This window comes from Amblyomma americanum, chromosome 4 (assembly GCF_052857255.1).
Source record: "Amblyomma americanum isolate KBUSLIRL-KWMA chromosome 4, ASM5285725v1, whole genome shotgun sequence".
In the NCBI taxonomy this organism is placed as follows: domain Eukaryota; kingdom Metazoa; phylum Arthropoda; class Arachnida; order Ixodida; family Ixodidae; genus Amblyomma; species Amblyomma americanum.
The window spans coordinates 199,924,192-199,987,883 of record NC_135500.1 but is presented as its reverse complement, the minus strand read 5'-3'; the positions used below and the strand labels follow the sequence as shown (position 1 = coordinate 199,987,883).

General features: G+C 47.4%; 3 protein-coding genes and 4 pseudogenes across 5 annotated transcripts in view; 2 read left to right on the top strand and 5 right to left on the bottom strand.

The window, feature by feature from the left end:
* Window positions 1-4,955: 4,955 nt before the first annotated feature.
* Window positions 4,956-6,200, bottom strand: LOC144127509 (iripin-2 pseudogene; annotated as a pseudogene).
* A 3,215-nt stretch (window positions 6,201-9,415) lies between these two features.
* Window positions 9,416-11,903, bottom strand: LOC144129970 (iripin-2-like; annotated as a pseudogene).
* Window positions 11,904-13,026: 1,123 nt separating this feature from the next.
* LOC144129047 (iripin-8 pseudogene) lies at window positions 13,027-15,106 on the bottom strand (annotated as a pseudogene). Its single transcript, XR_013313855.1, has one exon. The product of XR_013313855.1 is annotated as an iripin-8 pseudogene (transcript).
* Window positions 15,107-17,393: 2,287 nt separating this feature from the next.
* On the bottom strand, window positions 17,394-18,761 carry LOC144129046 (iripin-2 pseudogene; annotated as a pseudogene).
* A 7,777-nt stretch (window positions 18,762-26,538) lies between these two features.
* On the bottom strand, window positions 26,539-29,678 carry LOC144129969 (iripin-2-like). Its single transcript, XM_077664022.1, has 2 exons — window positions 29,669-29,678; window positions 26,539-26,936 (listed from the first exon to the last, which is right to left on the bottom strand). Exons 1-2 carry the CDS (start codon window positions 29,676-29,678, stop codon window positions 26,539-26,541), a joined length of 408 nt encoding a protein of 135 aa, XP_077520148.1.
* A 4,323-nt stretch (window positions 29,679-34,001) lies between these two features.
* Window positions 34,002-38,909, top strand: LOC144127508 (iripin-2-like). The gene is made up of 3 exons (XM_077660503.1): window positions 34,002-34,082; window positions 35,148-36,014; window positions 38,459-38,909. The coding sequence occupies exons 1-3, from the start codon at window positions 34,024-34,026 to the stop codon at window positions 38,874-38,876; spliced, it is 1,344 nt and encodes a 447-aa protein (XP_077516629.1). The 5' UTR covers window positions 34,002-34,023; the 3' UTR covers window positions 38,877-38,909.
* A 22,599-nt stretch (window positions 38,910-61,508) lies between these two features.
* LOC144129045 (iripin-2-like) overlaps window positions 61,509-63,692 on the top strand; it is a 5,722-nt gene continuing 3,538 nt past the window's right edge. Inside the window, exon 1 of one of the 2 annotated variants that reach the window (XM_077662929.1) lies at window positions 61,509-61,675. The gene's annotated coding sequence lies outside the window, so the exon portion shown is untranslated. The remainder of the gene's footprint in view (window positions 61,676-63,692) is intronic. The other variant, XM_077662928.1, reaches the window with a different exon arrangement.

The window sequence follows — 63,692 nt, the reverse complement described above, 5'->3', positions numbered from 1 at the left end:
GCGCTTGTTCTGCGGTCGAGTGGTATAATTAAGGCACGAGAAAGTGACAGCGCGTTGCCAGCAATAAGAGTGCATTTAATCAAGGTGATGACAACTGTGTCATGCAGTAAGCCTGCAAGCAGAGGATTCACAATGTTTCACTCATCACAAGGAGCACACTACTTTTGTTCGCGGATGCAGGCAGCACAAACAAGAACGCTCGCTTTGGCAGCGTTGCACCTGATGTCTGAAACGGAGTGGCAATCAACTTCTTCATGCCTTTTGCATAAACAGCTCATCAAGCTCACAGGGTGAAAAGAGTGGAGACGTAGGGAAGGTTTAATTGGGGCGACATGAGCATGCAAATCTTTCATGCTTGCGGTGTAGTCTTCTTGACCCAAAAGTCGTTAAAGATCTGTTGGAGTAGAGCTGTGCCTTCGGGCCCAAGGGTTTGAATCGTGCTTTAAGTAACGGCGTCAGGACCAGCAGCAATCTCTGGACGACACGATGCGAGTGGACGTTATTGGAATATATACACGTACATCACTATACTTGCATGCTTTCTTCTGCAAAGCTGCTCTACATCCTCTACAGAATAAATAGATAATCAAGAAACGTTCGCCAACGACCGCTAAATAATTCAGAATTAATTTTTTTTTTCACAGGCTGTTTCGGATTCGGTTTCACCAACCAAACGACAGGTTTTGCGTGTAAGGATTGTTCAGGCCACGTGAGGCATGAAAACATTTCAATATGGCCACTGGTATATCATTTGTTGACATTCAAGCCTTTGATGCAGTGACTTAAAACTACGTAGAAGTGATTATATTGCAGTTTATTACATGCTACCCGTGACCGAAACACTTGTTACACGTCACAACCATCGTTAGGTTGATCAAACCGAAACCGCATCAAGAAGATATTCGGTTTTAAATATTTTACCATTCCCAGGGATTGCCACGGGATGATCTATGTATATTAATGCCTAATTGATAAGATTAAAGAAAAAAACATGCAAGAAAAAAATTTTGCGGCTATATTCCTTTAAGTTTTTCATTGTGAATTCACTTTCCAAATAAGCATGTTGCGGATGAAAACAAGCGCTTAGCATGCGAAGCTGATTGCTCAAATTCCGCAAAGTTCTGTGAAGCGCCGGGACTAGAAATAAGATAACAAAACTGGTCAGGAAGAAGCGATTCTGGAGCCGCCTGTGCTACTGCAAACACTCAGAAAGTGCGCGTTATTCTTCGCAACGGGTCAGCTTAGAGCTGAGATTGTCCTCGAGTTCCTTGGCACTGATGTCTGCGTGGTCAACGTGCCGTAAAAATCGCACACCACGCATACTGTCTAATTTGTCTAGATGTCTGCGCTTTGCAGAGTGGACATTTTGAGTTTCACGACGGGATTATAAGGACCCATTTCAATGATAAGCCCTTCCCACTCTTCTTCGAAGAGCCCTCAGTCGTTGATGCTCACCGTCTGTTCTAGTCAATTCACTAAAAGGTATAGGGACTTGCTTAGTACAAAAGCTCGAAGTTGTGTTCCCAGCGAGGTGGGACCGTTCATGTCGATGTCCGTGCCAATTTCTTAAGACATGTTAAAACGGAAAGGCTTCCATCTGGTAAGCTTGGCTTGGAGCCGTCCTTCACAGCGTACGTGAGGGTGTTTTTACGATTATATATGATAGCGGTCAATCCCGCGAGTATCAGTGTCAGTGGCCCACCTATGTCAGATAGGAGGGCCGTTACATAGAGAGTCAAATTTATACAACTCTTAATATCGGTAGCCACACGGACAGGTAGTCGAGACCGGGCTAAGCACACATAATTTGTGTATTTCTCAGCAGCACACTCAACAATCCTTCCACAGGCGTCGAAATGATCACTGCACCAAGCAGTACTGTGAGCATTGAAGTCTTCAGAACATGTCAGCAAATTTGAGCTCGAGATTTTGAATATCGATAAAAGTGAATCAATCTAGGGAGAGCTAGAGGCTTGCAATTAAACACTTGTAACAGCAAAACAAACTTCACCAAAGGACACTTTGCATGCCGCATACTCTGGAACGTCTCATTCTCCCGATCGAATCTTAACCAAGGCAGGTCTTTCCTAGCGCTCACCATAGCTCTGCTCAAGCCAGACCAAAAAGTCACCCAGTTCGAAAGACGAAAATCGTCACTCACACAGTTTCTTGTACACAAAACACGGATCAACTACGTTGCTGTAGGAGCTTATAAAAAAATCTGCACTTTTTTGCTTAGGCTATAGGCATTCCACTGGAGAGCTTCGGTATTGTGACAACGATGATACGTAAACTCCTTGCTGAAGTCGGGACCTTGGCAGATCCGTCAAATGTTTAGGGGAATCCCCCAAGGTGGAGTAAATTTGTACTAAGGAAGTAATTACCCGTTGGCATCCACCCGAGCGCAGCCATACTGGTATACAAAAGAAAGCTATACAACTTCCACAAAAACTTTATAATTCCCGGATCAGTACGAATTTTTATTTAACTACGAATTGTCTATGGAAGCTGTACAGTTTTCCTTTGTAGCCGTATGGCGGCGCTTGGGTGGATTCCAATGAGTGACCTTGGCAGATGAGCCATTGCTGGTGCCATATACGACAGAGCTTTCAATTCCGTTAAGCCACTTGCCTATGAAATAGAATCCCTTCTACTGGTGCAAACAACATGAGCAGAAGCAGCTCTACCATTCAGACAGAAGCGTTGTCTTCAGACACTGCCACTACTTCAGGTGCTGCTGTCGAAGGTTTGGGGTAAAGACAATGAAAGTGCAAAGCTGGGAGATCCGAAGCAGGAGGCTGCGCTTGGCTGCCGGATCATTGCCTAGCAGAGCTGAAGCCCAGTCGCGCAATTGGCTGCTAGAACTCTGCTGATGTTATTTCCTTTTTCTTCACCACCTGTGGCGATATTGTGTATGTTTTTTTTTTATACCATTCCCCCCCCCCCCCCCCCCCACACACCCACACAAACTGAAATGTCAGGTAGTGCCGTTGTGGGCATTACTATAAATAAGTAAATAAATAAATTTAGAGGCATGATATAAAATGTACGCAGTACATTAAAGAGACACTGAGGAGAACTTGATCCAAATTTTTTTCCGGGTAAACAATTTTCCTGGTTTCTCGCTATGTTCGTGTTTGTTGAGAAGTAAATGGCGCACTTAATGCCGGTGAATTTAGATTTAAAAAGTTTTCCGCCGCCTTATCGAAACTCATGACGTCATCATCTAAAGTGACCCCGTGGTCACAGTTTCAATGCGAATGACGCACTGACGGGAAAATTTCATCCCCGAGTGGTATTCGAGCCAGCGGATGTTCAAACGCAGCGCCTTCATTTTCCGATGGCTGACACCACTCGGACATTGCCTCTCTCTTTTTTTTTCTTTACTACCGGTCAGGCATTCAGGCGTCGCCGCAGCCTGTCGCGGTGCGTGTTACAACTCGCAGCCTCTCGCTCAGTGCGTCGGATATCGTCGTCTTCATAATTCCGCATCCGTTTCTGCTGTGCCGCGTGTGTTCACGCAGAACACTTCAAACCGTGAAAGTGAACTATACGAATGCAGGGATAGGCATTGAACGCTGCGCCACTTGAAACCAGTGAAGTGGTCATTAAAAGGTGTCTTTTAAGTTCTTAAAAGACTACTTCAAAGCAATTGGTTACCCGCCGAGTGGCTCAGTGGTTAGGGCGCTCGACTACTGATCCGGAGTTCCCGGGTTCGAACCCGACCGCGGCGGCTGCGTTTTTATGGAGGCAAAACGCTAAGGCGCCCGTGTGCTGTGCGATGTCAGTGCACGTTAAAGATCCCCAGGTGGTCGAAATTATTCTGGAGCCCTCCACTACGGCACCTCTTTCTTCCTTTCTTCTTTCACTCCCTCCTTATCCCTTCCCTTACGGCGCGGTTCAGGTGTCCAACGATATACGAGACAGATACTGCGCCATTTCCTTTCCGCCCCCCAAAAAAACCAACCAATTAAAAAAAGCGATTGGTCATTCGCGGAAAAATCAGTATTATGATATGAGCGCAAATTTTATATTTTGTCGTATAATTTTTAACACTGCTCTTTGTTTATGCCTTACGCTTCCTCCTTCCGTGTGCACCGCTGAGGTGAGCACTATTACCAGAAATGCAAACTACACTTCAAGTTTTGCAAGCATTGACACATGAGCAGAAAACAAACTCTACCTACAGAGCAGCAGCCGGTTTCAAGACAGGTTTGTTAAATATGTCATTCCGACAACAAGATTTGGAAAGTGACATTAATAAGAACTGAATAACAACTTAATGATGTAGTCGAGGGCTCGACGGCATACCGTCTGGTCAGGTATCATGGCTTGATGAGGTTCACTGGTCACTGACCAAGGTCAACAAAAAATGACGTTTCGGGAGCGCTACGGCTCCCTTGTTCACAATGAGCAACCAGCTTGACGTCCCGGGCTTTTTGTAGCGGTTACTATCGTTTTGAGGCATTTCGCGTAGATAGGGTGCAACGTGCCGTCATGACGGCACGTTGTTGCACCCTATCTACGCGAAATGCCTCAAAACGATAGTAACCGCTACAAAAAGCCCGGGACGTCAAGCTGGTTGCTCATTGTGAACAAGGGAGACGTGACGGCACGTTGCACCCTATCTACGCGAAATGCCTCAAAACGATAGTAACCGCTACAAAAAGCCCGGGACGTCAAGCTGGTTGCTCATTGTGAACAAGGGAGCCGTAGCGCTCCCGAAACGTCATTTTTTGTTGACCTTGGTCAGTGACCAGTGAACCTCATCAACAACTTAATGAGTTGAAGTATAAAACTTGAGCTCAGTAAGTTGGTCTCGTATTCGTTAACGAACCGATGGGGTTAAAACAGGTCCACGAAATAATCGAAAAGCACTCACTTTATTTCTCTGAGACTTTCAGTGCTTTTCATCTTCTGCTTTTTCCCAAATATGCTGTGCGGCAATGTTCCGCAAAGTGAAATTCCTGTCGCGCAGATATTGAAATGCAAGGTTTATTGCATCAAAGGCTGTGCACTTCACCGATAAAGAGGACGCGGTTGTTGCTCCGGTCTCTGATGTAGCATAGGAACGGACGATTCACCACGAACTCGACAGAGGGCTGCGGGTCAATCACAGCTGAAAGAGGCACGATCGACAAACCCGTTGCGGCAGTCGCGACAGTCCCTTCTTCGTTCACCTCCACAGCCGCCTTGTGGACAGCGTCCGATATGCTCAGCAAAGCATTCTCACTGATGCCTGTGAAGTCCGCCCCACTTCCGAAGACAGCGTTCAGTCCGAGGGCTCGCATGGCGGGTACCAGGTGATAGCTGTGGCTCATGTCGAACTTGGGCAACGTGAGCCCGACCTGTCTGGAGGTCAACTTTCTGCCGACGTCTTCCAGAACGGCGAGCGACAGACCATCTCTGAGAGCGGCAAGTCCCATGGGGAAATCGGGAAGCAGGACCACCATGCTAAACCTGCCTCCAGAATAAGGAATCTCCACGGCACCCGCGTGCAATGTGTCGAGGCGGGTGTACGGGAAGCGCTTAAAGATGTGCATCGCCGGCTTGCTGACCTCTGTGGTGCCCAGGTTGAGGAAGGTCTTGTTTTTGGTCTTCGCCGGATTGAAAGCGGTCGCCCAGCTCCCCTTGAAGTACACGGCGTTTAGAATGAAGAGAATGACGTCCTCCAACGGCTGACCCTCTGGTAGGATGCCGTCAATCTTCCTCCTTGTCTTTTCGCGTACCCACGCGTTGACTTCAGCGGCGACTCTGGGACCTTCGTTGGCGAAGTCCACGGACCTCAGCTCAGCGTCGAAGACGTCGTGAAGCTGCTGCTTGTAGCTCTCGGTGATTTGGAAGCTGTTTTGTGCCAGGACCATGTTGGCCACTTCCAGAGTGACGTTCGGTGAGGCTTGAAGCTCGATCAACTTCTTGTACGCCGCGAGGGTCCTCGGCTTCTCCGTGAGGCCAACCTGCATGTGCCCTAGCACTGATGCCAGCTCAGCTTCCGAGCTTCCTCTGGCTCCGGCATAAGCCATGGCGAAGGCAGCGGCGATGCTCGTGGGCGAGAATAACACATTAGACGAGGGATTCTGTGCCGCCAGGATCTTGAAGAGCTTCACGGCGAAGTGGTTGTGAGCTCTGGCGAGTTTCGCATCATCGGTCTCTGACGAGACCAGCGCGACCACAGCGAAAAGTGCGAACTTTGCGAGCATCGCAGATGTTTTCTGAACGCCCTATGCCATAGGCGGCCCTTTTAAAACCTGTTCGTAGCGGTCCTTTTTTTTTCTTCAGCGCGTATTTTGCAGCTTCGAAGCGGCCGCCAGACGAACGACTGAGCGTTTACGACTATCCTTTGCCTGAGTCGCGTATTTGTTTTGTGTTGTGTGGTGTGGTGTTCAGTTTTATGGCACACAAGCAATGTACTGGGTCATGGCACACAAGGCTGCCATGGGCCAAACACGAGGTTAAAAATTCTGGCCGTTTATTTAAATATGATTTTGCCAATCTATATTTTGTTTACGACATTCCCTTCTTTAAAAAAAAATCTAAAACTGGAGGGCAAATCAACAAGACCGTTTTCATCCAAGAGCAACGTTGGATGGAACGGTATGTGTTCGTTGTAAAACACAGCGAAACATTTTTTCCTGTGTTTCTAGTTTACTGCACGAAAATAACACGTGACTTACTGTTAGCTAATCACCGAATGATTAAAATAATGGCTTGCCTTGTCTTGTGATCGCGAAGTTATATGCAAGGTGTGAGTGCCCTTTACGAAGACGGCAGAGAATCACTTTCTTGATAGGTTCCTGATTTGTGCAAGGCTTCCGTTCACCTAGAACCGACTTTACCAAGTTAGTTTGTTATTTACTTTATTGTTACAGTCATTTTGTTTCTAAATTTACAAGGTACTAAGTTCAGGTAATCTTTGACTACCTGACTGACTGAAAGTTCTTTATTTTAAGAGGCAGGCACGAAGCCGCTGTGGGGGAAATGTGGAAAGAACATTAGTCAGACTTTATGTCCGAGTAAGTATACAGCCCATTTTGATATGGCTGGACCCGATCAGAAGGGCTTTAGTCGGCACCCCTACAATGCAGCGCTCGTCCTGTTCCCTTACTCGTCCAAGTTGCCATTTTTGCGCCCTCATGTCTTTCACGAATACGCACCAACAAGCCCAGTTGCAAGTACTTCTTAGCCAATGCCCTGATAGGCCGCTTTGACTGCCATGTGCAGCAAATAGGAGCTGTGTGTCAGTACCTGTGGGCACTGCGGTATATTAACTTTTTTTTATTTGCTTGCGACGAGGTTGAGGTGCGCACAAGGCACGCAGAGGATATATGATATGATAGGATAGGATAGGATAGGAAAACTGTTAATGTCTAACAGAAAGAGGGTAGCTAAAGGCCTACCCGACTAGACGACGGCCGAAAAGTCTTGGCCCTCAGCGGCGGCTTCGGCCAGAGTTTTATGTTTTGTCCTTGAGCTTTGGCTGTTGTTATGTTGTGTATGCTGCCACAAAGTAGCGGAGTGATTGCATTTCTAGAGTGAAGAGCTGCATGTATGCTTAGAGAGTGTCTGTAAATAATACTGTTTGCAGTGTTCTCATTTACTATTTTTTCAATGGCCACACAGACGTCAAATATCCGGCAGTGAAGATGGATGCACACTGTGGCGCTCTTACCGTTTCTTCCCATTACCCTCTAACCACTGCGCTTCCAACGGAAACATGTGTTTTTGAGCCATTTGTATAAAAGTTCGTGAAGAAACTGCATTTTTCCTCGAGTGCAAGATAATCTTGTATGATATATTGTTGCGGAGTTTCTTTTTGATGGAAGTGTGTTCGAGTGAAATCGTGGAGTGCAGAAAAGTTGTACCCTGGATGTAGTGGATCTCGTCTTCGGGTAATGTCAGGTAGTGTGCCCAGTATGCCGATATTTTCTCACATCTCTTGAAATCGCGAGTCGAGTGGAATGGTAGCTTGAGGTTTGTTGTTGAATATAATTATAAAAGACCTTCGTTACGCCTGGATAGCAGATGTGTTTTGGCAGAGGTCTCACTTTAAGGGCATACGTACAAGTTGGAGCGGTTCTAATTTCAAGCGGGGGTTCATTTGTATCTGCATAGAGGGTGACTACGGGCTCGGCTGTGGCTGTGACTGTGGCTCGGCTTGAGCCAGAGGGCAGGCCTGTGCACTTTTCTTTTCTTTCTTCCTGGCACAAGACAGACAGACAGACAGACAGACAGACAGACAGACGGACGGACGGACGGACGGACGGACGGACGGACGGACAGACGGACAGACAGACAGACAGACAGACAGACAGACAGACAGACAGACAGACAGACAGACAGACAGACAGACAGACAGACAGACAGACAGACAGACAGACAGACAGACAGACGGACAGACGGACAGACGGACAGACGGACGGACGGACGGACGGACGGACGGACGGACGGACGGACGGACAGATGCTCTGTATGCACTGTGCGAGAGGCGTAGGTTTGAGTTGTGCACTGGGTTTAATTTTTTTTATGTCAGTCTTGCTGATCCGCACACAACCATAGTCGAAGGACAAACGCTTCAGAGAGCGACAAATGTGCATAATATATGTACTTTTAGACCTCCAATGCTTCCTTGAGAGCACCTTTAGTATGTTTAGAAATTGGGAGGCTTTCGTTTTAGTGTGTTTATGTGCAGTAGGAATGCGAGTTTTAATAAATAAATGTGAAGCCCTAAGTGGTGTTCGTTTTACTGATACTCCGGTTTTATTTAGGTGCAGGGTAGGGTCGATCTGCAAGCCTCTTTTGAGCGAAAAAAAAAGAACAGCTGCTGTTTTTTTTTCCTGGGGAAAACTTGAATCCATTTCAGTTTGCTCAAATTTATAGTCTGTTTATTGTGAGTTATATTTCTCTCACATGTTGATAGGCTGGAGGATGCCCATGAAATTTGTAGGCCATCGACACACAAGGAATACATGATGGACTTCGGAATTATTTTGGCCATAGAATTCATTTTTATGACGAACAGTGTAGTGCTTAAAATACACCCTTGAAATACCCCCTTTCCGTAAATGAAGTACCGGGCGGTTTGAACGCCGGCGTACATGAAATGAACAGTCGGACAAGAAATTTTTCAAGCCGTTCAGCATACTGCCGCAGATACCCAGGCCTGCTACGTCGCAGGGAATCCCAAATCTCCATGTGGTACCTTACGCATTTTCTATATCAAAGAGAAGTGCCAGACAGTGTTGTATGCGTATGAACGCCTCTGGGACTGTGTATTCAAGTCGGACGAGATGGCCAGTTGCTGAACATGCTTTTTTAAATCCACACTGGTAGATGGCAAGTTCTTGGGATCCGCGAATAGACATTAACCCAATAGTCAACACACTTTCGAAAGATGCTGCGAGACAACTCTTGAGTGCTATTGGTCTATAACTACCAGGGGAGGCTGGCGGCTTTCTGTTTTCAGGAATGGCACAATAACTGCTGTACTCCAAGCCTCCGGTATTTTCACCAGTGCCCATATTTTTTTAAAGAATTGGAACAGTGCCTCTATGGCAGCTTCGGAGAGGTAGGCCAGCATTTCGTAATGCATTTGCTGAACCACCACGCTGAACCTGCCTCCAGAATATGGAATCTCCACGGGGGCTGCTTCTAGTGTGTCGAGGCAGGTACACGGGAAGCGCTTAAAGAGTTGCATCGTGGGCTTCTTGGCCTAGGTGGTGCCCAGGTTGAGAAAAGGCCTGTTCTAGGTCTTCGCCGGGTCGAACGCGGTCACCCAGTTCCCCATGAAATACGCGGCGTTCAGGATGAAGAGAATGATGTCCAGCAGCTGACATTCCTCCAGGATGCCATCGATCTTCCCCCTCATGTTTTCGCTTACCCAGGCATTCACCTCAGCGGCGACTGTGGTACCTGCGTTGGCGAAGTCCATGGACCTCAGCTCTGCGTCGAAGACGTCGTGAAGCTCCTGCCTGTAGCTCTGGGGGACTTGGAAGCTGTTCTGTGCCAAGAACATGTTGGACACTTCCAGCGTCACTTTTGGTGAGGAGGCAACTTCGAGCAGGTTTTTGTATGCCGCGAGGACCCTAGATTTTTATGTGAGGCCAACCAGCGTGTGTCCTAGCACCGATGCCAGCTCAGCTTCCGAGCTTCCTCTCGTTCCGGCATAAGCCATGCAAAAGCAACGGCGATGCTCGTGGGTGAAAAGAAGACATTGAATGAGGGATTCTGGGTCGCTAACTGGTTGAGGAGTTTCAGGGCGAAGTGGTTGTGAGCTTTGGCGAGTTGTGCATTGTCGGTCTGCGATGGGACCAGCGGGAGCGCAGCGAAAAAAAACAACCTTGACGAGCATTGCAGATATTTTCTGAACGCCCTATGTAACAGACGGCTCTTTTCAAACCTTTTCGTAGCGGTCTTTTCTTTTTTTTAAGCGTGTATTTTTGCTGGTCCGCCGCGACCACCGGAGAAAAACGTCCCGCATTATGCCGGTGACCATGCACAGCGCTGCTCGCAGAGTGTTGACCACTATCCTTTGCCTAGGTGTCATATTTGTCTGCGTATGCTAGAGTACGTATTTGATCTGTTCTGCTGTGGAAAAGAGGAATAATGAGGAGAAGGAACGTGCGCGTTAGCCAGCATTTTATCGCGATCTTGTGTGAACTTCAGTGTTTTGCGGTAAAAGTAAGTATGTAGGGCTTTGCGTGAGCTGGTAGAGTGCATTTGAATTACGAGAAAGTTATGCCCTGCCTAATCAATTCGCCTCTGCCAGTTTTGAAAAGTGGACAAGGTGTCAGCAGCACTTCGTTGCAGAACTGCATGCACATCAGAAGGCGGATTTTTTTTATTTAGATGTAATGAAGGACATGTTAACGACCTTTGTTGGAGGCGGCTATTCAACCTATCGTGATATGATTAATACGAAGTTAGAAATGAATATTGAAAACGTTCGATATTTTTCAGCCCTAGGCCTGTTAAAGAAATGGTTGCATTAGCCGTAAGTGCGTTGTGCATGTTGCTTTAGCTGCGATATTATGCTTCGAAAACATTCTCTCGAAAACAGTCGAAGCAGCCTTGTCCCTTGAGTCATTTTTTCGTACGCCAGCGCTGGTTAAGGTTTCGGCTTTTAAAGCAGTAAAGACAGAAAACGCCTTGAACCGCATGACTAAAGCGTTCCTTTTGCAGATCATTATTTCCAAAGTTTCCTTCTCTTTTTCTTTGCCGTTTCCGTCCGGTCGTGAGCGATGCCACGTGCTCTAAATAAAAGGAGGCGAGCTGCTTGACGAAGTCAGTGGCTGTGTCACCGGTACTAGTGCCAGTACGCGTCTGCTCCGCAGTGCTTGGGCGACCCACTCTCTGTGGCCCAGAGTGGGGGCGTAATTAGCGGAAGTAATTCAGCCCTACCTGTCGGTATTGTGGATCTGAGACTGTCCTGGCAGTAACGCAACAAAAAAAAAAAACGAAAAGCATGGCACAGGCGGTAGCTGTTTTAGCTGGGACATTTCTTTACGTGGGCCATACTGTACTGATTTAGAATTCTGTATCTAAAGAAGTGCTTGGGATTGGGCAAGTTTGAAGGTGATTATGTGGAAAGCTTGCGTTGCTTAGATTGACAAGGACAGCTTTAAAGATAACACGAATGGTTGCGCTTAACCGTTCATGTTATCTTTAACTCTGTCAATCTAAGACGATAGCGCACGTCTTGCATGTAGTTCTGTATCTCCGCCTCGCATGGTCCGCCCTATCGTTTCGTCGCGCCTGCATTCAGTAGTGGGGGACTGCTTTCCATCACCAGACTGCAGCACTAGTTGCCTCCAATTGTGGTGGGCTAGTGCACTTGCTTTCTCTGATGTCAGTACAGCCGAGAGGACATCATGGAAAGTGATCTCAAGGGCAGCGCTGGGCGACATCGTCTCTGTGGAAGAAGGGTATGGGCTTTTTGGAGATTCACGGACGACTTATGGCTGTGTGTCGCGAGTGGGCATCACCCCTATGAACCGTCTTCTACTTGAGGGGAAAGCTGGAAAGCAAGCCGCACGTGAACAGCGAAGGGGTCCAGCCGCTGTCTGTGATAACGCCCCACAACGTCGCGCGGGTGGAAGCCATCAGTATGGATAACAGGCGCATCACATTCTCAGACGCAGAGGCGCCGATACGACTTGACCGCATCACATTGCAGCAAATTGTGCGTGTGCATCTTAAAATGGGATCGGCGTCTGGGAGGTAAGTCCCGAAATGCTCTTTGCCGGTCACTATCCATTCTGTCTGCACGGCTACTCATTTGTGCGGGAAGAAGGCGCGCTAGAAAACACTAAATAGACGCCTCCGATTTGTTCTGCTGTCTGGTGGTGGAACACAGTCCGCACTACTAATGACAAGCACGAAGAAGGACACCGCTGAACATTCGGTGCGGAAGAACAAAAAGAAATCAGTATCGTACGGCCCTCGTATTTTTAGGCTTTCTGAGGTAAAAAGATGCTTTTTGAGGTTTTTAGGCAATAAATCCTTTTATCTCCCGTTGTTGGCGTGCCTCACCTGACCTTGGCGCCAGAACGGAGGACAACACAAATTCGAACCTAAACGAACATTGGCGAAACTCAGTTTACTCGCCCCTGCTGCCTACGAGATGCGCTGCCATCAGACTAGCGCATGCGTCAATAACAGCGTCTTCATAGTCTCGCGTGGTGGTAAAAGACAGCCCGCGCCCCGAGAAGCCCAAGGTCTTCACGGCAGCCCGAGAGGCGCACGCTGAGTCCTGGTGACATTTGATGAGCGAGGCGACAGCGCCGCACGAGTTGCTGTCATTACGTTGCCGCAATACGTCATTATGGGGCGCCATCCATCAGCACAGCCAGTAAGCAGCTCTGGCCGCATGGCTCGCAATACACAAAGAGCGACCAAAAAATCCCAACGCGCCGTTGCTAGCTTTCGAAGGAAAGCTTAGGAAAGAAATGTGGCTGGTGAGGGACACTGCCCAACAGCGTAGTGCGGCCATCAGTACTTATGAGCCGTCTCAGAAACAAGTCGAAGAAATGTTCGTCAACTAGACAGTTTATTTCGACAAGAGCTTTGTAGACCTTACCATTTAGCTTTATGCTGCGTGAAATTTCTCTCATTCTGGAAATAGAAGAGGAGGTTTCGTGCTTTAAAGACTCTGGACTTCACCGATAAAAAGTATGCGGTTGTTGCTCCTGTCTCTGATGTAGTACAGGAATGGACGATCCACGATGAACTGGATGGGTGGTGGCGGGGTGTGGAGAGCCGAGAGAGCCACAAGCGAGATACCTGTCACGGCAGTTGCGACCGTCCCTTCCTCGTTAACCTCCACAGACGCCTTATGGACGGCGTCCGAGATGTAAATCTGCGTGCTCTCGCTGATAGCAGAGAAGTTGGCACCGCCTCCGAAAACGACGTTCAGTCCAAGGGCTCGCATTGCAGGCACCAGGCTGTAACGAAGGGACATGTCGAACTTGGGAAGCCTGAGCACGACCTCTCTGAAGCTCAGCTTGCTGTCGACGTCTTCGAGAACCGCTAACGACAGACCGTCCCTGAGCGCGGCGAGCCCCGTCGGGGAGTCTGGAAGCAAGACGACCATGCTGAACCTGTCTCCAGAGTATGGGATCTCCACAGCACCTGCGTGGAGTGCGTCTAGATGAGTGTACGGGAAGCGTCTCCTGAGGTGCATCGCTGGCTTGCTGACCTCCGTGGTGCCCTGGTTAAGGAAGGGCTTGTCTTTGGTTTGCGATGGGTCGAACTGGGTCAACCAGGTCCCCTTGAAGTAGACGGCGTTGAGGATGAAGAGAATGACATCCAACGACTGACCTTCGGGCAGGATGCTGGTAATCTTTCCTCGCGTCTTTCCACGCACCCACGCGTTGACGTCTGCGGCGACTCTTGAACCTTCGTTGGCGAAGTCTACGGACCTCAGCTCTGCGTCGAAGACGTCGCTCAGCTGCTGCTTGTAGCTCTCGGCAACTTCGAAGTTGTTCTGAGCCAGTACAATGTTGGCCAATTCCAGCGTGACGTTCGGTGAGGAAGTAAGCTCGAGCAGTTGCCTGTACGCAGCAAGCACCCTGGGTCTTTCCGTGAGGCCGACCTCGGTGTGTCCGAGCACTGATGCCAACTCAGCCTCCGAGCTGCCTCTGGCTCCGGCGTAAGCCATGCCGAAGGCGGCGGCGATGCTCGTTGGCGAGAAGAAGACATTGGACGAGGGATTCTGTGCCGCCAGGTGCTTGAGGAGCTTCACGGCGAAGTGGTTGTGAGCTTTGGCCAGCAGTGCATCGTCGGTCTCCGAGGAGACCAGTGCGAGCACCCCGAGGAGGACAAACTTGGCAAGCATCGTAGATGTTTTGGACTGCTCGAGGCCGCAGAGCCCTCTTTTTAAACGGAGCCGTGCCAGTATTTTTTCCCTAGCGTACTCTTTTGTTTTCTATTCGTTCGTGGCTCCGACGGAGATCTCCGATTGCACCTCTCGCCAGACATAGCGCCGGGCGCCTGGAGTGTAGACGAGTGGGTCTATCTTTGCCTGGGCTTCATATTTCTCTATGTCAACCAGAGAAGGCCTTCCATTTGCGGTGCAGTGTAAAACCGGCCGTTACAAGAAAGTGGAAGACCATCATGATAATAACAATAAAAATGCGAATAATTTTGTCCATTTCATTGTGCGGTTGTCCGAGCCTGTGTTTGGCAGTGAGTTTAACTTTATTGCTAATTGAAAATGAAAATCGGTTATTGGGGAAAGAAAATGGCGCAGTATCTGTCTCGCGTCTCGGCGGACACCTCAATCGCGCCGTAAGGGAAGGGATAAAGGAGAGAGTGAGAGAAGTAAGGAAGAAAGAGGTGCCGTAGTGGAGGGCTCCGGACTAATTTCCACAACTGAGGATCTTTAGCGTGCACTGACATTGCACAGCACACGAGCGCCTTTGCGTCTCACCTCCACCGAACCGCAGCCGCCGCGGTCGGTTTCGAACCCGGGTTCTCCGGATCGGTAGCCGAGCGCCCTAACCACTGAGCCACCGCACACACCCTAGGTAGCACGTGAGCTCATGTAGGTCATTTAGATTAGGAAAAAGTTCCTACCTAAGTAATCGACCTGCGTTACTTTTCAAAATGGCCCGAGATATCGTCACTGTTTGGCTGTAGTCATGCATCGATTAAGGGATGCTTTTACCGCTTCGGAAAGTCTACGAATAAACCACTTACGAGCGTCGTTTTCCTTTATTTAGTTGATTCTCCTTGTTTGTCCGTACCTGCGCCAATACGCTTCCTATACCTTACTTCTGTGCCCTTGTCGAAACACTGTTGCTCTAGAGTCGCTTATTCATATGACCGCGCTCGTTGCAGTTTTGATTTCAAAGCAGTAAGTCCGGTAATAAAATAGCCAATTCCGTTATTTTCGAAGAATTTGTTTAGTTATTTTTCATTTTTCCTTTCGCTCTCGTTCAGGCAAGAGTGAAGCCGTTGAGGCTTAAAAATTTTATGAGACACTTAAGCTCCTCCTTATATATATGATTCCATAGCGTTAATGAGTTAATGCCCATATATGCGTTATTGATGACTCTGCACTTTACATTCATACGTCTCTGGGAGTCCTGATACCGCTGCTTGCGCAATGGTACAGCGGTTAAGAAATGCTCCACTGTACTGCTATAACAGGTGCTGCCACCGCTGGGACTTGTGCGACCCAAATTGCTCTTCCCGAGCAACATTTCGCGATCATCCGTTAATTTAACTGCTACACAATGTGGTCGGTAGGTTGTGATGACCCCACAACGTCACGTGACCTAGGTTGGGTACCTAGGTTGCTTCTCCGGAGTTGGCTGCCTGGGCCGCCCTATTTACCGCTCACAACGCCGATAATGCCGACGCCGACGACACGGGGCCTTTAAGTCTTTCGCGTTAACACATAAGCAAGCTGGCTGACGACTTCGGCGACGCCGGTACGCGCTCGTCTGATGACGTCTTCGGTATGGTCCAGAGGTTTCTGTCTGGCTGAGGCTATGTGACCTAATGCAGTTCTTCCTATGTGGATGCAACAATCGAGACTGTGCTGGCAGTAACGTAAAGAACAATAGAGGTTATGTTACAGACCCAGGACATTTAATTGATGAGACGCTTTTTAAGCCTAGTTCTTGTTAATTAGCGTTTGTCAGCAGTTTTTCCGGCATCGACGACGACAGAAAACGATACCAAAAACGTGGTGTTTGCTAAACTGCGAAAAAGCGACTTTGAAGTATTACGGCGTTTTTTGAAAAACTAGCAGTGTTTACGAACTGGGTGAAAACTTTGTCAGTCATTTAGTTCGCTAACCAAGCAATTTATTTCGGTTTCTGCCTGTGCATTATTAACTGCGGAACAAAATTACGAAGAGTGCAAGTTATTTTTTCTAAATAATTATCTATTTAACGGTATGACGCGATAGCGTTAACAGGTTAATGTCGACAAATGTCGAATTGGTCATTCTCTACTTTGCATTCATAGATCCCTGGGAGTCCTCGTAAATCTCCTGGCGCAGTGGTGCAGCGGTTAAGCGATGTGCCACTGCCCTGCGATGGCAGCTGCTGCCACCCGTGGGGCTTGTGGGACACAGGTCGCTCTTCTCGGGCAACCTCTCAGGTCCAATCGTCAATTTAGCTGCCACCTGCCACGAGGGGCAGTTCGCTCATGATCCGGTGGGAAGGTTGTGATGACACCACAAGGTCACGTAACCTAGGTGGCCGACCTAGGTTGCTTCTCGGGGATTTTTCGCTCAAAACTCCGCCGCCGCCGCCGCCGCCGAATTTTCGGCACACGAGAGCCTTAACGCTGTCGCTAGACATTTATGATGAGCTAGTCACTCGGCATCAGTTTGATAAAAAAGAAACACATTGTGAGACGAGCAGAAAGTGAACTCGAAAGAGCAAGCAGCCGCCGATTTTTAGCCCCTTTTGTTCAGCAGCGAAGTGTAAAATGGATGTAGGAAAGTGAGATATTGGGTGGGAAACCTTAGCCTATAAAATGAATCATCGCATCATCAGCGGACGGGCGACATGTTATTTCTGTGGCGTTGTGTAAATTATGGGACGTATACAAACATAGATAAATCAAAGATGGTAGTATATTAACAGACAAAAATGTACACGACTTGTGTGATAGTGAACGTGCTTGATAGCTTTTAGCGCTAAAGATGTTGTCACGCCTTATTATTGGACAAGTTTTGTTGTTATTGCGCACACAATCAGCGGCTCAACCATTACTAAGATACCTTTAAACCAAAGTAAGGCAGCCTGATTGGAAATTAGGTTGGTACAAGGCAAATTAGGCATTTATAAAAAAGCCTCTAGCTAGGTTTGCTTGTTACACAACGGATAGCTTTTTTTATTCTGAATTATTTGGCGGGGAATAAAAACGAACCTTGGAAATGCGGCAAAAGTATGCATACTTTATTACCTGACATTTACGCTGCGTGTTTTTTTTCTTAAACATTTAGTCGAGTGTGAGGTGTGGTATTGCTTCTTCAGTATAAATTTCTCTTGCGCCGAGAGCGGAGGACGATGTCTCGCACCTCAAAGACTGTGCACTTCACCGATGAAGAGGATGCGGTTGTTGCTCCTGTCTCGGATGTAGTAGAGGAAGGGCCGATCCACGGTGAACTGGATGGGTGGTGGCGGGGCGTGGAGAGCCGAGATAGGCGCGAAAGAGAGACCCGTCACGGCAGCCGCGATAGTCCCTTCTTCGTTCACCTCGACAGCCGCCTTGTGGACGGCGTCCGAGATGCGGACCAGCGTACTCTCGCTGATGCCGGTGAAGTTGGCGCCGCCTCCGAAAACGACGTTGAGTCCGAGGGCTCGCATGGCGGGCACTAGGCCGTAGCGAAGACTCATTTCGAACTTGGGTATCCTGAGCACGACCTCATTAAAAATAAGCTTGCTGCCGACATCTTGCAGAACATCAAGCGACAGGCCCTCTCTGAGCGCGGCGAGCCCCGTCGGGGAGTCCGGAAGCAGGACCACCATGCTGAACCTGTCTCCCGAGTACGGGATCTCCACGGCGGCGGCGTGGAGCGCGCCAAGGCGGGCGTACGGGAAGCGCCTTGTGAGGTGCATCGCTGGCTTACTGACCTCCGTGGTGCCCAGATTCAGGAACGGCTTGTTTACAGTTCTTGCCGGGTCGAACTTGGTCACCCAGGCCCCCTTGAAGTAGACGGCGTTGACGATGAATAGAATCATGTCCAACGGCTGACCCTCAGGTAGGATGCCGTCGATCTTTCCCCTTGTCTTTCCGCGTACCCAGGCGTTGACCTCAGCGGCCACTCTGGGACCTTCGTTGGCGAAGTCCACAGACCTCAGCTCCGCGTCAAAGATGTCATGGAGCTGTTAAATGTAGCTCTCGACGATTTGGAAGCTGTTCTGTGCCAGCACCATGTTGGCCACTTCCAGAGTGACGTTCGGTGAGGACATAAGCTCGAGAAGGTGCTTGTACGCCGCGAGAACTCTGGACTTCTCCGTGAGGCCGACCTGGTCGTGTCCGAGAACTGATGCGAGCTCGGCTTCCGAGCTTCCTCTGGCACCGGCGTAAGCCATGCCGAAGGCGGCGGCGATGCTCGTTGGCGAGAAGAAGACATTGGACGAGGGATTCTGGGTCGCCAGGTGCTTGAGGAGGTTCACGGCGAAGTGGTTGTGAGCTTTGGCGAGCAGTGCATCGTCGTTTTCTGACGAGACCAACGCGAGCGCCGCCAGAAATACCAACTTGGAGAACATCGTAGATGTTTTCCTCAGTCTGAAGGCCGCAGACGCCTCCTTTTTAAACCTTCTCGTGCTGGGCTGTTTTTTTTCCTTGTATTTTTATTTAAGCTTCGGCACGCGGCCGCCAACGAAGAAGCTCTCGGATTGCACCTCTATGCAGACGCAGCGCTGGACGACTGAAGTGCAGACGATTACTTCTATCTTTGCCGGCGCTTGAAGTTTATCTACTTCGAGCAGCGACGGCATTTTGTTTCCTCTGTCGTGGAAAGTCTTCCAAGGAAGCTCATGTTTTGTTGCCGAAGGCGGGGAGCAATACACGAGGGCTGCTTTGAGGCTGCGTTCGCTCTCGGATGACAGACACTATCACCACTTGCTGCCGCGGCAAAGCGTGGATGTTTTGTATTCAGTCCCGCATGCACTCAAGGACCCAGGGACCGACAGTAATAAAACAAATTATTGGATCCGGTTCTGGAAAGCAAACATGACTGACCGCTTCTGTTTATCTGCACCATTTTCTTCTTGCAGACAGAGATTATCGTCACTGTGCCTGAGACCTTGTTTTTCTAATTCGTGTCGAAGGTGTCGCTTCCGAGACCAGCTCATTGGCAAGAACCGTAAAAAGGTGAAATGAAATACGCTTGAATCACCAGGCTTCGAATGGTGCTTTATAAGGAAATAAGTTGTATTGGTCTTCTGCAATAACGTCGCTTTCGCAGCTTTTTTTTTTTGTACTAGCTCTAAGGAACGATGGGTCGCTCCCAAGACGTTCGACCGACCACAAATTGCGTACGAATGACTCAGAGGGGCTGTTATTTTCTCCGCAGCGGTGTTCGATAATCTGGGGAAAACCCGAGCTACTGTGCTCAATCGAAGCCGTTTTCAATGTACACGATGACGGCCACAAACTTAAGAATGACGATTAAACTGAGCGGGAACTGCACTTAGAAACACAAGCTTCTATTAACCCACGAACCGGAGCGTACTGCTAGAATTGAAATGCGCAGCATATGTTATGGTAGCCTGAGAGCGCTTTAATTGATATGTGGCGAAGGTTCCTATCTTTTGCTGGAAGGGTGTCGTCTCGCGTTAGACTCGCCACCGCTAAGTAGTCTTCTATCACCTGGATTGTTTTGCTCGCTTGCTGTGATTCTTTTTTTCCAAAAATTATTTATCATTGAAGGCGGGTCACAAGTATGCAGTCTATCTTCGATGCGCTCAAGCGTGAATATGGCAAATCTGAACACTCCTTCTGGAGCTATGTTGCAGCGCTTCGAAAAATCTAAAAATGTCTCAATGTGAGCAAGTTGGGTGTTACGGCTTGAGGGTAACGCTGCCATTGCTGTTGTTCTTCGGGTATTAAGCGGCACCCATCTACACCAGGGTATCACCTAAGAATCGGGAGACGTAGGAAGGGGACTGAGCACAACATAAGTTTGACAGGAGAAAATAAAATGTATAGGGTAACACACAAAATTGAGTATGAGCAGGTGGGCCGAGTGGGCGCTAGGTATGTTCTTAGCCGCCAATGCACTTCGCTTCCACCGAACAAACGCCAGGGAAATCACACATCCGTCACTTGTAACAAAAGTGGCACTGTCCCACTACTAACCTGTTTAGTATTTAATGTATCTGTAGTTCAAATCTGCTTTATTTGTAAATTAGTAATAAGTAAATCGTTGTTCCCAAATTACAAATAAAAACGCCATTTTTATAACAAAGACGGACATTCACCACCTGCTGTGAGTTTGCTCGGCGCTGAAGCCGACAAGAATTCGGCGCCTGGCGGTAGCGGGCCACTCACCGAACAATCCGGATTCATATATCGCTTGAACACAGGTATCACATCATCGTTCACTACTTGATTTTATTAGATCAGCCGGCCTTTCTTCAGTTATTTAAGCATCCTCCTCATCCATCATTTCATAACCTTTATGCCCTGAGTCAATAAACATCGCTTTAAAAAAAAGGCCAGTTAGAAGGGTATTTTTTGTGCGCGTTGTTTGACTGCCAATCTGTCATATTAGAAATTAGAAATAACAGTGCCTGTCGCTCAAGCTGCCATAGAAACCTAAAAACCTTGCTCGCTTGAACATGCCGCCTCATCTTCCTGAACGCCTTGAGTAGTACGAACTTTTTAACCAAAAATCTTGTTAAGCAAAGCCTGTATTCTTACGGCCGAAACAACGCATCATCGACAGCGACGTCCATTTGACACTTGGTTCCACAGATGTAGAATTTCCTCACACTATTAAGAGCTTTAGTGTACTTTTTGAGCAACGCATATAGTAGGCCGAAGAGTTTAAAGCACTTCTAATTAAACCTTATAAAACAGTTACAATATTGAGCAAATTACGTTTGTTTTGGCGGAAAAATAGCAAGCTATTAATTTAGAAGGAACATTGCTGAGCGTAGATAGCTGGGCTAGTCGGTTCTGGGTATAATTATGAGACATCCAGCGTTCGTGGTTTCCGGCGTTCGTAGTGTCTACTCTCTTTGTCCGTGTGTTTCTGTACACTGGAATGATGTCTCGTTATTTAGAAGTCCGTTTCTGTCACAGATGAGTTATTGTCACCTGTTGTGAAGTACTAAGACACGAACAAAAAAAGAAAACTTGTATAAACTGCAAAAATGAGCGGTGCGTCTGGCTACCAATGCGCCGTAGGACAAGGCATTAAATTTTAGCGCTTTAAACTTTGCACGCATAATTGCTCAGTATGATACTACGCTGTTAAAATGTTATCAAGCATCAGTTAAGCACAATGTCACATTCCCTCAGTACCTTCCAGGTCTGAATGCGAAAGAACGTGTTCGTTCCTTGCCAATGAATGCACATTGGTAGGTTTCTAGAGTCCGCACTATGGGCACCAAATGTTGTCCTACAAACTACCGTCACTTAAATTTTCCTGCATTAGATATTGTATAGGTGCTTCCAAATGTTTTTGTCTTTCTATATACGATCAATGTTAGTATATATAGTTGCTGGTTATTCGTTAGCTATCTATGTTTACTGTTTTTTCATGTTTACCGTGTGTGAATTGTCATAACTCGGTGTATTTGTTACGCTGTATGCCTTATAAGGAAACACAGACCTCGTCAAACCTAGTATGGTTTTTTTCTGCGCTTCCTCGGTATTCAAAATACTGAAATAAAATTTGATTTCATTTGATTAGATGCACCTCTTTTACTACGCGGACCTGGGAGTTTATCATGTAAATGTATCTTCGTGCTCCTCCTCTCATATGTGAACTGGTTTATGGGGGTTTAACGTCCCAAAGCGACTCAGGCTATGAGAGACGCCGTAGTGAAAGGCTCCGGGAATTTCGACCACCTGGGGTTCTTTAACGTGCACTGACATCGCACAGCACACGGGCCTCTAGAATTTCGCCTCCATCGAAATTCCACCGCCGCGGCCGGGATCGAACCCGCGTCTTCCGGGCCAGCAGCCGAGCGCCATAACCACTGAGCCACCGCGGCGGATGCATATGTGAACTGTGTAGATGTCTGGAACTTTATTTCACAATGCATAACCTCGGGCTATTTTGGGAAGAGACAGGAAAAAGGATAAAAATTAGGAGGACACTGGAAATTCTAAAGTGTGTTCGGCGAAAGCCTGTGGCCATTGCACTGCCTTGAGCCGCCGTTTACGCATTCGTTGATTGATCTTCCGCCGTTTCGTGCTGGGGAAATCTGCATTCCTGCGCTTGTCCAAACCGCTTGGTGCGGACGCACTGGGCCCCTTGCTTGGCTTGGGAGCCATCCGACTCACTCACTCGACTGTAACGACACGTCTGGCGAAGGAGCACCGTCGCACCGCGTACTCACTCCGCCTGCCGGTGCAGGTGACGTCACTATTGCTATGCGCAGCTGCGCATGCGCTTCGGCGCCGCCACCTCTCGCCGAGGGGCGAGGAGGGTGTGCTCCGGGGCGGGGGAGGGTCACAGCTGGCACTGTTACAGGCTTTCGATGTAACGGACGGACGGTCACCGCGAGTATGAGCCGTTAAAGGCTTTCGCATTAAAATTGCATCCTGCTGACGATGCCAGCGCCACGAGTAAGATTTCACAGTAAGTGCAGCGCCCTGATAATAGTAATGAACTTTCGCGTGAAATTGCAAGTATTGGAGAGGCCCTGATTAGTTCCGACCATATATGGTTTTTAATCGTGCACCAGATTCTCAGTACACACACGCTTTATCTCGTCTCTCTTAAACTGAGGTTGCCGCAGCCATGCGTTCAGCTGCTCAGCACGAGGCGCGCTTCGAATACGTGCCCCGTGCTCAGCAGCTGCACGCTACAGGCACTGAGTCGCCGCTGCAGTTTCAGCATAGTGAGGGAATGGCGGTTGCTTGCGGCGGTGAGTAGATTCTGCAGTCACACATGGCATGTCAGTACGATATCTGTGTAGAGGACTCATTAGAAGAGCGCTGTGTGGTGGTGTCCAAAACTCAAAGCGACGCGGTGGGAGGCCGCCGCAGCAGAGGGCAGCCGGACCATTTATACTGCAATGCTTTCATTAAACTACAATTTTTATTTATTGACCCTACTTTCCCTATTGGACTTTATATAGCGGTAGTGAGGAGACTAACAATAATGAAAAATTATAAAAATGTCGTAAAACAAAGATTAGGTATAAAAAATGCATTGAAAGCAGAGCACATCTAATACAAAAAACAGAAACTTTGCTGAAGACGAACTGTGGCGCCGGCGTGACAACTGAACCAACTAACGATAACTGAACCAGGAGTGTTAAACCTCTTACTAAATCTGGACACTACGAAAGCACCAGGGCCTGATGACATCTCTAACATATTCCTACATAGATATGCCGAGTGGATTGCTAAATTCCTAGTACTACTTTTTAACAAATCATTATCCACCTGCACCCTCCCTAGGGATTGGAAAACCGTCAATATAACACCGATACACAAATCAGGAAATAAATCTGACCCTTCGAACTTCACACCTATATCACTAACGAGCACAGTATGTAAGTTATTAGAACATATTGTTTTAAAACGCATAAACGCTTATATTCAAGTAAATGACATTTTAACCCCGTGTCAGCACGGCTTTCGTAAGGGCCTTTCTACTATTACTAGACTAATTGAAATAACACATGACATATCCACAAGCATTAAAAACCAAAAACAAATTGTCCTCATATTTTCAGACTTCTCGAAAGCATTTCATCGCGTCTCGCATACTAAACTTATTGCAAAACTTCAACTAAGTTTAGGAACCGGCCCTATACTAAACTGGATTAGACTAACTTAGTAATTTCATGCAATTTGTTGAAATTAACAACGACAAATCAGCCACAACTAAAGTTACATAGGGAGTACCCCAAGGAAGTGTCCTGGCCCCAGTACTATTCCTAATATTTATAAATGACCTATCACCTTGTGTTTCGCACAATATTAAACTTTTTGCAGATGACTGCGTCCTTTACAAGGAAATTAACTCTCTTGATGGCCATAGAGTTTTAAATAACGCCTTAGCAGCAGTGTCCCAGTGGTGTCAGGACTTGCAGATGGATATCAATTTAAATAAAACAGTTCTTTTATCTATAGCTTGGAAAAAGCACACATCAAGTTTTTAGTAAATGCTTGGTAATATTCATCTTGCATCTGTCCTTGAGCATAAGTACCTTGGTGTGAAACTAACTTCTGACTTCAGATGGGATTCGCATGTTAACATCATCCCATCTACTGCACTAAAACAACTGTTCTTCATTAACAGACGCCCTAAACTAGCACCTAGAAACAAAATTACTAGCATATAAAAGCATTGTCAGACCAATCCTAGAGTACGCCTGCAACGTTTGGTTTCGCTTTACTAACAAGCTCATTAAAAAAAAATTTAATGGGTGCAGAGAAAGGCACTAAGATGTGTAATCAATGTGTGCTACGCACCTTATTTGTTGTATCATTCAGAGCCCTTTCTGTTACAGTCCCTGATGGGACTGACAGTATCAAATAAAAAAATAATATCATTAATATGTTAACGAAGATGTAATCGCAATAAGCCTGCAATGAAAGGTGAACCGAAATAAAATTGCAAAGACCATTAAATCTGTACACATATGCTTCAATTTTGTAACTTAAAATGTAATTAAATAAGAGCAAGTTAGACCAAGCGGTACATCGCAGCAGCTTGGACTTCTAAGGGTCAATACGCATCTGCTAATCAAAGTACCATTTTCTCTTTATTTAATGTAGGTCGTTACACTGAAGCACGCCGTGGGTAATGGTGTTAATTGGGCGATGTATTACGCTTTCATCAGTGAAAAGTTTTTATTGTCGACGTTGTGCCAAGGCGTATGTCATTTATTTAAATGAAGGGTAATGTACGTCCCAAACCGAAACTTTGAAGGACCCAGGGCTTCTCATTTTAGCATGAGGAGCTAACATTATCGACCACAACACATAGACGTCCGCTGTGTAGATACTCATGAACCAAACTAGTAGTTGTTTATTCTATATATTTATTTATTTTCAAAGCGAAACGCTTATGGTCAACGCGGTCAAATGCGTATTAGAAAAGTTTTAAAATATGGCGCCCGCTTCTTGAAGTGAATAGGTGATTATTAGTTATTAGCTCAGAAAGCTGCGATGAGCAACATCGCCAACATTGAACACCTGGCTAATTACAATAATAGATATATTAGAAAGAATGTAAAGAATAATTTGTTGTTTGCCAGCTTTAAAAATGGGCAGAGAAAGCTTCCAATAGTAAGGAATTCCATTGGTGTGAAGTGAGTGTGAAAATTAACGACAGCTGCTTCTTTGTTATTTTAATAATTGAATGCTTATGTTACGTGGTCCTAAACTGGAATATGTTGGCTACCGCCCTATGGCTTTTAACATGCCTTCAAAGTCATTCGCAGTGATAGACACTGTGCGCAATTTGTTTGAAGAACATGAGATCTTACACACAAGGTTGTCGTACTCAGAAACGCTTCAACAGAACGACCTGCACTGATCGGCAATGTCAGCGGCACCACGAGCACCACGAGACACGTATACAAAGTTGGGTAGTTCCTTTGAAGTCAGAGGAGAACTTCTAAAATTTCTCTGGACAATTTTAGTAATCATGCCCAAATTGAGAGATTTATCTTTAGCAGCTTTAATTTTCCTTTTGAATTTCCTAGTAAAGCGGTAAATGCTGGAACCAGCCACGCAACACGTTACTGTACGTTTCGCCTTGTATAAATTTTTTTTTCTTCTTCAATGACGGCTTAGCACCCCGCGTAAATCGCCGTTTGTATCAGCCTCACGGGTGAGTTTTAAATATATTTTTCCTGTAGCTTTTTCGTTTGTCAAGAAAAATTACCAGTTATCAGCGACAGTTCGGCCTTCATATGTTTCGAAAACCGATACGCAAAATTTGTGAAGGCCTTTATTTATTCTACGGGAATCAGCTGTTGCTGAAGCAACAAATTCCTTTTTCTTAGACGGCTCACTTTATTTTCTACTTATAAAGTAACGTGGAGGGGTCAGGTGAAGTAACAAGCAGAAATTCTCAGAGCACCGATTTATTGAAAATCAGGTGTTCGACACGACTTAAGATAAGTGTGGTTTAGTATCAAAGCTCATACACTTCCCCCAAGAACAGGACGCGGCCGTCTTGGCACGGCTGATGTAGAACAAGAAAGGATGCTCGGCCGTAAACTCTAACGGTGGAGGCGGCTGGTAATTGGTAGATATGGGGGCGAACGAAGCGCCTGCCACCGCAGCAGCCACCGTGCCTTCTTCTTTGACATCAACGGCAGCCTTGTGCAAAACGTCCGAGAGACGGACGACGGTAGTTTCGCTGATTCCCTTTTAATTGGCCGACTCACCAAACACGTCGCTGAGTCCGAGCGTCCTCACTGCTGGGACGAGGTTGTACCGGGCCTGCAGGTAGAATTTCGGCAGCCGCAGGTTTATGTCGGTGAACGACGCGTGCTCACTAACGTTCCTCAGCAACTCGAGGCTCAGCTGATTCCTCAGCCTTGGTACGCCTGCCCTGTCGTCCGGTAGCACGATGGCCATGAATAGCTCTTCGCCCTGGTAAGGAACTTCCAGCGCGCTTGCGCCTTGATTGTCGAGCCTGAAGTACCTGAACTGACTGCGAACGTGCATGGCTGCCCTGGCGACCTCAGACGTTCCGAAGTTGAAGAACCTCTCAGACTTCGTGTAGTTTCGGTTGAACTTGGTCACCCAGAGTCCCTTGAACTTAGCTGTGTTGAGTAGAACCAGTAGGGAGTCGAGAGGTTGCTCTTCGGTAAGCAGATTTGTAATCTTGCCTCCAGTCTTCCCGCGGACCCAAGCGTTCACTTCGGAGACCGTGGCTGGCCCGAAGTCCACCGACCTGAGCTCAGCGCCAAATAATTCTCGCAGCTCTTGCTTGTAGGTGCCCAAGACGTGACGTCGGCTCGGGTTAAGACCAATTTGGCAAGATCCAAAGTGACATTCGGAGAGTTGGTGAGTTCTAGGATATTCTTGTAAGCGTTGAGGACGGACGACCGGTCGGTGAGGCCCACGGCGTTGTGGCCCAGCGCATATGCGAGCTCCGCTTCAGAGCTGCCTCTGGCTCCGGCGTATGTCAAGGCGAAGGTGAAAGTGACACTAGTCGGTGAAAAGAAGACGTTTTTTGGAGGATCCTCTTCAACAGCCAACTGCTTCAGCAGGTTAGGGCCGAACTGGTTGTGAGCTCTGGCAATCAGGACATCGTTGCTGTCTTCAGCGTGTCATGCAGCCATAAGGAACAGCAATACAATCTTAAGGACATTTCGGCTCCTCTAAAAGCAGTGGGTCCAATGGAGTGGACTTTTAGGGCTTGCGTGAGTTGGTTTTGTTTTCTGAATTCCGGTTTACCACGTAAACACTCCCCATAATGTATGCTCAGATGTGCCCCATCTTTACGCAAAAACCAGCTGCCATTTACTGCTGATTGCGAGGTTGTTATTCAATTTTGCTTATAGAATTCATAAAAAACTCATTCAAATAGAATAGCCACTTATATCACTCCGAGATCAACAAAAAAAATGCAAACTGGGCCAGCAAGGTTTTTGAGATCGCTCCACGAAGGCCAAATTACTATGGGCTGATGGATTGCTGGGCTTAAGCCCGATATTTATGCCGGTCACATCAAGGAACTGCCAGACAAACTTTGGGGGAACCAGTTTGCTGCTTTCTTGCTTATTTATATGCGAGAGGAGACGTTCGCTTTTTAGAAGAAGCCACCTGCCCTTCATTTTGCCCATCTAAAAAACAAATAACACTAAAGAAATGATTTGACAAGGCAGGCTGGAGGCAAGAAGCTTAAGAGACATGCGTTTACAGACAAGCAGGGAGCAGGGTGGATTGATCGTAACAATCGTAAGTTAAGGGTATTCTATGTGAAATCAAGAAGAGGAAATGATCATAGGCAAGACGGACCCAACTCCAAGGGGAAGACAAACATAGTATGGGGCGCAAGAGAGTTGGGGGGGGGGGGGGGGTACGAGTTAGCAACTTTGGGAGGGTAGGATGGCCACAGCTAGCACAAAACAATGTTTATTGGGAGAACGACGGAAGAGGCTGTGGCCTGCAGCGCAGATATTTAGTGTAGTGATCATGATGGTATCTGTAACACAGAGACCTTAACTTCCTGAAACTGCTGACAGCCTCATGTATTCTCTTTCAAAGTAAGTATGACATTGCTTCCCCTACCGAGTATTGGATTTTGACTGCATCTGTGTACATTGCTCTGCTCTGCACCGCACTATTCTTATGTTGGTATTTTCAAGTGAATAAACTTAGTGCGGTGAAATCATTAAGTGTTTACGTTTTACAGTGACGCACTTGCAAGGCTATATACCTGACGAAATCTTTGTGTCAGTCGTCCGCATGCTGCACTGGAGAAAATAAGGGATAAAATAGCATGAGTGTCTTTGCTATTGCCATCGCTCGAAGACACCTACATTCGCTCCTTGCGTCCAATGCTTCTTGAGCACGGGTGAGATTGATTAAGTTGGAAAGGACGCTGCAAACATTTTATTTGTAATTGCGGAATGACTCCAGAGCGGGGAGCTCCTGGCACCTTACTGGAAAGCACAGGAAGTTCACTGATTTTATTTTTTTTTCTTAGAACTACACCACTTGATCTGATTTTCTTATTTTTTATGCGTTCCTCCCCTCCTGGACTCTACTTACCGTAAAAAAAAAGAAAGCAAACGGAATTGTTTTTGATAAATGGAAAGGCGCAGTAGTAGTCGCACTTCTCCGGAATATAAATTTCCTTCTGAAGCGAAAGGCGTACAGGTGGACCCAGTAACCCCGTGTGGTGTAAAAAAATAACAAAAAGCCCAGCAGAGTGCTTCTCGAGACGGCGATTTGTACCGAGTGTTCGATTAATGCCACAAAGTTTGATATCGAAGTATTTTACGACGGCAGATGCCGTGAATGAGCAGCTAATGCGAATACCGTGTTTGGAGACGCTGATAGAGGCGATAGCCCCACAATCCTTTTCGGCAAGCCACCGCATCGTCCTAATGACCGTCAGACGTTCGTCTTCGCTATGAGTGATTTATCGCTTGAAGGGTGATCCAAAGATAACCTCCAACTACACAACCGGCTCCCTCTTGCAGAAGAAAGGAAATGAAAAACGCTGCTGGGGGGGGACTGTCGCTTGCATCGGCACGCAGGTTAGCAGGACACCGAAGAAAAAGCACGCCGGTTTGGGCAGGAGACAGTGCCCGATAGTCGAAGCATTATCAGTATTGCAGCACAACAGTTTTAAAAGCTCAGCGAGCGGCAATATGTGATACAGGCTACTTTCGGCCTTTCTGAAGCGAAAAGCTTCGCTACACTAGGTAAAGCAGTCGTCGCGTAGGCCGGAGAATGTCCTTGAACGACCTTCAGCCCAACCACGTTAGCCGAGTATGACCGTATGCGGTACATTTATGGGGCCGAATCCTTGATGTCTGACCTCGTCCCATGACCGTCAGTTGACCTTTGACCTTGCATTGACCTCTGACCTTTGACCTTTCACATTGGATACCTTTGGGTTGACCTTTCACCTTAAGAACATCCGATGGGTTGTCGTAAGACCATGTAATACGACGTCATAGCCACGTGGGTATATATAGAACGGCTGTCGCGAGCGTGTAGCCGAGCTGCCACGGACGAGCCTCAGACGCTTAGCAAGCGTGCTTGCTTTTCGCTGAATTCTACGGTTAGCAAAGTTAAGCCACTGCCAATTTTGTTTTCAATCTTTTTGTCATGCTCCTGCTAGTGGTTCGCATCATCTCTCAGAGAAATGAGAACTGAGATGTCGAGCGTTTCTTAGTCCAATACTTGCGAACGCTTTTGTATGCTGGTGCCTCTTAGGGACGATAAAAATTTGTGTGACTGGTTTTTCTGAGAAAAAGTACCTTCACATGAAAGAAGCCCTTCTGCGGCATCTATTATTAATTTGTTGAGCACTTACAGGCGCGAACGAAAGTAAACAAAGCAGGATCTTGCGTTCTAATTGTAATCACGCCTTTTCTGTTGTAAATGACTTCAAGTTATTTGTCGATGACAAAACGCACTAGCATCCACCACCTGCCTGCACATTCCACAGCCGCCATTATCAATTAGGCAGCGCGTGATATATGTCAGAAGGCAACAGCGTGCTCCGTTTAATTTTGTCGGCACCTGTATCCTAACAACTTGCATAGAGGCGCGTAGTCTGAACTATAGTTGTGCCATTTTACGTTAGGTTATAATCAATGCACGTATCTCGAATAAAGCGCATTTTAATTTTTGATAATATGCAACACTGATATCGCTTTTGTTCCCACAGGCCTCGTCACACATCTTGAAGCCGATTTTTAACGGAAAAGCGTCGCACGCATTCGAACGCGCCCGTTCACTCAAGAAAAATCTATTCCGACCATGCAGTACAAGCCATAGCGTCGAAAATAAGAAATACAAAAAGACAAGACATGAATAAGACGCCGATTGAGGTCGATTTTTAAACTTCACACAACAGCACCCTGAGCCGCATGCTAGCTCTTGTTTCAATAGCAGCTTATGCGCTAGTCCAATGTGTGACATAGCAAAGGGATACAGCACGGAGACCGTGTCTCTCACGATGTCCCGACTCTCCCGTGTCTTTATGTATTCTAGGGCAGTACATTACAGTAAAGGGAGCATCAGTTCTCTGGGGCAGTTCACCCACCAACTAAGCTAACAAGGACGACTGCTAGGAGAAGCGACACGACTTTATAACCCGGTAGGCCTTAACGAGCAGTTACTTTGTCCTTAGCTTCTATGTCAGCGCATTGTAAATTGGAAGAAGCTATGATGCCTCTATTTTCATTCGCCGTCGTTAGATTATATGTTAGGCTGCTAGTACAATATTCATGCTGTTAAATTGAATGACGCTAGCATACTGGCATTCAGAACAACAAAGACTTCATTGTCTCTCAGTTTCCTTTTTGCAGGCTACGTAGAGTTTACAACTGCGTGATAGGAAACGTTCAGTGGGATCCCACTCCGGTGTTAGCATGCTGAAAATGGCATCGCCTGAGAAGTCCTAATTGAAACAGCCCTTTCCCAATTGACCTTCGAGCCATGTTCCGTGGGTGACTGGTGCGCACACAGACGCAGATCGCTTTCTGTCGTCGACGGTGATGAGACATTAGAAATCATTAATCTCGCACCCCCTACACCCTTCTTTTCATCGCCTCCTGTCGCTGTGGCAGCTGGCCGTAATTGACTCTTCGCCTTTTGCACGCGGCCCTGTGTGCCCCGTCCGAGACAGCGCCCAATACGTGACGGGCATAGCGTGCTAGAAGTGTACAGGTCTACCGGTTAGTCGACTTGGCTTTATGTTTCGGTTTGCGTTTTTCGTATGGAGACACTATTGTCGGAGCGACCACAGGGAAGATGCATTGAGCGCATCATATTTTTTTCCACCCCAGAGTAGAGCGCTTTTTGACACCCGCAGATGCATGAATGGAAATAAGCTATGATCATAACAAGAATGAGAAGGCAACATTTAATTTAGGTCACCACGGTCACCTCTAGCGCATGTGCATGCCGAAATTGGTGGATGCCCGTGACCCGCTTTTATGGCGCCTATCTAAAATTGGCGGTAGGTTATTGATTCGTAACGCATACATCACATACTGACGTTTATCATTACCTTTGTCCGGGGAGAAAACAGCGGGCGAGTTAAAGTGAGCAATGACTACAGCCATTCGCGCTGACCGGCATCGACTGCTAGCTCGTTTGTGTTGCTTCATCCTGTTGTTTACACGCGTAGCAGCCGCATCGTTCTGCGTTGTACGTTATCGAACTTGAGTTGCGAGTAAGTGGGCGACCAAGCGAAATGCCTTAAGCGGTTTTTTTTTTGTGCACGCCTTGTGTGTTCACAACTTCGCAACGACTAGCTGCTCTCTAGGCTGTATCCGCCGATACCTTTGACCTCTGACTAAACTCGCATAAGTGTAAACCACGAGAGAATTTGATACCTATAAGCAAAATGGCCATTAAGCGTCACTGTAAGTATAGTGCGCTAATAGTTTACGGACAAGTTACTAAAAGCTTCGGGTCCATCCGTGCCGACTACCCTCGGTGCGCTGGTGTGTGACCGTGGTGCATGACGCGATAAAAACAGCAGTTATGACAACAACAAGATTATAGAGTAAAAAATAGAGAATGTCAGATGCTACATACGAGTAAGTGTCACGCCTACATAATTGTTGAAGATAAACTCCGGTCAGAAAATTACAGAAGAAAAGACAAGCAATCGGTTTCGATGATAGCCTGGCCTGCGTTAGCCTTCTGTGCACATTTCGTGAGTGCTGCCTTTTTTATCAATCGTTAAGTTTACGCGAACTGAATGAATTGCATTGTTGAAGGAAACTGATCTGGGAAGTTGTGTGACCAACGCTTGGATGCTGGCACACACAATCGAGTGGATTTTCTGAGCAGTGAATTGCGTTGTGTCATTATAACTTGTCCTGCAGAGATTTGTAAGCGAAGTGCTTCGCAAAGTACTACGAGGCTAGCTTACAGGTAGTGAATAATAGTCGCACCCTCGCAAGTTCAGTCCAACATGCTGGTTTCCTAGACTGCGAAGACGAATAGAGAATAGAATGTCTATAGAATTGGGCCAACTGGACGAGGAGCAGTAAGGTATCGTCCAGTATGAGGATTCAAGTCGCTGCTCTTCTACTTCTTCTCCAGAATATCTCAGAGCCTTGCTCGGTGCACGCTTGGCTGCAGCCTCCAAATGGGCATCCCACAGTTTTCCTTATAGATGCAGCCCCCATTGGTCCCACAAACACTACGCATTTATAATGGGTTTGAAAGCGAGATATTGAACGAATAACCAGTGTCTTAATAATTCACCGAAATAGTCAAGTCCGTGACACTCAGTGGAAAGTAAGCGCTGCCTATTGTAAGAGAAGAAACAGCATGGTCTGAAGTAAAACAGTCCACTTGAATAATTTCTTCCACCCTGTGGATTATTGACTTGTGGAATTAAGTGTTGTCTTTCTCTATGTCTCTCATTATTCTGTTTCTCGCTATATACATAGAATACCCCCCCCCCCCTCCCCACACGTTTTCGATGATTTGCTGATATCTGCGTGCTCGTAAGGTCTTTGTCGAGAATGGTTGCCGCCTTAGCTATGTTTTACTCAGCGCATTTTTTGAACGCTGCTCACGCGACAACCGATTCTTTAAAAGCAAGTGGCGTTTCCGCGTGCTACAAAAAACCAAAACAGCTTTTTTTTTCTGCCCTCCCTTAGCTGCAGTGATAGTTTTTCAATCTTCTAGATAAACCGTAGCACGGTGCTCTCGGGCAAGAGAAACGACGAAAAATACCTTCTCAGCAGCCTCAAAAAGAGGCCTAAACAAATGTCTAAGCAACGACGCACTTGCGCTTAGAGTAGAAGTCAAAGGGTCTTTTCTTTGCTGAGAAAATGTTGCTTTGAGGGCTGCGCATCGCAAAGGCATCTCTTACAGTTTCAGTCGTAATTCTCCGCTTGCAAAATCGAACAGACGCACGAATTGATATCGCACGTTGGTTCGTCCGCTTCGCGAAGCTCCCGTTATAAATTACGAAGACACCAGCGACCCAGCTGTTCCATTCAAAGACCACGACACGGCACGTCACCTTCGTTTTAGATGCACTGAGAAGAACGTCGAGTGTTTTGACACTTCGTTGCTCGATGATATCTTCAATAAAGGTGGTTCGGAAGGAAAGCTTTCAGTCGTCTCCTTGCGCATGTGGCGATACATTCTTTGAAGCCATTTTATGCTGTCGCACGGAGATATTCCTCGCTAATGGCTTCGAATGGGAACCTGCATGAACCTCGAGTACCGCAACGAGCGGGACCTGCTTGGTGAGCATCTATGCTTTTTCAGCAAGAAGACTTCGAAGATGTCGAGGCATAGTTGGAGTGCAACCGCATCTAAGGCGTCTGTAGTCAATATTCACTATCTTTTCATGGTCAATTTTTTCCTCATTTTGGTCTTGGCTGCCGATAATAAAAGGTGACCGAAATTAAAACAAACATTTAGTAACCTTAGGAGCCCTCAGCTTTAAGGGCAGTGCGTGGATTTTGTTTCTTCTTTGCTTGATTGGTTGTTTCAATAGTTTTACCTCTTGTACTGAAACGCCCACTTTTTTCTTTTCTGAAATGCTTTGTAGCGGGCTGCATGGTATATCCGCCTCAGCCTCAATGTCTGCAGACACTTTGTTTGCGTAACAGGAATGTAGTGAATTCAAAAGAATCGTTGGTTATATCCAGACAGAAACAATAAATTTGCTTGGTTAACAGAAAACGAGGCCTTCAGTGACAGGAGGAAACTTTGTGTAAGCTTTCGTAATCAGCCAGAAGAGAGATAGAGGAAGCGTGAGAAACAAATCACGGTTAAAATCTTCGATAAAACTTTGAACCATACAGAATAATTAACCTTACATAGTATTTTAATCAGTATAGCAAGCACTTGGTCAAAGCGCGTTTCACGATTACGAAGAAGCTGCAGAACTTTCATCCTTTATCATGCTTAAGTACGCACACCACCTGAGTAATATTAATCATATTTCAAAACTCGAAGCTACACGCACAAAATGATAGCACGTACTGTGCTTTCCTGCATCAAGCTCGCGAGTGAATTCATGGCATGTGTACTTTCCAGTGACTTCTCTGGCCTCTTCTTGTATCTCTGTATCTCAGTTGGCATAAAAAAAGTTGTGTGGATGCTAGCAGTTACTCCGATTTTACATCTTATTTTCAATCTGCTGATGATCTGTTCATTATCACACATCGATAACTGTGCAGAGCAACTATAGGCACTTGATTATCTGATGAAACCCAAGTTAATCCAGATCAACTGGATTGCCAACGCTAGCCAAGACAGTCGATGTCGATTCCGAGCAATTCAATTCTTTCGTCTCGTTACAGGATTTTAATAATGAAGGGAGAGGTGGTGCTGGTCTTGGTCACTGTCGCCGCCTGCCTTGACTGGAAGCAGACAGGAATGCCCGCTGCCAGCAACCACTTGGCCATTCGCCTTCTGCATGCACTGCCGAAAAGGAGTAACATGTTCTACTCTCCGTACAGCATTTTGGCAGCAATGACAATGGCCTACGCCGGCGCAAATGGGAACACGCGGGAAGAACTCTACTATGCCCTAGGTTACAGGTGGGCCCACATCCCGAGGGATAAGGTCTTGCACGAGCAAAGTGACTACTTGCAAAGACTGCTTGCCCGATCCAACTCGACGTTGAACATTGCCAACGCAGCTGCAATTCAGCAGCGCTTTGACGTCCTGCCTGCTTTCACGAACACGTTGAAAAAAATGTTCGGCAACCACGTGATTGCCTTGGACTTTGGGGGGAAGCCGGCGAAAGCCGCGGAGGATATTAACAAGTGGGTCGAGCACCAGACCAACGGTCACATTACGAACCTATTCGGGAGGACTATTCCAGCCAACACGAAACTGATGCTGCTAAACTGCGTCTACTTCAAGGGAGTTTGGATGACGAAATTCAGGAACGCGGGCACCAAGAGGCGGCCATTTTACAATCGGGGCTCTAGATGGACCGTTGTGGAAACAATGGTAGGTCAAGTCAAGGCCTCTCACGGTGCCTCTGAGGAGTTGGATGCTGAAATCCTTGATTTGCCGTATCAAGGAGGAGACTACACGATGACGATTATTTTACCTAGAGACAAAGAAGGCATCGACAAACTGAACAACCTTTCCCTGCATGCCCTGGACGTGGCACTGGGGCATCTTAAGGAGGGAGTTGTCACGGTGTACCTTCCAAGGTAAATTGAACTTCTCCCACTATCTGCGAAATGGGACGAAAGAACCGAGGTTTCTCTACTCTGGTATCCCCGTTTTGTTTACGACACATTTTGCTACCACAGGAGCAGTGGTAAGTTTCATGTAGCACAAACACCGGCGACGTTACCTGTCAGCGTTGTCAAGTTCTATAAAGGTTCCACTACTATAAATTCTGAGTTACTATGTCAGGAGCTCTAGTAGTTGCAAAAGGAGTCCACGAACTGTTGTATGTGCGTCTGCTGCTTCTGTTAATGCCACCATGGCCTCTGTAGCCGCATATGTCGGACACTCGAGTGCAGGACTCTGCACAAACACAAGCGCATTACCATTCCGATTGAACACGATGTCTGCGACAGAGAGTAGCGGTCCATAATATCCTTCAAACCTGGATCGGGAATCGATGGGGCGTCAGTGGTTTAAGTAGACCGGTCGGTGAAGCAGGTAAAGGAATTACAGGAAAGAAAGATGATGATTCTTTACTCGAAGTGGAGTCAAGGACCCATTTCCCAAGCATTTCACCCTCAAGAAGCCGAGCACCAAAATTATTCCGGAGCCCTCCACTACGGCCCCTCATTCTTTCTTTCTTCTTTCACTCCCTCCTTTATCCCTTCCCTTAGGGCGCGGTTCAGGTGTCCAACGATATATGAGACAGATACTACGCCATTTCCTTTCCCACAAAAACCAATTATTGTTATTAAGCCGTGCACCAGACCAGGGGAAGGCTTGTACCCATTGTGTCACCGGTAGGTACCAGGCGGCACTGGGGATCCAACCTCACACCTCCCGCATGTGGGACGGATGCTCAAGCCACCAGGCCACCGCTGCGGTACATCTTACATGTTGCGCCAGATGCTTTTTTTTCTATAGTGTGTGCATTTCATTCACTGCTGAGGCCAAACTTTCCAATTTTCGAACATGTTGAGGTAGTAGCACGTGGTGACAGCGACAAACCGAAAGGAGAGAGGTACATTTTCCAACGGCTTTGACAATTGTCTCATCACAGAGCGCGGAATCACGGGGCGTTGGCTGTAGCTACCTCTGGCTTCGAAGACTGGATATGCTCTGTCTTATTCCATGATGCCATCAAGACTGCATGATACGCTGTAACTGTCGTGTGCCTCCTGTAATTTGCGCTTTGCTGCTTGCCTCTTTCGTCCAGTGCTGTGGTCGCTGAGCAGAACATCTTCTCGTTAACTTCCAGGCATTTTTTTTTGTCCTCATCTCTCTGCATGCGGCTGGCTGGAGGTCATTTTTTTTTTACAGCATAGGTTTCCGCTCACTGACGCTTCGGTTACCCCTCATTTGTGGTTGATGCGCGACAAAGTGATCTCCCAAGCCTGCGTGCCGGGGCCGGGGAGAAACGTCGTTTCTGATGGAAATTTAAGTTGATCAATCAATCAATCAATCAATCAATCAATCAATCAATCAATCAATCAATCAATCAATCAATCAATCAATCAATCAATCAATTCCCGTACTCACTGCCCGTTTCACAGCTGAGAGGTTCGTAATATAGTATCGCCGAGTTCGACGACTTCTCAGTTCTTCTGGCAGCTGAAAATCTCTTTGCAATTCCTGCTCTCTTTTCATGGCCCATATTTTAGAGTGCAGCAACCAGTAACCTAAGGAAACATCCTGGATTCAGTTTCGTCATCTGTGTGGCATGTTTTCATGGAAAAGCACTTAACTTGGCCAAATTCTACATAGAGTAAATCTCCAAAACTCAGTTCATTTTCACAAAGCTTTAGAAAGTAAAACAGTTCCCAAATAGTTCCCAATAGTTCCCAAACCATGTATCCCGTAAGGAGCATAAATAGGGAAATAGGGCTCAAGAAACAAGGAAAATAGGATGGGCACTAGCCACTGGTTGGTTAGTATCCGTCATAACGAGGATATGTGGTGGATAAGCCGGCTACGGCTAAGTTAGAATAGCTCGCCTCTACAGCACATTAACTTCTGAAGTAATACGGGCAGTTTAGCTGGGTGGCCTTGCATTTTTGAAAGAGCCCCAACAGAAGAAAGTCGAAGCTCGATACGGACACCCCAAGCGCCGACTCGCAAGCAGGGGTTTAATAAAAAAACTATGAATTTATACACGATACCGACAGAAGGTGCGCACAAAACAAGACAAATCAGTCAGGTCTGTCTAAATATCATTCTTTTTCATTCAAGGCGATTTCTGGGCAGCTAACTAACGTGTGCTTATTCTTGTAGATACTGTATAGGCTAAACAAAGCAGTGTTTTTAACAAACAGGGTCGTGTTTCAGTGCTCGGATAAATGGGGAAGTGGCCTTCTTTTCCAAAAAAGGCAGGCTATGCTCCCGCAAGCGCACATTTAAGAATCGGCCAGTTACTTCAATATGCGTCGGCCATACGAAAATGAAATTCTGTGGGAAAATAAGCGCCTTTAATTCTCATATGCAGGTTTAAGGTCGACTCTATGGTCCACCTCAAGAAGGAGCTCGGCATCTTAGGTCTGAAGAGTATCTTCGACCCCCACAAAGCCGACCTGTCTGGCATCACGGACCACGAGGGACTTCACGTGGACGACGTGGTGCACAAGGTGGTCATCGAAGTGGATGAGAACGGGAGCACGGCGGCAGCCGTTACCGGTACAACCTTGCACAAGTCCGTCCATGTACCGCGCATCATCCGGGTCGACCACCCGTTCATGTTTCTCATTCGAAGGAGAAAGGACGGCACCATACTCTTCGTGGGCAAGGTTGAGGCTTTGTACTCAGACGCGCTTCCGTCTTCAAATGATGACAGTCATCTTGTTCAATTCCGCAGAAACCGAAAATACCAAAAATACAGGAAACTGCAGAAACACCGGAATACTTGAAAAATAAATCGACTCCACTGGGCGGGGCTTTTGTAGCACGTGTTTCCGCCGCTTATTGGTGCTGTTCTGCGGGAAGCCTTCCGCATAAGTCTACTGACCGGCGTCACTGAACGGCGTCGTAGCGCCGCAATAAAATTTTTGTTCAGGGTCTCTTTCTTTATTGAAGTTCTGAAAGGCGCAAAAGACACACACACACACACAGGAAAAAAGGGGGATGACACGAAGGCGCTCTTTGTGTCATCCCCTTTTTTCCTGGGTGTGTGTCTTTTGCACCTTTCAGAACTTCAATCGTGAACCAACTAGCCCCAAAGCAAGTTCTCTTTCTTTCTTTTCGATTTTTATGATGGTGGACAAATTCGAAAAAGTGCGCTTGTGAAATGATTTTCTTTTGTAGCGGGTGGCTGGCTAAACAGCTGTAGTGATTGAAATGACTTACCAGGAAGCTTTCTGTAGAAAATAGTTAGTTTTTTTTCCCTCGCTTCAGGTATGGTGCATTTTCATTCACACAACAACCTCGCTCAGGGAAATCCTGAACCTGTCGAACAGATGAAAACGCAGCAAAAATTTGCGAAGGGTTCTAGGATTAAGCTTCAAGATCATAATGACGAAACTTAACTGCTTTGCGAACAAATGTTTAGATGTTTCGACCCATAAATTTCCCGAGTTGTTTCAAAGTAAGGAAAAGCGTCCGTTCCGTCACAATGCGCCAACGCACAAAGCCTTGCGAGTGAAACAATTTTCAGAGAAAACAGCATGGCACAGTTCAGCCATCCCAAATGTTCATCAGATCACAATTCGTGCGGATTTTTATTTTTATTTTTTCGAACGAGTGACTGGAAACGCGTTTGACCCACTCTGTTGCGTATACAAACGCTGCGGCGGGGGGTACGCGGTGCTTTTAGGAATCGGGGGTTTTAGAGCACATCTTGCATTCGTCACAATACTCCTGCGGATCAATGGTGATCCAGGGTTTTCTCAACAAGATAACACTTCTGTTGACACCCATCGAGGCATGCTCGTGAAAAATCTGTCACCAGTGCTTGATGAAACTCTGATGTTTTTTGTGACCGGGAAAGATATGTGTGCACTTCAATACCCGGATGAACATAACCCGTAACATGACGTCACAAGACAACAATAAGCTGATAAAAAAAAAGTAGTCTACCTCAATGATCGTCAAACATGGCAGAGCCGTCCGCCATATGGCCGCACCGAGACCTTTTCGGAAACCTTTTTTTTTACCTCCGTCCTCCTTGCCACTAAGGGCCTATGGGAGAGAACAGTTCGTCAAAATGGGCCGCGTGGTGTGATGACTTTGATGCCGTGCTTTATTATGAATGTGAAACTGGAAACGTTTTCTGCACATGTTCGGACGATGTGGCGATGGCCATGGCGGTGACCGCTGATGTGTGCCCGCGTTAGGACTTCCCAGAAAAAATTTCGACACACGCTCGTGTTGGACGACAAGTGCTACCTCAACAGCTCTAATGCTGACGTCATAAATGCGATGATGGCAACGCTCGCGCATAATTGTGTACTCGCCACAAGTACTAAATTGTAGTCCCGCTCTGCGGATCCCCACTGGGGAGCTAATATATAGATACGCAACCGAAACCTCTTCATTTTACTGTGGGAGGTGAAGGAAGGTCCTGGATAGTTTTCATTTTGGTTCCGACTGCCACGACTGGACTCTGTTCTCGCGAACTTCAGTCACGTTGTGAACTGGCTGCGCGAAATATTCCAGTTCGCGTTCGTAAAAAGCCTGGGACGCACACAACTTTCCAATGGAAGGTCAGCGGTATTAGCCAAGGCGGCCAGCTCGTGCTCGTTCCAAGGTGAGCTGCACCACCAAGGGTGCACGTTAGGGGGCACCACTAGGACGTTAGACACCTTTAGCATACTGTGTACCGTGTTACCGTTACCGGAGTACCGGAAGCCCGCCTACCGTCAGTCCGCACGCGCTCATTGGTCCTGATTCAGCATTCGCGGGCGCAGCTGCCTAAAGCCCCTCAATGAAGCAAAAGTAACGAGGGGCTTTGAACTTTCCGGCTTCCCTCCTCTCCTAGCGCTCCTGCGGATAACCGAGCTTCCCACTGGCCGAGGCGCCGTGGTCACGTGTTAGCGCGCGCTTTTTGGCTCCGCACCAGACGCAGGCGCCATTGTCGTGGGTTGAAATCGCACTTCGTTTTCTTTTTGGGCGAGAGTTTCGGCGGGAAGCGTTTCTCCAGCTTTGACGATGTCTACGCGCTGCGGCGACGCCGAGCTTCTATTGCGCTTACAGGTGCAACAACCGAAGAAGGCAGTGAGAAAATGCTTTTCGTCATTCCGTCCGTAAAAAGCAATGCCGCTCGACGAAAGGTTTGGCTTCGTAACATCGGCCAGGAAAACATTGATAATGTGCTGGATCCGCGTCTTTACGATGTGAGTGGCCGCTCTTCAGCTGAGTGGCCGCTCTTCGGAGGATTTGATGTGAAGCGCGAGCGACTACTGTCTCAATGCCGTTTGGCATTGTTGTAGATGGATTCGCTCGTTGTAAACTAGGAAGCACAACATGCATCACCAACTAGCCCGGCAGCTTGCTCTCCTGAAATAGATTCGCTCGGTCGCGGTCAACGAAAGCCGTGCTCCTCATTGTGTTAACCCCGCCGTTCACGCTGCTGCCTCTGCTAGGCTCTGCACGTGTAGTTTTGATGTTACGGGCATCACGTGGCGTATTGGTTTGGTACAAGTCAGACCCGTTCGCGGGCTCGACTCAAAACTTGCGCTTCATGCTGTTTGAGCTCCGCCGTTTATGCTGCTCGATGTGCAGGTCTAGCTTTCATGTTTCGCGCATACATCGCTGGACGTATTTGTTTTCTTGCAGTTGGAATCCTTCGCTCACGAACTCGATACAAAAGAGGCGATTCTCGCTGTTTGAACGACGCTGTTCATGCAGCTCGCGGTGCAGACCTAGCTTTCATGTTGTGCGCATTGCTGACCGTATTTGTTCTGATAGGCTTTATAATGAAATCGATCGTTACTGTGCCTAGGCACAGTAACGGCAGATATAGCTTGAATACTGCATATCTGCGTGGATATTACTTGAAAATGCATGCGAGGACCTCCGTTAAGCGTAGTTGCATGCGCGTCTAATGAGCATGCGCATGCGCGCGGGCTCCCGGTACTCCGGTACCGGTAACACGGTACATGTTATGCTAAAGGTCTCTATTAGTGTGTGACAGGCGGTGTCGCTGAAGTTGGCGCCTGTCCTGTTGTGTTCTTGTGCCTCTCTTGTCCTTGTTCCTTTCGCGCGCCGTCCTGACATCAACTACAGCTATGAACCAACTAGCCCAAACCAAAGCACTTCTTGAGTTAATATCCCTGCTTAGTGGCGATGGTGAACTCCGGCTGTTCATCATCATAAGGTTTCATACTTTTCTTGTAAATCAGACACCGCGCAGTGCTCGCAGGTGGACGCTCAACCGATAAGACCTACACAGAGAACATACGCACAACGACGTAACGAACGACGTCTGCGCATTTTTATTTTTTTGTGCTTTCTTTTTCGTTTGCGTGTTCATCTTTCTTGATGCTCCACAAGCGCCTGGTTCTTAAAGGCAGACTTCTCTGAACAGGGGTGCCTTTAGTGCGTTGCATGCTCCAGTCGAGGCAGAAGACTTGTCGTTGTACAGTCGCGCATAAAAGTTTGCGGGCTGCAGACTCGGGGGAAAAAATATTTCTGCGTTGCCTCGCTAGTCAGTCATCTGCTACTGCCTCGACCGGATGGAGCGCGCGAGGGCCCTCATGCTTCATTGCTTTTCATTTAACTTCTTTTCCCGACCACGCAGAAACAATTTTTTTTCTCTCGAATCCGCATCCCGCAAACTTTTGTCGAATACTGTACACAGAAGCAATACTCTGTCTTCCATGACAGGACCGGCGAAATTTTTGCACGTGACCTTAGAGCGTTCGAGGCTTCCGCTTCGTGTTATTTTGTCCGCGCTAAAGCTATAATTCAAAACTCGCTGCAGTTCACTGAGTTCAGTAATGTCCACATGCTTTCCAGTCGGTCATGCAGCTACCGATAAATAACGAAGTTGTGACGCGGTGGCCCCTTTTCAGCGTTATTTGTGACGCGTTGCATTTTTAGCAAATGAAAAGTGGGCTCATGTATTGAAGCACCGAGTGGGAGAGCTCTCTATTCAAGGGCTTCGTTTTTTTCTTTGTCTATCAGCGTGTTTATGACCTACTCATAGCTCGTCTCACTTGGGGGATGATGGAGAAAAACGTAGGGAAGGGAGGAGGCCAGGGAGAAAGGAAATAAAATTGAAGAGGAAAAATAGGAAAGTCGAGCTGATATTTGGAGATAGGACCACCTCAACAAGTGCAACAAAGACTTATAGCGACGGTGAGACCGTGACGCTACCAAGTTTTAAAAAGAAAGCACTTGGATCCGGAATACTGACTTTGTTCCGCTGAAAAGGCCATGCTCCCTTGAGAACTAAGCAATGCTTTCATGCAGTATAGAATTCTCTTTATATAGCACGAACTATCACAGGGCGGCAGCTTCTTGGGAGAACAGATACACCTTTCCAGGGAGCGCGTGTGGTCTGCTGTAAAGGTAAGCATGTTAAATATGTTGGAGGAAAGGGTAGGTAACAAAACTGTACATTTTCCGGACATATTTCGCTCTTTATGCTTAAACAGCGACGAGCAAAATTTGTGATTACGTTGCAGTCAGAAAACCTTTGACGTGGCTATAACGTCAGTGAACCAACCAGCCTTAGACTTCGCTGCGTTTTCTGTAGTTTTAAATAGTTTGCAGGAGAGACTATAACAAGGACGTGGAATAGAACAGGTAAAATGAAGCAAATTTCACCTCGGTTAAAAAGGCATCCAACGCGATGAATTCACACACGATAGATAGATTCATTAAGGTAGAGCCTTACTAGGAGGGCTCGCAGGGGCACGAACCAAGGCACAGATTCCGGTAGGGCCCATTCTATATTGAGGCTAGTCAGGTTTCCAATGTGCATTAAGCTCTGCCTTCAAAAATAATTGACATTCTTGCTAGAGAACGTAACGCGCAAACAACGCAATGTGTATTTATTAAACCAACGTCCTTGAGCAAGACCTATTTTACAATTAATTTTGGTTTTATTTTTATGGCATACCTAGCAACAAGCTAAGCCCAGGTCGGCCTCGAAAACAGGAATTAACTGCTGAAAGAGCAGTTTCGTAAGCTCATAGCCTGAATTAATATCCTCGACGTATCATTAAAACATGTATCACCAGAAAATTAGGCGAAGAGATTATTCTCTCCACAACACAGTAAAAGTTATGGGCCTCTGAAATACCTACTGAGGAGGGTACATAAACTCGCTCAATCAATACGTTCTCTCTTCATGAACACGGTTTATGGTTTATAGGGGTTTAACGTCCCAAAGCAACTCAGGCTATGAGGGACACCGTAGTGAAGGGCTCCGGAAATTTCGACCACCTGGGGTTCCTCTTCATGAACACCTAAGCCAAATAATACTCATCTATACGCCGCAAAGCACCCACAATAGCGCGCTAAATTTACCGAGTCATTACTGGCGACTTTTTCATGCTCGCGCCCTGCTCCCTTCCACGTTACTGCGTAACTCTGTTCAGGCATGGTTGTTGGCTGAGTTATTTTTTAGACGTTACGCAACTACCATGGCATCGGCAAGTCAGTAGCGTTGCTCCGGCAGGTCAGGAAGCTCTGCCCCCCCCCCCCCCCCCCTTCCCGACGAATGAACAGGTATAGGCGCGAAGAGGCTGAATTTCAAATTTTGACTGCAGATAAATCAGCTGCTATGAAACGTATTAAAAAAATTATTGCTGCAGGATATTCACGAAGCGGCGTCATTTAACATCCACGGAATGCCGCCCCTTTATTGAGAGCCACTTTCAGAGCTCATTTAAGCTGCCGCGGCTTCCACGTGTAAAACGAATTATTTTTTGCGCTTTGCCAGAGCACAAATTCTTCCATAGCTTCGTACCGATGCAACACTTGGCATGTAACATGTCAAAAGATACACCATATAGGAACAAGGTCTCCGCTCTTATTACGGTTACCAACAGTTGAACTACCACAGTGACGTCTTATATCAATTATTTCTGAAAAAAAATTGAAATGAAAACTGGTTTTGAGGAAAGGAAATGGCACAGTAATTGTCTGACATATGTCGGTGGGCACCCGAACCGCGCCGTATGGGAAGGGAGGTAGGTGGGAGTGAAAGAACGAAGAGAGAAAGAGACGCTGTGGTGGAGGGCTCCGGAATAATTTCGACCACCTGCGGATCTGTAGCGTGGACTGAGATCGTAGAGCACACGGGCGCCTTTTGCGTTTCGCCTCCATCGAAACACGGCCGCCGGGGTCGAGTTCTAACCCGGGTACTCCGGCTCAGTAGCCGAACGCCTTAACCACTGAGCGGCGGGTCTTAAAGAGGCTCTGAAACACCTTCTGAGGAGAGCATACAAAATCGCTTAATCACTAGGCTGGATTGTCATGAACACCTGAACAAAATAGTACAGTCTAGCACGATTCTGAAGGTTATCATGCCCGTACCATCTGAAACAGACCAAGAAATTTTGCTTTGCGTGACGGTCACTCAATCTGCAACAAACTTGACGGTGCAGGCTAGAGGAATCCTTCGGCCAGCAAAGCTCATGCATTCCTAGCAGCCTTCTTGCGGACAGATACCTTGTCAGAGCAGTTCATTCCGAGCAGGTTAACCTCAAGTGGGCACCTTCAAATAGCGCTAGGCTGTACGCTCTGACGCCAGCAGAGAACCCAGAATCGCGCGCGAAGGTTGACGATCTATGAGAAAAGGAGCGCGAAAACAAGAACGGAGACAGAGCACACGCCACGAGCGCTGTATTCGTCCGTCGTCTTGTTTTCGCGCTCTTTTTCTCGTGGATTATCGATACCGACTCACCCAACTTTCCAGCCTTGTCAAAGTTGGCGAGTGCTTTCGGGCGACTTCTGCATACTCAAGCCCTCCCCCGTGCCACGCACCTGCTTATGTTGGTTAAGAGATGGTTATTAGTTAGATTCTGTCTGACGCAACGCAACTACCATGGCCACGGCGCTCCGGCGGGTCAGCAAGCTGCCTAGCTGCCCATAAGTGCGATTCCTTTTTATCTACACTTTATACCCATGTATTTTATTTTTCTTGTGCGCATGACATTTTCCAAATAAGGAATTCAATATTTCCAAAATTCCTTCTGGGCAAGCAAGGGCAGTCACTCTGTTAAGCTGCTTTGACAGCAGCTTTTTGCGGTTGGCCTCTCCTTTGTAAAAAACAAACAAAGATTAAGATTTGATATCCCGCAAGTTTTTAACCTACTCACATGAAAGTAGTAGTAATTCTGCAATGAGTGGCAACCGTAACATATATAAACGCCGATTAATGGTCTCGCGATTTCAACTCATTTCAGGAGCAAGCCACGATGAAAGCATTACTGCTATCCTTCGCCGCTCTCGTTACATGCTTAGAAGCACAGCAGGCGAAGCTACCAACTGCTAGCAACTTCTTGTGTCTTCGCCTCCTTCCCATACTTCCACGGGCCAGTAAGGCAAACGTGCTGTATTCTCCGCACAGCATTTCTGCAGCCATGGGAATGGTCTATGCTGGATCGAAGGGCGCCACGCAAGAAGAATTCTACGTTGGTCTGGGCTACAGGCGGGCTCACATAGCCAAGGGCAGGGTATTCCACGAGCACCAGGAGAGCACTGAGCTGTTGCTAGCGCCTTCAAACTCGGCCGTAAACACTGCCAACGCAGCTGTCATCCAGCGAAGCTTTGATGTCCTGCCTGCCTACACAGAGGTATTGGAGGAATCGTTCGGCGCTACTCTCATGAACGTAGATTTCGATAACAATGGACAAGAATCCGTAAGAAGAATTAACAGATGGGTGAGAAACCACACCCGCGGTCTAATCGAGAAGCTCTTTGTCAACTTCTTGATCCAAGTACAAAACTGGTACTTGAGAATACTAGTTACTACAAAGGCTCCTGGTAGGCACACTTTAACAAGTCGTACACGAGAAAGCTGCCATTCTACTCTAACGACCAGAGGCCGACATTGGTAGACACAGTGACAGGTGTGGCCAGCGCACGTTACAGCTATTCCGAGAAATTTTCCGCCGACCTTCTTGAGCTGCCGTACGAAGGTGGTGACTACGTCATGACAATCATCCTCCCTGAAGCCAAATATGGGATCACGAAGCTGAGGCGCCTTTAGATGCATTTTCTCTCCTATGGGTGGGAAGAAATGGCCAACAAAACTGTCAGCCTGTTTCTTCCAAGGTGAGCAGATTTCTTTCCGTAGTCTAATAAAAAGATCATAGGTGCATGAGTAACATAAATATGTGTAAAAGAAGGCAGTGCCTAGCCGATTCGGACACTTACAAAAACACGCCTGTCTTCGTGGGTATCTTTTCATGTGTTAACACTTGTGGCCTCCCGAGATCCCGTTGCCTCGGTCAGGGCGAGGGTTCTGAGGTACTCTCGTTGCTCCGACCGTGTGGTAAACAGCACCGTTCGAAAAGCCACGTAGCGGAGCTAAGCTCCTTTACACAAATGACGCTCCAAAGGGAAATAGTAACCGGCACACTGCATGGCGTATGTGCGACCATGACATACATTCCATGTTCGTGAGACGGAGGTGTTCTCTTTATAGGGAACAGCAAACATGGGCAGTAGCACGAGGTAACACTGCGTAGGGGTCAAGGTGAAACGCGAAACTTTCAGCTGCATTATATTCAGTTAACCGCAGACGACTTTAAAAATTTGTTGGATATTTACACTTGCGGCAATGTGAATTTCAGCGACGCTTGCAGTGATAAGAAATGGCGATGCCATTTTATCGACTGTGGCCCTTGAGTAGTAGTAGCCAGGTGGCGTAACCATTCATGTAGCGCACAGATAGTGAGAAGCGGATGTGTGGCGTGCAGGGCTAGTGTTGTGGGGAGGCATGCGCCACGCCCGACCGTGAGTCGTGCACTGTGCTACACAGTCGTTGTCCATTCATTCATATTCATTCACATTGGGCGGGCTCCCGGCTGGAGAGAAGCAGCGACGATGAGACGGGAGAAGTGTGGAAAGGGGGAGTGTAGGCCTCGCGATTTTATGTGGCCGTCATTGTGTGCAGACCTACCTGTGATTAGCATTCTAACAAATCAGTGTGGTGAGTTGTCATGGCGTTGTGCATGATATCGCTCCATTCTGGCCAATCACAGTCGTGCGTTGTGATCGCATAATGTAAGTAGGAGAGTTGGGGGAGTTGTGTTTGATTCATGGTGAAAGGTAGTGCGAAAAAAACGGGGCCATAAGCAGAAGCAAGGAAAAAGCAATCGTGCGTGTCGTGTCTGTGGTCCTTGTTCCTTTCGCGCTACCTTTCACCATGAACCACGTGATGTGTTCAGCATTAAAAATCGACGTCACATAACAGGTAAACGTGGTGTTAATAGCTGCCGTTCTAATAATGCCGCCTACTGTAATTTCTAGGTGATGAGCGTGTTGTCGAGAGTAATGGTCCGTCAATACTGCAACCAATTAATACTGATACGTCAGCCGCTACTTACGTGGCGCAATGCGCTTTTTTCGTTTTTTGTACAACCGCTATGCGCATGCGTGCCTGTCCTTCACAAGCTCCACTGGCTGAAAAGAAACGGCCAGCTGCTACTGTGCATCCGCGCTTCATGTTAGCGACGAGTTGTCAAGCACACAAGTTTTCCAAAACGCAGGCGCTTTTGGCGCCTCGTGGAAATGCACGTCACCTGCATCGCCCACGTGCGTTACCTTCCGACCACATTTCTTGGTAGGAGACACATTTTCGATCACTTCCTAGAGGGCGCCATATCTCGTGAAAAACGGGGTTCAGTTCAATTGAAAGATCTCGATAGGGTATGTGGCTCGCGGTCGCAGAGATCCCCGCCTCTAATCCTTACGCGGCGCACAGCTGCCGTGGTTCAATAACAGGCACAATAGAAACGCCTTAATCTATAAGTGTGGGCGCGCCTTCTAGAAGTTGCCAGGTCACCTGTCCCAGTGCACGTCGCACGCGACCAATCATCAGTTAGCCTTATAACAAAACCGCTTCACATGTCACTATGTCACATGTCGCATGTCACTTGGCGCTTGGAGGTATAGTGGATAGCCGTAACATCAAAGAAGTCAGGTGCCCGGCAGGTGCCCGGCAGGTGCAGGGTGCTATCACTTTGTCATTTGTCAGATGTGAAGCTTGCTTCCGACTACTGTCTTCCAACGAATGTGACACACGTTGAATACTAGTTCAATTTAATAAAAATAGGAAGGGGCGTCAACGAAAAGTCATGGGTTTGAGCGTGTTTTTACGAGGTTCATTTTGCGTGATGGATTTTGCGCAATAAATAGATCACTCGTTCCATTGACGCATGGGTAACATGCCCATCGGTCATGTCACCGGTGTAAATTGCTTTTTTCTGCTTGCCCTGTAATGACGTTTCTTTATGTGGGCTGCCGCAATGCGGTATCGGCGCAGGAAAATTGGGAGTGGACTGGCTTTATAGTTGACACTGTAAAACACCCCTTTTCCTGCCAACACTTGTCTGCGTTAGGAAGAAGTTAACGATTGCAAAGCCAACAGATTCACGACTTACGAAACATACGCGATCTTGTTTTATCGAGTTCCGTTTACATCTCTCCGGCGCGTTTCCCGCCTGCATTATTTCCACCACGTAGACGTAACCTTCCAGGTGGTCAAACTCGCCGTGAGGAAGTCGCGCTGCAGAAGATTCAAGTGGGCGGGGTGCCGACTGCTGCGGTCAGGGCCTTCAGAGAATCCACATCTCAGACACCTCTAATGCCATGTCCCCTCTGCCCTGCTCCGGACTAGGAGATAACACTGAGCCGCATTTTTGGGAACTTGCCTCAGACTTCGGGAATAGCGCGGCGGATATCTAGACAGTTAAGGCTACCACCCAAGCTGCCCGCCAGACGCACGCATGTGGACACAAGGGCCCCAACACGAAGGCCTGTTATTATTCATTATCAAAACGAACCTGTACCTTTTTTTTTAATTTATGAAAAAGGATGAATTTTGCGCAATAAAAAAAAATCAGCCATGCATCTAAGCTCTCATCAGAAGGATCCATTAGTTTTGGACAGCGTAAAATTGGTGTTTAATGTTCCGAGGTGGTATTGGAGAGAGGGCGCTGACGAAGAATCCGGATTAATATAGACCACCTTCTTCGCGTTCTAAGATCGCACAGCAATCGAGCGTTCTTGCATTCGCCCGTATCGAAATGAGTCTACCGTGGCCGGGATTCGAGCGCGTTACCTTGGGATTAGCTGCCAAACGCCAAGGCCACTGAACTACACCGCCGGGTTGTCATGTTTTCTACAGAGTGTCATAACTTTCTTCATAATCCCATAATGCAGAAATAGCACATTACATACAGTATTCCCTTACGGCGCGGTTCAGGCGTACAACGATATATGAGACAGATACTGCGCCATTTCCTTTCCCCAAAAACCAACTATTATTATTATTATTATTATTATTATAATTATTATTATTATTATTATTATTATTATTATTATTATTATTATTATTATTATTATTATTATTATTATTATTATTATTATTATTATTATTATTATTATTATTATTATTATCCCGGACACTCTGGTCTCATTCCGATAAAGGCGAAATTCTAGAGGCCCGAGTACTGTGCGATGGGAGTTCACATTTATGAACCCCAGTTGGTCGAAATTTCCGGAGCTCTTCAGTTATAATTGTTCATGCGTTCTTTCTGTCTGTCGGCACGTGGCAGAAGGTTCGCAGGCCAGCCTCGGGTTACAGGTTTAAATTTATTCGTTCACATCATCATCCGAATCAAAAGTCCTCCTTCATCCTTACATGTTACGTGGTTAAATACACTTCACATACAATGTCCACCAATAGGGTCATCAGTCCTTTGTCTTGTTGCTGCAACGTATGTGAAAAATTCCACGTAGTAATGTGAAATTTCTCTTAAAACTGGTCCGGCGCCTCACTGCGCTGGAGTGATAATCTGAGGACACATCTGAAACCAACTAATGATATTTTCTGAACTGCTTCCCTTAGTAGCCTGTACCGCTACAAAATAATTAAGGTGGTTGCGTTTCCATTTGGATGTTGTTGACTACACGTAGGCTGATGATGCGATGCGACGGCGTCTTCCTAATTCAAAGTGTCTAAGTCGCTTTATTCGAGAACAAATTTAACTAAACAATTTACCTTCTTTTCTTTTCAAAAGGTGAAAAAAATCGCTAAAGGCGACTGATTCACAAAGAGACCTCACAAAATCAGCCCCTCATGACTACTTATTTTTAATTCCACTGTCCCCGCAAAGCTGAACTAACAAAGAGGAGCCGGAGCAACACAGGCCGTCTTACTCGCTTCCGCGCAACCGTCTGCTCCAATTGCTAAGAGATGCTGGCTTGTGCGTCACTCGATAGTCGTCGATCAGGGCAATAGATCTCCCATTACGGAGTGGGTCTGGGCTAGTTGGAAGACCACGTTCGAGGTTAAGCGCGCAGGAAGATACGGGCTAGTTAGCAAAAGGAACGCGACAGAACAGAACCAACACACATGATCGTATCGACCGTTCCTAAGGCGCCGACTTTCTCGGCAGATTAGCTGCGAAAGATTGTATACTTCAAAGTAACCAACTCTGATTCACTGTTTAAGCAATCTCTGGTGCCGCCATCTATTGGTAGAATACTAAATTTCCTGAGTTCCACGCAGCAGCTGCAGTTCTCTCTTCGAAACGGCGCGCCGCCGCATTGCGCTGAATGCAGCCGAACGGGAGTGCGAACCCAACAGGCCCCGCCGAGAGCGGTGTCTTCACCCTGAAAGCTGTGCTGGCCATCGAGGCACCCTACTGGGCGTTCCTCCTCCTCCTCCTCCCGCGCGTGGTTCGCTTTCTCGGCGCTAGGGGCAGCGGCGATCTCTGCTGCCTACAGTGGAAGGCAGCGGGGCTGACTTACCCAAGGCATTGGGGTTTAGGGATAGTGAAGGGAAAGTGGATTTTAAGAGGTTAGAAGTAACCAAGCGAAGGTTATCTGATTGGTGGCTAAAAGCAAGACAGGAGTAAAATTTCACAAGACATGGCTAGGTGGCTTGAGCCACCGCCCGATGTAAAGGGTTCAGCCGTATCCATCCATCCATCCATCCATCCATCCATCCATCCATCCATCCATCCATCCATCCATCCATCCATCCATCCATCCATCCATCCATCCATCCATCCATCCATCCATCCATCCATCCATCCATCCATCCATCCATCCATCCATCCATCCATCCATCCATCCATCCATCCATCCATCCATCCATCCATCCATCCATCCATCCATCCATCCATCCATCCATCCATCCATCCATCCATCCATCCATCCATCCATCCATCCATCCATCCATCCATCCATCCATCCATCCATCCATCCATCCATCCATCCATCCATCCATCCATCCATCCATCCATCCATCCATCCATCCATCCATCCATCCATCCATCCATCCATCCATCCATCCATCCATCCATCCATCCATCCATCCATCCATCCATCCATCCATCCATCCATCCATCCATCCATCCATCCATCCATCCATCCATCCATCCATCCATCCATCCATCCATCCATCCATCCATCCATCCATCCATCCATCCATCCATCCATCCATCCATCCATCCATCCATCCATCCATCCATCCATCCATCCATCCATCCATCCATCCATCCATCCATCCATCCATCCATCCATCGACTAGGGTGCCTCGATGCCCGCTCGCCTCGCCTCCGCTTTCAGAGTGAGGACACCCTTGGTAGCATCCCGCGCCGCCATTTCCCCTCGCAGCGGCATGTTGGGTCACACGCGCCGGTCGCGTATACTGCGCGCTATGCATGTGGCGTCGTTTTTGCGCGGTTGCGTGGCGACTGCAATAGTGCGAATAAACTGGAAATTGACGCTACATGGTTGTTTCGCTCGCGGCAGCAATGTTCTGCCAGTTTTGAATGTTTTTTTTTACATGATGCAGTCGCTGCGAATGCACGCAGATCGAAAAGTTATGACTGGCCGCTGCGTTCCCCACTCACTGGCTACACTGAAAAAGAGCCTGCGGTTATTGGCGCCTCCTTCGTAGTCATAATTTACAGTATCAGGGTCGCCGAATGCTGTTGGATTATGCTACATTTGCTGTTCTAACGTAAAAACTGTTTACTATATCCCGAGTTTCTCAGGTATGCCAGCAGCGCGGAGGATGATCTGCCGAACATAACTATTTTTTGCGTGGTTAACACCCAACATTAACTGGGATGACTTTGTCTTATTACTCCGCCATATGTAAATGATTCCAAGCAGTAATAGGAAATTTCTTTTCCAAACGATCCGTCGCCACACTCTTCTGGGGCGAACAACTGAGGACATGTCTGAAACAATACGTTCATATTTTTTCGTTTGCTAAAGGCTTGTACCGCAAAAAAATTATGCACATGGTCAGAGTTTCCCTCTGAATAGTGTTGCATAGACGTTGATTGATACTACGATGCGACACCTTGCTGGTTATTCAGCAAGATATCTATCGTTTTTATTGGTTTTTCTTGGAAAGATATTAAAAATAAATGGTTCAGTGAAATTTGTAATTGAATAAGGCAACATAGCAGCAACAAATTTCAGTTGCTAAGCATACAAAAACGTTAGTTTTTCCTTCTGTTCAAAGCATGAAGGAAAAACAATAAAAGCGAACGATTCACATAGAAACCTGAAAAATTCAACTTTAGATTGAGGCTTCATTTCAGTGCCACTATTCAGGCCAAACTCAACTAAGGGGAGTCGGAGCAACACAGGCCGCCTTTCTCGCTTCAGCGGAATTGTGTGCTCCAATTGCCAAAAGACGCTGGCTTGCCGCCTTACTCCATAGTCGCTGGCCATGGCAGTAGACCTCTCATTAGGTACTGGTCCGGTCTAGTTGCAGTAAGTGGTTTTATTAAAATAATAAAAAGGAAGGAAAAGATTTCTACTAGCCCCGGCATCTGCCATCGATACTGAAGCACCTGAGCTGGGGCAGCGGAAATAAAGGATAGTAGGCAAAATAGAGAAATGAAATGAAAGAGGTGAGGGGACAGGAGGAGAGGATTTCACTCATGTTGAGCAGAAAGACGCGCGGCAGGCAAGCTCTCATCCCCGCTGCTGTCATCAAGAAAGAGAAAAAAAAAGTAAGCTCCAGGACATGCCTGCCCAGAAGCACGCGTGGCGAATTTTACTTATCTCGTGGCTATACGTGACGGCAACCAAAGTAACATATTTTACCCTGTAGGGATTTACTGAAAAGCGGTACCAAAAATAAAGCGTCTCTTCTTGACGACAGTGTAATTCGTCACGCATGCTCTCTTGCTGACTGACGCGCTTAAGGTAGGTACGACGTCGGGATATTCGGGGTGAACTGGCGCCAAGAAGTAGATGGGTCGAGAGGGGGGGGGGGGGGGGGGTCCGATGGCGAAAAGTACGGAGACTTGGAGTAGCGACACGCAAAATATATCTTTTAATTTGGTTTTGCTGAAGTGGACAGGCTGGTCATTACGAGCTGGCATCGCCTTGAACCTTCCCAAAACTGAAGTCAAAATTTCACGGCGAATACGCAGTGGTTATGGCTATCACGCTCTTGTGCAAAGTGAATCATACAGACGCACAAGCTAATTGCAGTCTACGAAAGAAAACCACACAGTAGCAGATACAACAAAGGTGACCGTTTCACACATTTCTTGAAAGCAAGACAAATTATAAAATAATGTGAGTCAATTTTGTGTTACCATTAAACAGTGAGACTCCTACACAGTTCACTGGTCTGTTTCAACAACACCCCAAACACGAGGTGAGCAGTGAATGTTAAAATCTTCTGACAGTTGTTATGCTTTCATATATTTATCTCTTATATACTACCACTGCTTTGTAGCAGTAGCAAGAGAGGAGCAAGTTAATGCCCAAGCATCCTCGAAACTGTCGTTGACAGGAAAGCTTGATATTCTCATTAGAACTGCCCGAGTGGCAGTGTTTGGCGATTATGAAACTCCTGCTATAAATAAGCAATTCTGACTGTTGGAAAAGCAGTCGAGATGTAGAGTATCCGGGTGTACAGATAGCGCTGGAAATGTTACAACCGCTGTGAGAATGTAACGAATGTTCGCAAGGCGCCGCATTTCTCAGCAGATGAGCTGCGAATCATGACATATTTTAGCTTAACTCCGATTCACTGTTTGAAACATTTCTGGTACCACCCTTTCTTGTTAGAACACCAGGTTTGCGGATTTTCACGCGGTAGTGGCAGTTTTGTCTTCCGAAAGGCCCGCCGCCGCATTGCGCTCTATGCAGCCGAATGGGAGAGTGTGACCCAACATGTTGCCGTCGCGGGCAGTGTCCTCACCCTGAAAGCGGAGGGGAGCTGGCATCGAGGCACCCTATGCCCGACAGAAAACGGGTTCATATAAACGCGGTCGGGTCGGGATGGGCCCGCCCGACATCTGGTGCGCCCCGACTCGACTCGCAACATCGGGTTCATGTAAACAAGGCTGCACACTCTCTCCACTCCGGTGACACCATCACACAGCTGGTCCTCATCTGCGCGTTCTCCAATTCTGGGAAGACTTTGTCTTGCCGTTGCGGCTGTCATCATCGCCGTCCGCCCCGCTGCCGTCTCCACCAAGGTTGGGCGCGAACCTACGTGTATAGCACCCGCGCAAGGACGTCAGTGCTTGAGTCTTCCCCAACTTCCGCCACCAGGCGCAACCCGGGAGTAGCACAACCGCCAAGCCAGCGCCCTTCACGCATGACACTCAAATCGCTCCCCCTCCAGGTGCAGTGGGGGTTATCGAACTGTGAGACACCAGCGCTAATCCCTTTAGACTCCGGCGACGACTCGCCACTCTGCATTTGCCGCCACCACGTGCAGTTGGCTCGCCACTGGTTATTGCTGTGCCAGGGCAGCTGGCTCTCCTCATGCAGTGCCGTCCGGGCAACGGCCATTACTCGCGTTCTTCCCTTGTACCCAGGCTGGCTTGAGGAAACCGCTCATTTCCGATGCTCAGGCGACTTTCAAGTAGGCGTCGAGCTTAAGACCTTCCCTAAGGCGTCCTTCACAGTCAGAGCCGCTTGGGGAATTAAGCTAAACCTCCATACACCAAATCAAACCGATCGGAAGGAGCGCTATCTCTCCAACAAGTTTTTGGACAAAGTGGCGATGGCCATGATGGCCATGGTATTGTAGGGATGGGATGTGTGTTCATTAATCCCCAATTAGCTGCACACGTTGCGGAAATTTCACAAGGTGCTTGTGAATGATGAAAAGTGCTTCCTCGAAAGCCGTAGGCGCTGAGGTCCTAATCAAGAGGTGACGCGCTCGTGTGTCGTTGCTCAGCTCACGGGTACTTCATTCTAACCCGTCTCGACGAATCACCTAGGGAGGGCTGATATATAGTTACGCCGCCCACAAACCTTTTTATTTCTGACGCTGTGACCCGCCGTGGTGGCTCAGTGGTTGGGGCGCTCGACTACTGATCCGGAGTTCCCGGGTTCGAACCCGACCGTGGCGGCTGCGTTCTTATGGAGGAAAAACGCTAAGGCGCCCGTGTGCTGTGCGATGTCAGTGCACGTTAAAGATCCCCAGGTGGTCGAAATTATTCCGGAGCCCTCCACTACGGCACCTATTTCTTCCTTTTTTCTTTCACTCCCTCCCTTATCCCTTCCCATACGGCGCGGTTCAGGTGTCCAACGATATATGAGACAGATACTGCGCCATTTCCTTTCCCCCAAAACCAATTTTTATTCTGACGCTGTTCTTCTCAGTGCTCACTCGCCACGACTAGACGCTGTTCCAGCGCACTTCCGGCACGTTGTCTAATGGCTACGTGAAATTATTTGCGTTTACGCTGATAAAAATAGACCCGGCCGCACACAACTGTCAAACGGAAAGTCGACGGCATTAAGCGAAGCGGCCAGCTCGGGCTGGTTTCAGCTTATCCGCGCCGCCAAAATTGCACGTTGGTGGACATCTCTACGGCCATAGCATGTGACAGTCGGTATCGTTAAACGAGGGAGTAGAGAGTTTTATACCCCTGTCACACGGACACTGTAAAGGTACTTTGAACAAATGCTCCATTACTCTAAGGACGAACGCGCGCTGCCACACGGACGCGCCAAAGGACACCTAGCTCAAAGGAGCTTCGAAACAAGGCAGCTCGAGTTCGTCCTTTGAGGCTTCAAGGGAGTACTCTCTCTCCCAGCGAATTAATACCATAAATAAATTGGGAAAAGAAACGTTCAATTTTCATTTCATAAATTCACTTCATAAGATTAGTGGTGTTCTAAAATATAAGATCATTTGTTTTGTGGCAGTCTCACCACGCCATACTCTCGTTCCAGATATACGAGCGTCACGGTAGCCACGGTAAATATGCCGCCATGTCGTCCATGTTTTCTCGCGTCGTCGCGTGGATCGTCACTCATTTTGATGGAGACCGCCGAACACAAGGCACACCAGAAAAACGTGACCACAAAAACAACGATCGCAGGGGTAAAAGAACCAAAGGGAACAACCGAAGGACGAAGCTGGGCTCAGTGTGGCCAGCACTGTGATGTTATGCTCTGTACTTGGAAAATGATATCATTATTGCAGTTAAAATTGCGTTGCTTTAACATAATACGGTTATAAAACTAATTTACTAAAAAAATGTGACATTTCTGTATTTACATGTGCAGTGCAATTTTAATAAAGCTTTTCGCCAATGAGGGCGCTAAAAACTTCTTGCGAATAGAGTTACTGGAAAACTCTACTTGCGAAGGTCGTTCCGCGACCGTGTAGCACGGACGAACTCCCTTGAAGTAGTGCTCCTTTGGGAGCGTAAAGGAGCATTAGTTCAAAGTGCCTTTAGAGTGCCCGTGTGACAGGGGTATTAGCATACCGGAGACGTGCTAGCGTAGACGTATACCGGTTTACCGGGCCCCTCTTGAGCATGCGCAGTGGCTCCCCCTCAGCCCAACAATGCCACTACGCATGCGCGAGAGGGGTCCGGTAAACCGGTATGGGCTCCGTGCGCTGCAGTTTGGCGCGCGCGAGTGGCGCCACCTAGTTAAAAGCCGTGGCGAAAGGCGGACGCAGCCAACGCAGCTCTGTGGTAAGGTTTGCAGGGAGCAAGGCGAGCGGTTAGGTGTTTCGTCCGAAGGCGAAAACAAACTTGAATAATTATGGGTGCTCGACATACTGCCGTCTTTACCAATGTCATAACAGCTATAAAAACACTGTAGTGAAGGTACCGAATATATTTTAGCGCTTTCCTTGAACACCATGCATGCTCGCTCATGCCCAGAGGGTCTGCAGGAAGTGAGTGCACTTTGGAATTAAATCCATGAGTGTGAGCTGGGAAAGGGTTTACACTGACTGGGGTGTTTTGAACGTGCCATCATTGGTAGGAGCTGCTTTATGTCTTTATGTAGAGGGAAAGAATGCGCTCAGTCAGTCACAGGAAATGGTCTATGGTGAAGTTTTTGGAGCTAGCATCTGAAGTTTAAGTCTTAGTTTGTAATGCTGATCTGTGGTTCAGCGTGTCAATGTTGTTTCTAGTTTTTTTTCGTGCGTGTGTGTATGCTGTGGATGCGACGTCGTACTCCTGAGAGTGCTTAAGTCATTTTTCACATTGTTTCACCTAAGCTTTTGTGTATTTATTTGCATCATTTTATTTCCTACAGTGGTTTAAAATTTACTATTTTTATTTGTGTATTCGTGAGATCTAAAATCCTGTTGTGGACGAATAAGAAGAAAAATAGAGAGTGCTTCAAATTTCTCTGTATATATTTCTTAGATTTCACAACATCGCTAGACCCTTAATTTCTGGAATTAATCTTTTGATATTAATGGGGTTTATCGTCCCAATGCAACTCAGACAATAACGGGCGCCATAGTCGAAGGTTCCAGATAATTTCAACCACTTGGGGTTCTTTAACGTGCACTGACATCGCGCAGTACGCGGGCCTCTAGCCTTTCGCCTCCATCGAAATAGGCCCGCCGCAACCAGGATAGAACCCGAGTCATTTGGGTCAGCAGCTGAGCACCATAACCACTGAGCCATCGCGGCGGCCTTTTTATAGTTAAGTATTTATCAAAAGAAAAACACGATCAAAATAATTCATTAAATTGGTGTCTTCGTCAAATTTCTAAAATGAAAGTCCTCCAACTTTGGAAGATACTTAGCAAAACCATCACGTTTTTGTATGCTTAGAGCTATGCTTCTCTGAGGGGAATACACAAAGTAGAGCAGTGTCAATCCTGCAGGAAGTAGAGCGCTATCATCTGATATGTATAGTAAGTTTGCGCTCTTCGGAATTCTAGCCCACCATTCACAAAGTGGATGTCACACTGGATGTAAATTACATAGCTGATTTCATCATATGAGTCAATCAGAGACTTGTTTCTCAATTATAAAGGTACTTAATTAATCTCAATAAGCTCAACTGCGCTACCGGATATTGCAGTGCCATCGGGACTGCAAAACTATCATGGTTGCTCGGAATCGGTGATAAGCCCAGCCTGAAAGCAATTGAAACTAAACGTAGCAACAGTGACGCAGCGGTGGCGTCAAGGCTTTTAATGCTCGAAAATAAGCAGGCGTTGACTCAGAATGGCATCGCGGTCAGTGCGCGTCTGCTATGCGGCCGGGCTGACGCGAACGCATCGGGCATGGAGGAAGGCGTAGGGCCATCACGGCCAGTCTCCAGAGGGGCGCGTGCTCACCCCTCGAGAGACCGGCCGTGACTGAGCGTCCGGTTAAAGCAGCAAGTGCCACGAGGCGGCGCTGGCGCTGTGGTCACTGCTGGCGCCACCATACCAGCGCACGGAGCCCATACGTCTCCGGTAGCACGTCTCCGGTATGCTAAAATCATCTAATATATCTGCATATACCTCGGTGGTGAACTCCTGGCTGCTCGTCATCATCAGTTTTCATAATTCCTTGTTGGTTAGGCGCCGCCGTCGTCACACGCTGACGCTCAACCAATAGGAGCTACTCAGAGAACGCACACACTGTGACGTAACGAACGATATCTTCGCGTTTTTCTCTTTTCTTTTGCTTCCTTTTTTGTTTTTGTGCTCAGGACTCTTGGTGCTCGTCAAGCGTCTGTTCTCATAAACGCTGCTTTCTCAGAACCTAGCGCGTTTTCTGCACTAGTCTAGATAGCTAGACTTGGCGTTGTAGACCACGTCTTCCTTGACATGGTTAGCGCAGTTTGCTGCACGCGGCCTTATAGCGTTTGAGGGACACACTCAGTAGCATTCCTCCGTGTCTGCAGTATTTATGACCGGTGCTTTTTAAGTAAACGGAAAGTGGGCTAACGTCAGTGACGGGACCATCGCAATTTCGCGCGGTGGTGGCCGAGCACAACTACCGAGGACATCCACCAGTCATTAATTGTGCGCCTACATTATGTAAATCCAGGAATATATTGCGAATGGTTGAAGCTTTGTTGAAGGGCTACAATTCAGATCTTCAACCCTAAAAACTGTTCTCGGACCTATATACGGCAACCACTCAGCGGCGATGTCAATCCAAGGCATTCGCTCGAATGTTCGTGTGTAGTCTGCGGGCGGTGGTAAAAATTTGATTAATGGCAGCCTCCGTCCTTATTGTTAACATTGCGGCTGTTCTCATTCCGAAGCTGCCGTTCTGGTCGTGAAAGGATGCTCGGGTATATATGACGTGATGCAGGTATAAATATCACGTATTGATAACACATATGTAGTGTATATTGGATTTACTCTTGCGCGAGTCGAAAGCTGACCGTGCTCTCTCTATCTATGGTCTCTGCTGACTCGACTCTTTACAAGTGAAACGACGCACGTTCCCCCTCCTCTCCCCACATGCACACAAACACACGCATGCATGCACGTTAAGTCGCGTTTACATGAATGCTACACAAGTCGACTCCAATTCACTTTTTGAGGGAAAGTGCAAAAACGTCGAGGAAGAGAGTAGAGGACAAGTCGCGCCTTTCCTTCTCAAAACCCTCTCTGTCCCCCAAGAAGTTGACTGGTGTAGACTTCTGTCGCATTCATGTAGCCGAGGCTATATAGGCATACGTGCGCACAAGTAACAAGAAATAGACACCATGGTGTAGTGTTTTCTGCATTCGCATCATCGCATTTCCCACACCTAACGTATCCAAGTCACGCGCATTGGGCGAGCTGTCAGTGTTCACCTTTCAATTTGCACCTGCGCTTACGCCTGCAGGAGCACGCTCAGTGCGTCAAGATCGCCGGGCGCGCGCTGAATGGCACGCAGAAAGAAATCAGAAAAGAATGACGCGTCCAGCCCGTTTGGGGGTCGCTGTATGTCCGGCGCCGGCAGCACTCATCAGCGCAGAACTCGTTGTTATTCAAGGCGCCGCCGGCGGCACGTGTCTGCAACAGTCTGAAGCAACGCCTCCGCACAGGCTCGCCTTGGAAAGGAACATGGGAAGGAAGAACGGCACCACGACGCAACGCAACGCACCCCCCCCCCCCCCCCCCCCATCCCCCGTCCGCAAGAAAGAGAAACCGGTCCGTTTCAACTGGCGTCCGCAAGCACCCAACGCAAGAAGCACGCGACGACACAAGCTCGGCAGGCACTTGACGTCTGGGCGTCGGCCGGAAAGCCACCGGAGCTTATTCCTCCGTTGCAGCAGCAGATCTGAGGGCTCCGCATTCGACTTCGCGGGACAGACACCGAGACAGGGTAAAATTGTACGCTTTTTCTTTTCTTCCGGTGCTGATGAAGCAGCGGAGAAACGTGTGAGAAAGGTTGCTTTGCGAGTCGAGGTTGCTTGTGACAGGCGCTTAGTATAACAAAACACATTACGTACCATCGCGATAAAAACCTTACGGGACGGGATTGTGTGGTGAAAAATTATTTTGGTGCAATAACCTGAAATGTGTGAAGGTGTGAGATGATATGCGTGTTCTGTTCGCTGGTAACCATACAACGCGACTGGCTCGGGGGGCAGGGCTATACAGTACGCTTTTTTTTCTGAGAACACCTTTCCCGTGAAATTTTCACGGTAGTGCAGAAAGATGACATACATATGAATGCAGGCGTCAAGTCAACAGACAAATGTATACAGAAATGCTAATAATACTGACTTGCATACCGCCTGGACTCGCAACATTTTTTTGCATGCTACCCACCATACTACTAGCTAGCATGTGAACACAAAACAAAATGAACAAGGTTCTAAGTTCAGCCTCAGTCCGTTAGCCTGCGTTTCGACAAGAGGGCTTGTCTTCGCTGGGACTGTGTCGAAGATCACCGCATCTTGTCGCCTGCTCCCGTAGATGCGTGCTTGTCAAAATGTGTAGAATGAATACCCTCTTGTTATTAATGCAATAAATAGCACACCTCATGATAATTTCTCCTAGTTGCTTGTATACAGTATTACTATCTACGAGTCATGAAGAGTTAGCCATCAGAATGTACCGAGGAAGCGATATACTAACATATCTGTAACTGATATGTGAGTTAGCCAGCCCCAGGCAAGCTGCAAGCAGTCAAACAGCATGGTGCACGCACGCGGCGCAGTAGCTACCTTCTCGCGGAAAGGTTCCCGATGGTGCCGTACTTTTCTCCGTCCGCTTCTCTCCTTCCTAACTCACACAAAAACGAATCTACTAATGCTCATACGCAGCTTTTTTTTGTGTGTGTGTGTGCTTGTCTGCAACTGTTGACTTCCCTGTGTTGTTAGCTATCTCGTCGCCGGTTACCCAGGTTCTAGATTCGCTGATGTGCGTAAAATTTATTAAATCGTAACAAAAATGAAAACTGCTGTCGAGGAATGTCAAGCAAGAAGAGTTAAATTCTGTCCCCAACTCGCACGTCGCCATTTCTCAGAACAACGCCTGTGGGAGAGGCTTATGCATAGCGCAGCCCAACAGGTTTCTCTTCTGCCATTTAGCGCGCGTCTCTTCCTGGTGCGCTGTGACACTTCGGAGAAGGTGAGAGTGGGCACTTAGGACGTCAGCTCTGTCTTCACGATCGCGCGCAAGGCTGTCCGGTAATGTTCGTCCTTCGACTCCTTTCTAAGAACAAAAAGAAAAGAGAATGTTTCGTACCCCACTGAAACGGGCTTCCTGCTGCTGCTGTCATCATATGCAAATGACCCATCTCTGAGAAAGTCCTTTCACTTCAGCTAACTATCTTTCGAGCCGAAAGAGTTTTAGTCATATAGCAAAAGAAAAAAAAGACACTTCTAAAGCCTTTTAAGTTGCCCAGTTTGGTCGGACGTGCTTGAAATATTTCTGGTTGCTATAGTATACCGAAAATAAGAGTAACTGCGCTGCTCTGTGAAATCCTCAAGCAGACGTAATTATGAGATTTTCAAAGGCTCCGTTTACCGCGTAAGTAGAATTTCATAAAAGTCAAACTTCGAAGACTCTGCCTTGCCCTCACCCGTTGCGCTCATCTCAGAGGGGCGAAGGCCTGTTGGGCAGCTCCACCTCGGTGAGTTTTCCTTCCCCCTCTCATGCCATGCTCATGAGAAGGACAGGTGGTCTATTAAGACGTGTTTGCTGGCGGCTTGGAGAAAAGCCTTCAACCTCGGGAGGAGGGATTTAACATCGTTTGATGTTTCTGCCTCAATTCGTTCCTCAAAACACTCGATTATATAGGCTTTCAAACAGTACGCGTCAATCACATCCAGGTCCACGCCCTGGTGTGGAGCGTAACGTCCCCCTTCGCTGTTCCCCTCGCCCTTGGAGTGGGCCATCA

Coding starts and splice junctions, on each gene's coding strand:
- LOC144127508 (XM_077660503.1), top strand. CDS start 34,024: ATGGCTTCGAATGGGAACCTGCATGAACCTCGAGTACCGCAACGAGCG. Junction 34,083..35,147: donor CAACGAGCGGGACCTGCTTG/GTGAGCATCTAT, acceptor GTCTCGTTACAG/GATTTTAATAATGAAGGGAG. Junction 36,015..38,458: donor GTCACGGTGTACCTTCCAAG/GTAAATTGAACT, acceptor TCTCATATGCAG/GTTTAAGGTCGACTCTATGG.